Below are 70,355 nucleotides of genomic sequence, written 5' to 3'. Positions count from 1 at the left end.
CCATGTCGTGCATGGTTAATAACCAATGAAACAGTAATGTAGTGGTTGCAGAGGCTTAGATCAGTTTTCATGAGAATCCTATATCATCAACGTCGTGTCTTCACCGATCGAATTTACTCCTACCTATCGGAAGATCGGGTCATCCCTCGTCAAAAATACTGCCTTGAATTTGTAAAAAAGCAAAACACCAATCATTAGGCGTATGAAAAAGTAGCCGTAATTGAAAATGCCACTTAAATAATGTCGGTGTATCAGGAACCGGGGGTCCCTGAGTCCCGAGGCCAGGCCAGCCGTCCGTCATGTGTCACCATCCCGCGAGGTCCCTCCTGCGGGATGAGGAAAATCTAAGTTCCGGGAGAAGGTACTCGGGGCCACAGCCTCTGGTCCCCGAGCACTCCAGTTCCCCGATGACCCGCAGAGTCCAAGTACCGGGAAGAAAGTGCTCGGGGAGGTGCCCGGTCGCCCCCGAGCACCCTAGTCCCCCGACGATCAGAAGAGCTAAGTTCCGGGAGAGAGCGCTCGGGGGACTGCGTGCGGCAGCCCCCGAGAACCCGGTTCCCCGAGGGTCAGTGCAAAAGTGCTCGAGAGATAGTGCTCGGGGTTGCACGTGGCAGCCCCCGAGCACTCGGTTCCCCGAAGGTTCGTGCGAGAGTGCTCGGGAGAGAGTGCTCGGGGAGGTAAACAGTGCCCCCGAGCGCCCGGTACCCCGAGGGCAAGGGTAGGCATTCTCGGGAGAGGGTGCTCGGGGAGGTAAACAGTACCCCCGAGCACTCGGTGCCCCGACGACCCAGAAGGGCCCCCGAGGAGCCCGCCGATGAGGTGTCAGCCAGTCAGAGGTCCGAGGCCGCATTTAATGGGCGTGCGCGGCCTGAGATCCCCAATTGCTCCCGCTGTAGTGTCAGTCCCTGCCATGCTTTGGCAGAGAGGCGTGGGGCCATTTGCACGGGTCCCGTCCCATATTATCCGGTGTATCTCGGGATAACGTTGCCAGGATCAAGGCGTTCCGCCTGCCGCCCTGCCGTGACAGAGGAACAAGACAAGGCGGGCACGTCGGGTGCCTCTGTGGCTGCCCGGTGGGCCCTCTCAACGGCGCCCGTCGCCAGGGCGTCCACAGTGACGAGTGACCGGACGTGCGCCGCGTTTTTCCACCGCCCCTGTCACCTCGCCCAGAGGAAATGATGACGCCTTTCTCAGTCGTGGCGTTTTGGAACTTGTGCCCCTTCCTTTCCGTTCGGGATATGTCGCGGCCGGCGAGTGCATAAAAGGATCGGCATATAGAGAGAAGAAGACATTGAAACATTGAAGGATAGAACAATTGAAAAAAAGACAAGCCCAAGCAGTCGACCGTGCTACACTCAGACAAAAATATTGCAAGCAAGCTTGAGCAGAGCTCCTGCCGAAGAACAAGGAGCCTCAAACTCTTAGTTAGACACGATATTCTTGTAACCAGATATATCCCTAAGGGATCCCCTCAGGGTAAGTTATTGCATCCATACAGGAGTAGGGTATTACATCCCCGTGCGGTCCGAACCTGTCTAAACTCCGGTGCACTTACTTCCCTTTGTGCTAGGTCGATCATCCCCCACCACCGGCCGTTGCATTTACTTCCACTTCCATTTATTTCTCCGACGAACTTATTCAGGATCATCCCCCGGCCGAATCTTTAAAAAGAGATCTCTCGGGATCCCTGCGACAGGAGTTAATCCTCCGACAAATAACTTCCTGATGCGTTCGTATTTTATTTGAGCAAGCGTCATGCTAATTCTGTAGCCATGGAGTGATAGCCTGGACCTGCTGTAGCCAACAGATAAGCGATTCTAGTCTAGGTGACCTCATCTGTTAGTTGTGGTATAGAAGTAAAGTATACATTATGAAACTAAAAATGCATTAATAATGTGTTTAGATGTGGCGATGATTCTTTGAACACTCTAATTCCTCCCTTTTCTCCTTTTGTTTTTTCGCTTTAATTGTTTAGCCCTGATAATTGATAATTTTTATTTAAAAGAAAGTTGTTTCCAACTCTGTCTATGCCGAAAATTCTAATATGACTAATGTGTGAGCTCCTGATCTAGGTCACAATTATAAGTCATTTTAGACAATATGAGGTCAAAATTTTGAAAATTTGAGGAAACATCATTTTAAATATTTGGATTAGAATAAGAAAAATCAATTGTATGGATTTATCTTAAAAGTGCATTCATAATACTATGTTTTATAAATATATTATAAATAAAAATAACCATTAAATTCACGTTTTGGAGACCACATATATATTGATAACTGAATGGATGTTAATACTTTGGAGATCGTTGTCTACTTGGCATCGTACTAGTACTAATACAACTTTAAATGGTATTTGAATGCAGGCTGCAGGCAAAAATTATTGAGTCACAGGACTATTTGCACAAGCAAGTGATGGCAGACCAAACCGCAAACTAAACGGCGCGCCGCAGCCCCTAGTATTGACAAAAGGTTGCCGTATACCTAATTTGTCTGGACGCTTTTCCTAAACCAAAAGATTATCCTTTTCTATATTTTTTAGGCCGGAACTAGCCACCTGGCCCTGTTTATAAATTTAAGCATGACAGTAGCAAAAGAAGGCTACAGCCTAGGTTTAATCTATAAGTCAATGATGGCTTGTTTGCACTATTTCTAGATGAACTTTTCAACTGCCGAATAAGTAAAATTTAATCTGGAAGTTTGAATAGACTTACAATCAATTATTTGTTGCCAATGGCTTCATTAAAGTAGCGTAATAGTTCATGGTTTTTGACAAATTTAAGATTTAGCATCCATATATGATTAATTTGACGTTTTGCCTTCTCGCAGAAAAGAATAATTGACTTTGTGCTCAAGTGGCCAAGTCGCATGATAATATAGGATTTGCACATTGGTGACAATGACTACAATATGTATAAATGTTGCAAGTAAAGATTTTGATTACTATCTTTGTCGTAAAGTTTTAGACTTTGAATGTATTTAGATCACCGTGTTTTTGTATACCAGTATTGAAGATGTAGATAGAAGAAGTATACTACCTTAATTATCATTTTTCTCTATACTTCCATCTATTTCTTAAAAAACCAAATTATATTATAGAAGCAGAATAGTTTGAACGAATGAAGACATATTTATGCCAGAAATTTCGTAAATCAAATTTCTGCACTCTAAGCTGCTAAGGAAAGATGACATTGCTGTCCTATCCTCCATTCCGAGGATGTCCCAATCATAATACAATAAATTCAAACGGGAAACGTCCATTTACAACCCTCAATCATGAGCTTAATCTGGTTTTCAGCCTCAATTGTAAAACTGTTCACTTTTCAATCCTCAACTATTAAAACTTAAAATCTTTCATTTATTCAACCTAGGCACGATTTGAGAGTGGTTTTAGTGATGTGGCACTGACATGGCGACATGGCCCAAGGCTGAAATGTTTTTTTTTTAATTTAAACAATTAGTAAGTGTCATAAAAAAATTCAGGAAAAGTTCTTACTCACACTATGATAACTGAAATTAATTTTGTGTAAGTGAAATAAAGTATAAGCGACCAATAAAAGGCTAGTGTATAAAGCTAAACCAATCCACCTTTTGCATGCTGATTAAACTTTAATTCACACCATGCCAAATTGATACAGATTCTAAATACTCGTATGGGCAACCAATTTTTTTCTAGAATTGTTTGAAGTCATCTACAACTTTTCAACATTTGAAAAGCATGCCCGGATTTTGAAAATTAGTAAAGGACTTCATACAATTCTAGAAAAAATCCATAGTTTTGCATCGGAGTATCTAGAGTCTAAATCAATTTGGCACTAAGGAAAGCACATGAAAAATGGTTCTGTTCAGTTTTGGACACTATTTTTTAGGCCGATAATACCTTTTTATTTAAATAGTACATAATATATTTAGGTTATATACACTCCATAGTGTGAGTGGGGTTTTCTCTTAAATTTTTTGTAGTTATTTACAAATTTTCTAAATTTCAAAACTATTTCAGGCTTAGGCCATGTCACCATGCAATGCCACCCAAAACCAATCTAAATATATTCGAGTAAAGGTTGTAAAGTGAACGGTTTTAGAGCTGAGGGTTGAAAACTATTTTTGGCTCATAGTTGAGGTTGTGAAATGGAATTTTTCCAATTCAAAATTAGCCCTTTCAATTTGTCCGCTGATCAAGCGGCAACATTCGTTAGGAGAAGACCGTACGCCTTGTTTCCGCACACCAGATATACCTAGTCTACCACGAATCCGTCGTCAGCTGTTCAGCAGCCCGGTTGCGTACGTGCCGACCGTACCATTGCGTGCAATTGGCTGTACTCTAGTGCTCTATATATATAAGCAAAGGCACTACCAATGGAAGGGTGCAACCAACAACATCTGGATCAGCTTCTGCAACATTACCTTGGAAGCAAGGAACAGCCATGGCCTCTGTGTCGAAGCTTCTGCTTCTGCTCTTGTGCAGCTACTGCCATTCTCTCGTTACTCACGCAGAAGACGATCCCAATTACAAGGTTTTTTCCATTGGCTCTGTCGTGCCTGAAGCCAACTGCTCCGAGACAAAAGGTGCGGAGTGTCCATGCATGCATACACACGAATGAATTGATATATATTCCGCTTGGTTGTTCTGTGCACCTGTAATTGTTTCCCCTGCTTTAATGGTTTCAGCAATTCCGTCCCCTGGTGGCGCCACCGTACCATTGCACCACCGGTACGGCCCATGCTCGCCGATGCCCTCCAAGGAGATTCCAACCTTGGAGGAGGTGCTCCGCAGCGACCAGCTCCGAGCTAGCTACATCCAACGGAAGTTCACCGCCAGCCAGCAAACGGACGCCACCGTGCCGACCACCCTGGGCACCTCACTGGACACGTTGGAGTACGTCATCACCGTTGGCATCGGCTCGCCGGCCGTGACCCAGAACGTGTTCATCGACACCGGCAGCGATGTGTCATGGGTGCAGTGCAAACCGTGCTCGCAGTGCCACTCCCAGGTGGACCCGCTCTTCGATCCCAGCAAGTCGAGCACGTACTCCCCGTTCTCCTGTGGTTCCGCCGCATGCGTGCAGCTCGGCAGGGAGGGGAACGGCAACGGCTGCTTGAGCTCCCGGTGCCAGTACATTGTCAAGTACCTCGACGGCACGAGTACGACCGGAACGTATAGCTCCGACACGCTCACGCTGGGCTCCATCGTCGTCAAGAGCTTCCAATTCGGGTGTAGCCACGCCACGTCGGGCATGACTGAGAAAACCGCCGGGATGATGGGGCTCGGCGGCGGCGCACAGTCGCTCGTGTCGCAGACGGCGGGGGCCTTGGGCAAGGCCTTCTCTTACTGCCTCCCGCCGACTTCGGCCTCCTCAGGGTTCCTCACGCTCGGTGCGTCAAGCGGCCGCTCGGGCTTCGTGACGACGCGGATTTTCAGGAACAGCAAGGTCCCGACGTTCTACCTCGTGCTCCTTGAGGCAATCAGGGTGGGCGGGAAGCAGCTCAACGTGCCCCCTTCCTTCTTCTCGGCCGGATCGGTGATGGACTCCGGCACGATCCTCACGTATCTGCCACCGACAGCGTACTCGGCGCTGTCATCGGCGTTCAAGGCTGGGATGAAGCAGTACCCGAAGGCGCAGCCCCAAGGCATCCTTGACACGTGCTTCGACTTCAGCGGCTTGAGCAGCGTCACCATACCGGCCGTCTCGCTGGTGTTCGGTGGGGGCGCGGTCGTCAACCTCGATGCCAATGGGATCATGTTGGGCAACTGCCTCGCGTTCGCGGCCAACGACGACGACAGCTCCCTCGGCATCATTGGCAACGTGCAGCAGCGAACCTTCGAGGTGCTGTACGACGTTGGCCGGAACGCCGTGGGGTTCCGGGCGAGGGCGTGCTGATCGGTGTTGTCACTACGGTTACGGTCAGGTAGCTAGATATATATGCTTCTCTCGCGTGGTTGCCTACTTGTTTGTGGTTGCGAGGTAAGGGCCGGGACATGTGGTTGGGCAAACCGGCCATCAACTATATAGTACTTCGATTTTAATTGTTTTCGTGATTGCAGCATGATACAAGTGTGCAGACTACCAACCAAATTGTAATGTTCTCCTGGTATTTTATGAATAAAATAAAATTTACTAGCTAATATAGCATATGCCTTTTCACGTGATGGATGATACAAAAGTTAGTGATCTATTTATAGATGACTATGGGACTATACGAACATACTTCGAAGTTGTACCGGAGGCCTACCATAAGCGTGTGACGACATGCAATAATAAACTAACCCGTATTTCTTATGAAGACATAAGAAACTGTTGATACTACTCGATAAAAGTTAATAAAAATTAGATGATGTTAAAGTATTTTTTTATAAATTTATTACTATTATTTTATGTGTCAAATCCTAATAGTTTTGTGTATATTAGTGGTCAATTTTTTTAAAATTTGACTGTACAAATGACGATATTTATTTTAGAACAGAGGTAGTAACTCGTTGATCCTTAGACGCTAATAACTGTTGCATTCGCACGGCAGCAAATTTTGATTATTAGTTATCACTTCTTGTTGCACTTCTATATCGATCCTTTCTTCGAAGAATTTCCAACACTGAGTTTGTAAGAAAGAAAGAAGAAGCTCTCGAGGAGCACGTCCACAGTGCCAAATCGTTGTTTTGAGCGGAGTCTTCCGATCCGTAAGCTGGCCTTACTTTGCCAAAATTAAGGATGACAGTTCCACGCCCCGTTGGATTAGATCCCCGCAGGTTTTACACCTGGTGGAACTAGGTTCCGTGAAAAAATGCACTACTACAGAACTAGTTATAAGTATCATCTCATTTGTGTCAATACAGCTAAAACCGGTACTGATGTGATTATCACTATCGGTTCGTAATGAAAACAATGGTTCCTTGTATTTCTAAACCTTCAAATATAATCAGCAATATGCTCATTGTATTTTTGTTTAACCGATGTTAAATATGACGATCTAAGCTTAGTGTCCCCAGTATAAAAATACTCATGGAATTTTTGCTCTAAGTTGAGACCACGTATAAATAGAGTTAGGTGCTAGAGAAATAAACCAGTTAAATGTAGGGCTAGACAATGATAAAGGAAACGATCTTAGTTTTAATACATCGCTAGCACTAGCTTCACTACACTGCAAAATAAATTGACCAACATGCTCTAAAGTGGTTCTATCATCATCTCCAGTGGACTTAATAATAAATTCAAGCACTCTAAATCTTTTGGGATGCTGAACATTGTCATAGAAATCGGGGTATGATTTTCGATAAGCACGCGCTCAACCTTGGGCTACCCTGAATTGCTCTCTCAGAACACTAAACACTTACTCTCTAACATTTTCAACCCTGTATATAGCTCGGCCGCATGCAGAGTAGGTGTCCCATCAATTAGTTGTTGTGGCCTAAAAATATTGGGTTGTGGTGATTCATATGCATGTGTAGTATGGTTTGGTTGTGCATATGTTGTATGTTGTAGAGAATTATTGAAATTACTAGCAGGTTTAGTGGATCATATGGAATGCCGGAACCTTAAGTGGCATAAGAGGTATGTTGTATGCTATAGTGTGGTACAAAGGTGTTTACAAATTTATCGAATTTTCTCCCATACCAATGTAATTGCCAATATTACTAAGCGCACTTGTATTGACCATATTAGCATTTGTATACGATGAAGGTATAAGGGTTCCATATTCGAATATAGCAATATTTGGAATAGTATGTGGTGATGTACTGTGACCAACTGAACTTAACGCGTTAGTTCGGCTATGTATATGTTACACCGGCACAACCTTTGGTGTAACTCTAGATGGTGTACCTGCTATCGATGCGTTAACAAGCAAGGAGTCATGTTGGTCGCTGCTATCATTGCTACCATTGGAAGCATTAGCATAAGGCAAAACGGGTTAATTCAAATATTTTTCATTTTGCACTCCAAGATCCATAGCCTTAAGACGACTAGATAACATTCTATCTAAGGTATTACATACAGAAACACCTACTTGCTAATTAATCATCAAAGCAACTCGTTCTTTAGTAAGAGTCATTGTTTCACGTCAACACACTTTTTGGCGTCTCCATTGGGGAAAACGTGTCTCACGCCAAAAAAACAAGCATCTTACGTGCAATACCTGGTAAGTAGCATGTAGGATAACCTGGTTGTGGCAGTGCATTATCGGGCCTTTGTCGTCGCCCATGCTCGGGAGGAGCCTGTTAGAGCGCAGGTGGTTAGCGGCTTGTCCTTAGTCATAGAGATCAAGAACATGCAGCAATAGGGGTTGAAAAAGAGAAGTAGGGCAAAACGAGGTAAAAAAGAAAGGTAATACAAATTATGTTTGATCGATTAGTTGCTAATCTCAATTGTCCATGACTCTCTTATATTTATAGGACGGCAGGTCTTAGCTGTAATAGATTAGGACTCATAATTTAAATCAAACAAAACTTACATATATGATTCGGTTATATCTAGTCTCCAAACCTCCTATAACTAACATATCTTTCCTATTAAATAATGTAAATTCTCATATATTTACCTAAGTATCCTTTATTGTGTAGTTCAACCTTCTTGAACTCGACTATCTGCTCGGCCCGAACGACGTGCTCAAAAATCAACTAGCTACTGTTGTGTCCAACCACCTGCTCGGAAACTACATGCTCGAACTCAACCAATGCTTCCACCTGCTCGGAGATGCTTACGCTCTCGGATTCAACCAGTCACTGCTCGGTCCGACCATCTGCTCGGTCAACATGCTCAAATCCTACCAATTACTGCTCCGAGATGCTCACATGCTTGGATTCAACCAATTTTTTTACCTTTTAGGAGACCAACGACATGCTCGACCAAAACTTCCACCTGCTTGAAGGCCAACTACTCGATTTCACCATGTGCTTGGAGACCAACGTGCTCAAAAATCAACCACATACTCGGAGACCAACGTGCTCGACATTCGATCACATGCTTGAATTTCGACCGGTCCTTCTACTTGCTTGGAGACCAACATGCTCGAAATTATCTAGTCGAAGACCAACGTGCTCAAAATTATCTGGTCGGAGACCAACGTGCTCGAAATTATCTAGTCGGAGACACTTGCCTAAAGATCACCTGGTCAGGAATCATCTGCTCGGAGCCTATCTGGTCGAAGATCACTTTCCCGAAGCCCTCCTAAATATAGACAATCTACTCAAAATCCCCCTGATCGGAGATCCCTACTTGGATCAACCTTCCAACTTTAGCCTACTCTTCAGACTCGACCAACTTTGGCTTTCATCTTCTCATCTCCCTAACATTGGATGCTCCAATGTGTTAAAAATTTTAGATCCAGAACTCCTCGCAAGATGTTAATTTCTATCATCAAGAACCCCCATGCTCGTGCAACCCTCCTCTTGAATCTACCGGCGGCCACGCCTGTCTCTCCCTCTAACTTCTCCTATCGAGCATGCCAGAGCTAAAGAATTCAACCAACTAGTTGGGGATGGCAGCTTCGAGCCCCACCTTTGATATCCAGTCGTGTGCCTGCCTTCCTGTTGGGATGGAATATGAGGCCTCCCTTCATCCTCTTTGACTCAACCCTCACTGCTATAAACTCCTCCCTCCCCTGCCCCCTAGAAGAGCACCCCAAAACCAAAACAGAGGATCTAGCTCTTGGCTCTAGCTCTCGAGTTTAGCACGCGAGCTAGAGTAGAGGAATTCACGTGCGGCGGTGAGCTCACTATGGCGGAGGCAGTAGGGGCACGTCAGGTGGGAAGGTGGGGAGAAATTGAGAGGGCAATTAGGTCTTTTCATAAGTCATTAGGACTCCCTGAGCACCATTAGAACATCATTTTTTTTTTCTAGAGCATAGTGGAAAGTGATTTCATATATGATGATGACGATGTTAGGGTTCGGAAAGTTGTTACAAAGCTTAGGATTTAGGAGGTCCCTAGGATTAGAGGGATGTCTATGCTGTAGCGAGACTGGCGGTGGGCCTAGCGTGAAGATGCAGAGAGGTGACTAGAGGGCAATGGGCAGAGTAAGCGGTGACGGAAACAAGATGAGTGCTTAGAGACGACACGATGCAGCTTTGGATCTGGTGGTATGAACCAACGGAGATGGAGGCGAGACAGCACGGCATGCAAATCAACGAAGTGTCTGAAAAACCAGAGAGAAACTGAGATGAACAGATGATGGCCGTTGGATGATGATCTGTGCCAGCTTAAAACGGTCGATTGTATTTATTTTAGTTTTCATTCAGCTGATGTTTAGCAAATCCCTTTTAATATTAGCTACTAGCTAAAAGCTACAACAAAAATAAAAATATTGAACACGGTAATATTAATCACAAACTTTAAATATGGAGATGTGGATGCACTATACGAGAACCGTCGAACGAATACATTAGGATCGATACTGTAGTTTGATTTTATATATAATCTGAAAAATTAGGTAGAGATTATCTGCTAATTACCTTCCTGATTTTTTAATTATTTTTATTAATAAAACATGTCTGAGATGAGAGACTAGAGAAATATAAAAGATGATAAAAATAGATAAATTATTTAAATTTTAAGATGTTTTATTAGATAAAAGGGAGTAGATGAAGAAGTGATGTGAAACTTTTTGTAATGCCCGTACATGAAAATAAAATATCCGTTTAGAGCGCGCCACGCGCTCTCTCGCGCACAACGCGTGGGCGTGGCCCACGGTAGCTCACTTGTTTCTTGTTCACACTCGGCCAGCCTTTTTCACGCGTGTGGGGGCCACGTTGGCTGCTTCCCCCATTTCCCCTTCGACGCAGAGTAAGAGCAGTTCCGCTACGTGAGAGTTAAGCAGCGTCTCAAGCTTATTTACTGTAACATATGTATTGTAGATGTAATTATTATTCAAAAAATAATTTAGCATCAGACCTGATCCGTTTATTTCAGATCCATTGGTTCACGTCTTTTTAAAGTCACTCCCATTCTATAGCAGACGAGCAACATCTCATCCAGTTGCATGGTGAAGGAGGAGCAAGCCGATCGCCACTTAGGCTCTTCACGCTCCTGTCACACCGGGTTGCTCTGTCCTCGTGTTCCCGCTTCCCACCGCCTCTGTACCTGTTGCCGTGGACATCGCATCCATCGTTGTTAGAGAACGAGGTTGCGTCGTGCGTGGGCTCAATTAGGTGTGTCGCCACCACATCGCTAGGAGGACAAAGAACTTGTGGCGGCGCCGAAGAAGGTATGGTTCTATTTCTTTTATTTGCCTTTTGTGTTGAAGTTATGGTGCTGAGCACTTTTTTCTTTTTTTAGAACTTTTTGTTGATTGTTTTGATTAAAATTGTCGTTCCAGATTTTTGTCAAAAAGTTTTGATCAAAATTCCTCCTAGATATTTCTCAAAGCTGTTTTTCAAATTTTCTTGCATATTTTTTTTGCTTTTTTTTGAAACTTGGTTTCAAAAAAAATGGATTAAAACCTATTTTGCAGATTTTCTGTCAAAACTTATTTTGAACAAGTTTTCCCATGTTAGGATCTTAATTGTAACATAGTAAATTAATATCTTATGATATACTAATTGTTTATACAATCACATTAATAGAGTTGGGATATTTATAGTCATACTCCATCAACTATAATTCACATTACAACAATGCCCAAGTTTCATGCAATGTTCTCAGAATATATGATAGGAATTATGGTCATTGCATTATTACATGTTGTATTATCTTAGGATACGACACGTGTCTACCAGTAAATGTATCAGTTAGCCCTTCGACAAAGTGATTGACTACCTTCGAGTCTTCCTTTGGCCTCATTCCCTTCGAGCCCTTTAATATAAGAAATGTAAGATTTGTTGATGGATGTACACATATAGATAATATACTGGGACTTTCAATACAAAGTGAAATCTTGTCTTGGGTATTCCTTTCCTCCTAGTCCATGCTTTGGTTGCCTTTGTCCAGCCGGCCAAACCGTTAGGACCTTCAAGACCTTTAGTCCTCGTCGAGTGGCGCTTCAGGTCTCTTAGACGTCTCTAGCGACTCTCACCCTTCGGGACTGAGACCTCGGCCTTCGGGCCTTTTGCTTGGTATCAATTGTCCCTTCAGCTCCGTCTTCATAATTGAAATGTACGTGATGTCGTCTAGAGGGGGTGAATAGGCGTTTCCTGAAATTTAAAACTTCACAGCGAATTACTGAGTCCGGATACTCTGAGTCAATCCGGAGACTCCAGGTCATACAGAACCCGGATACTCCGGGCTTATCTGGATAATCCGGATGATACAGAAAATCGAAACTTATGAACTTTTAAGCAAATCTAAATAAGTCTATAAGCTACCACAGGTTCTAAAAGATGTCTAAATACCTTATCACCAATAACCTGCAGTCACACGCATACAAGCAAGTAGATCGGGAAAAGTAGATCGGAAAAATCCCAAAAATCAACTAGAACAAGTAAATATGCAATAAAGTAAAGGAGATAAGAATTTATTCCCGAAGTTCAGCCACCTCACAAAGAAGTGCTTACATCTCCCTTGAGGAGCTCACAAAGAGTCGGGTCTCTCGCAACCCTTTCCTCACCCAAGCGACCACAAAGATCAAGCTAGGTTTCTTACTCAAATCAATGGGTAATACAAATTTCCCGGAGCACTCCATAAGCTTGGGTGCTCTCCAAGTGACGCCTTGCCATCTAGTAACTCAAAGCTCCAAGAATAAAGAATACGAATCGAAAGCTTGAGGATGACCTCAAGTGCTCAAGAATGGATTTTAGCTCTCTAGCACTTAATCTCACTTCTCAAACCCTAATCTCCAAATCTTGCAAGAATAAAAGTTCTAGAGGAGTTAGGAGGGCTATTGAATAGCTTTAAATGAGTTTGTCCATGAGTGGTTCAGCAGCAATTGAAGGAGGGGGTGAGGGATATTTATAGCCCATTTTAAAAAACGAGTGGTGCATTTTGTACTCATCCGGAGTATCCGGGTTCACCCGGAGACTCCGGATAACACATGAGCACACAGGCGGAATCACTATCCAGAGCCTCCCCGAAGAGTCCAGAAACACCAAAACCTAGAGTATTCGGACCAACCCGGAGACTCCAGATTAAGCACTTAAAACCTACCCGAGACTCTGGCACGGAGTCTCACTCGGAGACTCTGGCCATATACCAGACTCCAGAGTATCCGAGCTAACCCGAAGACTCTGGGTTGAGCTTTCAAGCTCAAATCGAGACTCTCTACCAGAGTCTCACCTAGAGACTTCGACCTACTAAATAGGATCCGGAGTATCTGAGCTAACCCGTAGACTCCAACCTACTGATCAGAGTCCGGAGTATCCGGACTAACCCGGAGACTCCGGCTCAGATAACAAAAGACTTTTTTTTTTCCGGTGACCGTGGGTGATTGCGTCTCTCAACTTTCGGTTCTAAAAAATACTTTGAGTACTGAGACACCTTCAAAACTATCAACACGTATCCTTCTCGATAGTATGGCTATCCTGAACTCAAATTCAAAATAAAATGAATTAAAGCCTATTGAGTAACTACATGCCGCTTCTCTTTTCTTTTTGAGAGACGTCAATGTCTCTTAACTTATCCAATGAAACTTAAAACTTGTTATTTCAGCAAATACATTAGTCTCTTAATCGTTTTGTCATCAATTCACCAAAACTCACATAAGGAGTCTAGATGCACTTTCAATAATACAACTTCAGATAACGTTGTTATGGGGTTATCTGAGATTGGAACCAAGATTTACAAAACTATTTGGGGCACGAAATCTGAGACCAGGAGGGAACCGAAAAATCGCGGTTATCCTCGCGATAACCGCTCGAAATTCGGTGAGAATTCGCTCAAAATTCACTCGATCAAATTTAAACTTCGGCGAGAATTCGGACCGAATTGACCGAATGGTAACCGATTGAATTTAGCGATTTATTGAGCGCATTTTCTGAATTTTTTTATTATCGATAACCGTTCGGTTTTGTCAGTAACCATTCGGTTTTAGCGATTTATCGAGTGGTTTTCTCGAATTTTAGTGAAGTTTAAAAAAACAAAAAAGGCTCAATTTTATAAAATCAATAACTAATTCATCAAAACTTCAAATCAAGTTAAACAAATTTTGTTGGTTTTCTTGCAATATGATCTACATGATAAAAGTATTTGTACTAAAAAAAAAGTTGACTATTTTCTGTGAGAAAATGTATTTGCTAAATCAAGTTAAATGCATAGTTTACTCTTTGCTAATCTAAAAATCATGAAACTAATTTTATTCTTCTTCTTACATGATCCTATATCTTTTAAAAATACATGAACTTATGAAATAATTATTGTTACGTACAGAATTGTGTAAATATGTTGCAACTAGATTAATTCATAACTAAACCATCACACTTCCAGAATTAGTGAAACTACTTTTATTAGTTTACTTATATTATACTTTATGTAGAAAAAATAAAGATAGACACGAAAAAGTTAATTACAATGTTATTTGTTAACATATTCACTTTATGCTTATGAACTTTGTAAAAATAATGGAGAAATTAATAAAACTTTAATTGAAGTAAAATCAATTTTAAAGATCCTCTTAAGATACGTCATACACAATAAAAATATGTGTTTATATGTTAAAATTTTTCTTAACATAAGTTAATAAACTGCGCGTTTCAACTTTTTTTTTCAAACTTCCTGCTTGTAGAATATGATGCAAACGATATTATTTTTGAATTATTTTTTCACAGAAGGTCTTAGAATCGTCTCTAGTTTTTTAGATTTATTTTTTGATTTTTTAATTTTTTAAATTAAATTTGATTACCGGTTTGTATTACCTGTACAATAAGATATGTAACCGTGAATTTCATTTCATAACCTTCGATAAGTTAAACTCTGGTCGGAACTAGGCATAGGGAAGCTCAAAAATGGAAACCCAGCGGAATGCACGATCTGCAACAAACCAAAAGAGTAGGTTGTCAGATCGTGCTCGAGCAGCCGTCCTGACGTGCGTGCGCTGATTAGCACGGTTTGTAGAATACTTACAATCGGCCTTTTTTTTCGGATGGCAGATGTGCGAAATCAAATTCAAAATAGTATTTATGAAATTAGCGGCATAAATTGGACTTTTTTAACTAGCGGATATTCCAAAGCTATCACATTCACTCAAGTCTCAACTCCCAATCTCACTTCTCCCCAAAAGCCCATCCAAAACCCACCTCCGCCGACTGCCGCCATGCTCCGCCACCTCCTCCTCCGCCATGTCCGCCGGCGCCGCCGCTACTCCTCCTCCTCCTCCGCCGCCGCCGTCGTTCCCCTCTCTGCCCCGACCTTCGCTGTCTTCGGCGCCAACACCGGCGTCGGCAAGACCCTCGTCTCCGCGGGACTCTCCGCCGCGCTCCTCTCCTCCCCCTCCGCCTCCGCCGTCTCCTACCTCAAGCCGCTCCAGACAGGCTACCCTGCCGACTCCGACGCGCGCTTTGTCTTCACCAGGACCCCCGCGCTGCTCCGCGCCGCCTCCCCCCGCGCCAGCCGCCTCGTCACCTCCTGCCGCACCCTCTTCCCGTCCCCCGCCGTGGGAGCGGAACCGCCCCACCACGAGCGCCAGGAGACGGCGGTGACCTACGGAGGGGAGGGGGTTGAGGAGACGAAGGTGCTTGCGTGCAGGACGGTGTACGCGTGGCGGGAGCCGGTGTCGCCGCACCTGGCGGCGGAGAGGGAGGGGATGGCGGTGGGGGACGATGAGGTCAGGGGGTTCGTGGAACAGTGGCTGGTGGATGGAGTGGTTGATGAGGGAGAGGTGTGGAAGGTGCTGGAGACGGCCGGCGGCGTTGCCAGCCCTGGCCCGTCCGGCACGCTGCAGAGCGACCTCTACCGGTGCGTGCTTTTCACTGCTTCGTGCTTGTTCTGCTCTCGATTTCTCGAAGATGCCACATTTCTTTGGTTAACGTTACTGAATTTGTGTATCACTAGTTAAATGAGCCGAAATTTTTTATGAGTAATATAGTTGACCACCTAAAACATATTCTGAGATGCTCTAGCTCTCTTTGGTACCTGCCACTCGAGCTGTTGTACCTCTCTTTCCTTACCTATAGAATCACATTACTTTATGTCAGTGTTACCTAGGCACGGACACGGGTGTCAGAATCCGACTTGGACTCGAGTGTCCAATTCAGCAAAAAAAAATTGGAACGCGAAATACAACTCGGAATCCGACACGGGTGTCGGAATCCGACTTGGATTTGTGGTGTCCGATTCGACAGATAAATTTGGACACGGGTGTCTAGGTAACACTGCTTTATGTGTACATGAAAGGCAATAATGCTACAATATAATGAATTAATATTTATTCTCAACAAAATTACGTAAATCTAGTATCACAGTTGGTATTGTACCCCATATCGAATGAATAGATGCAAACTTTAGAATGAAAAGAACAATATATTTAAAATTCTCAAAATAACATATGATATATTGTTCCTTTATCTGCACAAAAGTATAGCGAACAAATTCCCATAATGGATGTTTTCTTTTCTTTTTTTTACACTCAATAATGCATCATCATGAAGTAGCTGTTAATATTACCTACAGTTAGAGAAGAAGCAACCCAGTACAATCATCCGTGCAAAAAACAGATGGTGAGTGCATTCCTAAGCTTCAAACCAAACATACCATCCAAGACAATATCAATTCAGTCCTATGATCAAGAATGCTCTACTATAGTATGTCAACTTTTACCGAATAGACTTCTATATTATACAATATCACTGCAGTCTTTGCTCTTCAAAGAACTTTTGTTTCATTCCGAAAAATGAATACAGAAGTTCCTGACGTAAAACTCTACATTGAAGGCAGGCAGATGGACTTGTACATCCATCAAATATTTCCATATTTACTGGAATTAATAACTGGATAAACTAAAAAAGAGAAGCTATTTGCCATATTTCAGAAAAGGTCTTGAAGGCCATGTAGTTGTAGAAAGGGTCTTTCTAGTCAACTCACTGATCTAAAGCTAAGATACATGCCTGTAGTGTAGTTTGAGCGCACACACTACTCAACTCACCTGCTATATATTCATAATGGAAACAGTGGAAAGACAAATTATTATTCTGGGTTGTAAAATTACCATGTCGTCGAATATCGTACTGAGAGCAAGCCACATTACCGGTGTGTTGTTATTAGTTGACAGTAAAAGTATTTGATGGGGTCACACCAACATCAGTTCATGGGAAATGTAAAATGAACAAAGGGTTAGAGATAGTATAGCAGTTCTATTTTGTATTATATTATTTCACCATTGTTTGTATTGCTCATTTTTGTCCTGAGTAACCTTGCCTTCTTGTCATGAGGACAACAAACTTCTGGGCATCAGCTATAGAAAATGGTATAGATGTTAAGCCATAGCCACAAAATCTGAATCATGTTATTTTCTGGAATTCAAAAAAATTCTGAAACAGAGGAGACATAGCCTGCAATGGTAGCAAGAGTCTACGCTTACATGATACAAAGAAGCACGAACGGTTATAATCAATGCATTTGTCCAAATAGCTGTCCTAAAGAATCAGAAAGCGAAGAAAATCGATCATCCTATCAGTAAAAAAAAAACAATTTTAGCATGAAAACAGGAAGAAGCAATTCATCCGACACGTTTCATACGCGTACTGAGCATGGTCTAGGGAGGTATTAGGGTATAGCGCATAACCAGGTGGGTGATGATCAAGATGAGTTGTGTCACACACATGCGTTGCCACATCTGCCGTCTCTAGCAAGCTGCACCACATCGCAATCAAAGTGCAATGCATGACACATGATTCCAAAGTGTGTCCATTATTCCAAATCAATAGATGCTACAGTGAAGATCCAATTGTTAGGGGAGAGATCTATGATGTCAATGCATAACTTGACTTTCCTGTGTTTATATATAATTTCTAAGAAAACAGATCAATCATAGAGAACAAACGGTTAAGGAGGGAAAGGTACTATAAAGAGAGTAACCATGCATCAGACAACACTTCAAGCACATACTTGAGAGAAGATGCAGAAATAAGCACTCACTTGCATTCATATCCTCCTTGCAATCAAAAAGGAAAAATAGCTCATATCCTCCACGAACGGAGGCACCAAAGCCCCCTGCTGATGCCTCACTTGCGTGCTTTTGTTGCTGCATGGCTAGTCGGCGGCCTCTCCAGGGCCCATGGCGCAGCTCGTGTCTGGGTGTGGAGCCGATGTGGTGGCCTTTAAGGTGGATCGGGTTAGGCATGAGATCTCGCCATGCGTGGGCGCTGCCCTCAGGGACAGTTCTAGAGTGGGGGATCAAAGCTATCTAGCCTTGCCCTTGGAGGACCACCGGTTGTCGGCAGCCTAAGATCCGGGATGATGGCACCGAGCACGGGGGCGACGGCTGACGGGGGGCCGATGTGTTGTATTGGGGATTTGGAGGTGAGATCGAGGAAGCGCGGGGAGGGGTGCGTGTGGTAATGCATGCACAAAAGCGGAAGCGTGGTTGGGCGGGCATGGGCGCCGGTTCTGTATCGAGATGGTGATAGGAACGAACGGTGCGGCGGGATGAGCTTGATTGTGTGTTGATCTCTGTGCCCCCAACTGCTCGGGCCGACATTCGTGCGTGGCGGAATGTAACTGCAGGAGGGGCAGAACATAGGAGGAAAGGGGCAGAACATGGGGTGGTGAGGGCAGGACGTGGAGACAGGACACTAGAGGGTGTGGGAATCACTATGTATTTTTTAAATAGTAGAGATATATCTCATTTCGGTTTAGCATGCTGGCCTTGGTGGTTGTGCATTCGACGTTCAGTGTCATTCTATAGACTATTAGTTGAGCTAATTGATGTGATGTGCGCTGTGTATGTTCTCTATCCGAAAATTATTTCAATGGGAAGCAATATTTAGTAGACTTTTCCTTGGAAACCATGTCCTTAATGATATTTATGGAGGGCAGCATGCAATTTGGAGATAATAGTGAAGGTTTATGAGCATGGTTAGATTGAATTGTGGCGTACTCCTGAATGGTCTGCTGTTCTGAACTTTACAAGGTTGTATGTTGATAATTGTCTGGTAGTAACCCAAAATTCTACAAACTGACAAATAAACAGAAAAATTAAACAGTAATGTTTAATGGTAAAGTTATATTGGTGCTGCTAAGGCCAAATCCAAAATAGGCAGCGGCACAAGAAAAAGGTCCAATTGATCCTTATGAAAGCACTTGAGTATTTGACTCCCTAGAAATACACTGTACTCCATTCTCACCATAGCAATTAGGAGAGGATCTATCAGGAATCCCTCTCTCTCGTTTTTCTCTTGGTTTGACCCCCCACCCCCTGTTGTCTCTTACAGAGAAGACCTCCTGAAGGACCCATTAAATAATTATGTCTTGCCTTTTTGTACTGTGGTAAATATTGTGCTGAACTTTTTCCCATTTGGTTCAGCATAAACTCAGCGATTGTTCAGAAGCAATTTCTATCTTTTATTATAACAGTGCTCATAACACCCAAACAGTTACATACTCAAATTTCCAGTTATTATGTGAGACCAACGGTTTAGCCTACTGTTGGCAATTCTTTTACCTGTGATGATCTCCATACTTACCTCAATTTGTTTCTTGACATGTTTTTGTTTCTTCATAACTTGGCATGTTCTTTTTTTCCCAAGGTCATAACTTAGGAGTTCTACTTAGGAATATCAATATGTATTCAATGGTAGCCCCATAGGGACAATATATAGAGTACATGAGAGAAAGTCTAGGACTAGGAGATTACCACAATACCCTTGACTATTATACCCTTAACATCCCCTCAAATGGTGCAATAGTGTTGCAGTTGAAAGAGGTGCCACTAAGTAATAAACTTAGACAAAATAAAACTAATACATCCAAAAATACTACGAAATTGCCACATGAGTAGAGTCGTGATGATGATAGCAAAAGAAAGCCTTTGGTCAAGAATCGCAACAAAGCGACGACGAGTAGCAAGACGACAAACGAAATTGCCACTAAAGCTACGGACAGAGCCACTTAAGCTAGTGGAAGGGCCCGTCGAGAAGGATCCATTGTTGTACGTGATGTTGTCTGCAAAGAAAGAGTTGTTCGTGGATGTGACGCCATCGTCGGAGGCAGCGACGCTGTCCTCGAAGAAGCTGTTGCTCCACTGCCCCATGTCTAGCAACACCGCGAAGCATGCCGGGTTGCAGTCGATGAAGTGCTCGGCCACGCCGCTGCTAGAGGAGGAGGACGACAAAACGTTCCAGGAGGAGTCGAGCAGCGCGCCGAGCATGGAGTCACAGCCGTCGTTGGCGATCGTGGTGGTGGATCCACCGGTGGCGTTGAACAAGGCCTCGATGGGGAGAGGTTCTGGCGGCTGGTGCTAGACAAGCAACAATAGGCAAAGAGAGACCTGGTGGAGGGATTCAATCAGATCCCAACGATGGCAGATCATATCACGGCGGCGGTAGTCGCGTAACTAAGAAGTGTGGCTGGGTGCACGACGGCTACGTGTGATGGCGACAGATGAGCCACCCGCGACGAAGATCTGGCGGCGGTGATTAATCTTGGGGCACATCTGGCCGGGTCGGCTCAGGGAGGCGCAGGCGGCCCGATAGAGGAGCCCAGTGGGGAGAGTAGCAACGGGATCAGGTGGAGCTAGCGACTGCGGGTGAGACGTCTGGTCCACATACGGGAGCACCTCCCCGTCCCCAAGCCGCCGCTTGAGGACTACGAATCCATGGGAGGGTGATGGATGAAGCGGGTGCAAACGAGAGAGAGAGAGTTGACGGAGGAAGAAAAAATCGGCGATTTTGGCTAGATCGGAACGAGTTGTGGTGTCCCAAAAGAAAATCTAGTTCTAATACCATGTTTGGAATAGTAACTTGTATTCAATGGTAGCTCCATGGGGGCAATATATAGAGTACATGAGAGAAAGCTAAGACTAGGAGATTACCATAATACCCTTGATTATTATACCCTTAACACTAGTGATGTTACAAAAATTCAGATAGAAATTACTACTTGTGTATTGGTTTGTTCAGTTCCTAAAGCACCTTCTATTCTGTTAAGTGTTAACCTGAACTGCATAAACTGTCTTCGTGTTGGGTTGAATTTTGTGCCTCTATTGCTGATTACATGCAACTCTTGACAGGCCTTTTAGGTTACCTGCCATTCTTGTTGGAGATGGCCGTCTTGGTGGTATTTCATCCACTTTATCTGCATATGAAACATTGTTGCTAAGAGGGTATGATGTGGGTGCAGTTATTTTGGAAGATCGTGCCTTGTCAAACGACAAATTCTTGCTTTCATACTTACGAAACAGGTTTCTATTTTGTATCATTCCTTTGATTCTATTATTTTGTTAGAAGAATTGTTCGGCCGCTCTAATATTCTTTAGATATGACAGTTTTCAGTTTTGTACTATTTTCTTTGTTTAGGGTGTGTGTGCTTGTTTTGCCACAAGTTCCAGAAGATCCTTCAGATGACTTAACTGATTGGTTTTCTGAGTCATCCTCAGTTTTTAGTTTACTTAAAGATACCCTGCAGTCGTTTCATTCAAGAAGAATTAAGAGGTTAAGCAGTATGCAGAGGAAATCAAAGGACATACTGTGGTGGCCCTTCACTCAGCATAATCTTGTTCCTGTAGATTCTGTCACAGTAATCGATTCACGTTGTGGTGAGAATTTTTCAGCATACAAGGTTTGTCAAGTTTCTAGTTTTATTTTCCAAAAGAAAATTGTAATGAAGCTTTGGTTGTGCAAAAAAGTTTGGCTGAAAGCCTGAAACATTAAATGCATTGTTTATAAATCTTTTGATGTAGATTAAAGACAACACAATGATGCTTGTACCTCAATTTGATGCATGTGCAAGTTGGTGGACTCAAGGGCCTGATTCTAACTTACAGGTTATTGTCCTCACATCTCCCTGCATCTATGAAATCTTATTTTCCATCTTATTTTGCTAAGGGAACTCTCTCTTACAGGGTTTTATTGCTAAATTTGTGTATGTTGAACTTTTGACAGGCAATTTTTGTAGCCTAAACTTCTCTTTGCTCATTAGATTGAACTTGCAAAAGATATGGGTTATGCTGCTGCAAGGTATGGCCATGTGATGTTTCCGGAGAATGTTCATGAGCCTGCTCTTCGTTGTGCTGAACTTTTGCTTGGAGGAGTTGGTAAAGGTTAGTCCTTTATGTGTTTTCTATGATTATAGACTAGATGCTGTATTACTATGAAATTGACATATAACTCTAAATATGTTTTAGCTGAATTCACTGCCATATCTTGAATATATCTAGAGCCTATGTGCTTGACGATAATTATATTTAGTGGACAAAAGGACACGATAAGAAGGATAAGTGCACAAATGAGACATGCTTATGTGTGTCTTATTGATTTTTGAATTTTTCACATTAAAGCATTATTTCTTGTTGCATACCTTCAATTGTATTTTGTTGTGTTATTTGTGTCCTGCCATTCAATCCACATTGCTGATAAGATCTCATTCATTCCTTACAGTTTCCTGCTTTCTTTTTTGTCAGGTTGGGCTTCTCGAGTTTATTATTCAGACAATGGATCCACTGCAATTGAAATTGCTCTAAAGATGGCATTTCGTAAATTTTCCCATGATCATGGAATTCTAATGGACAGTGAAAAGAATATCAGAAATGATAGAAATATTCAGTTTAAGGTCTATTATTCTTACACTGAACATCTTTGTCTTCATTGCTTAATTTTGTCAGCTGACTATGTAACAATTCACTGCAAGAGAGACTTCTCATATTTCTCCAGGAATAACAATTTAAAATTAATCTTATCTATATTAGTTAAGTCTTCTTTTTTTGGTTCACTAAAAATGCTTGACTATGTTATTCCAAATGTTTTCTATGCAATAGTTTATATTGCATAACTCGATATTTTCCTCACAGAAATTGCATTACCAATATATTCATTACTTCATTTGAATGTTTGGTTAGATGAAACTAAGAAGTAAGAACGGCAGAACACCAAGAATCATCCAGCTACTCCAATATGTAAACATGTCTAGATCAACATTATGAACTATATCGACATTTGTAAGTAAGATAAGGCATGCAAATGAATAATTTAAGTACAATCTATTTTGTTTTCTGTTAAAGAAAAAAAAGGCGCACTTGTAATTTTCCTTTAATGTTGCATTCATGTTTCTGCTTTGCTGTGAACCATTATGACTGATGGTATTTTCCTTGTTTTCGCCGTACCTGTTGGTCTGTCCCCCTGCAACCCTTCACCTCCCCCCTAAACTCCACGTCCCTTGCTGCTGTCCTGGTGTCCCTTTCCAGCGCTGATTCTATTATACCATCATCGTGGATCTCTGAACCTTTGTACATACTGGTATTGACACTGATGATGTCCTTGTCAACCTCAACATCCTCCAATGCTTCTGTTGTCCTTACCTTCGCCCATGCATGCCATGACAATCTGGGTGGTAAAGGATATTTGGGGTGATGGAATATATGGAGAGGCATGGTGGATGTTGTGGTCAGCAGTTTCTTTCACTGCAGCCATTCAGGACACAAGTATGGTCCCATCGACACTGTTGGGACTTTCTCTGAGCATATCGAGTATAGTCCCATCAACACCTTCCTGGAGCCAAGGACCCCACATAGACAATCGACACCAGCTAGCAGTACTCACCCATTGAAAACTCCCATTTCCCCGCCCCAGTTACATCAGTTCCATGCTTGACCCCTTGCAGCAACAGGTTGGCCCTCTGAACTTGTCATTCCTCAAATCTTTGCTGTTGTCCCTGCCCCTCTACCTCTGCGGTTTTGCCACAGCTAGGAGACCTCCCATCGTTTTTCTGAGGTCGCACAGTTCATGGTGGATAAGGTCATCTCCAACAGTGCTACAGTACCCCCGAAAAATATTGTAGCACTTGAATTTTCTCTCCAGCAGAGTTTGTATCCAGCGCTACAGTGCTGTATCAAGTGCTACAGCGATGCTACAGTGCTGGATTCGCTGAAACACTGTACCACCGCAGCACTGTTCATATAGGCCGACTGTGGGTCCGGAGAGAGGAGAAGAGTAATAGAAGGTAGGAAATAGAATAGCTGTTGGAGATAGAAAAAATAAAGAGTACTGTAATAGTGTTAGAGAATGCTGTAATAGTATTATAGGGGATGAATTTTTAGAGTATCTGTTGGAGATGGCCTAACATGATTGACACTGTTGGATAATTTATTAGGAATTTTAGGTCAGCATATAACACTCTAAAAGGACTCCAGTGTTGTGCCACAAATCTCATCAGTATAAAACTAACATTTTAAAGGGTGTTAAATCACCGTTAGATGAGATGAAGGATGTTTCTGCGCTGTTTTTTTTTTTCTTCACCACTTTTTAACTCAGTTAATCATGATGGCCCGTGTTTTCCTCATTCCTTCATATTTCATATTTATTCCTAAGGAACGAATTGTTGAGTAAATATTTTTTAACCTCCATTTTGTTCCTCCTGATACACCTACTTAATAATTACATTATCTCTAGGTCCTTGCTCTAAATGGTTCCTATCATGGTGATACTCTGGGCGCTATGGAAGCTCAAGCTCCATCAGCTTACACATCTTTTCTTCAGCAGCCATGGTATGCATGAATTTAAGCTTCATAGTTACCATGCCAGAAAAGAGAAAGTGCTCTGGGGCGCATCTGCACCCCATATCTGGTCCGCATAATCTGAGCAAAGCTGAGATCAGTTACTTGAGTGCTCTTCTGTAGGTACTCAGGTCGGGGGCTTTTTCTAGATCCTCCAACAGTGTATGTTAAAAACGTAACCTGCAATCTTTCTTTGCCCCAGTCGATGAAGCATGATCAACTGTCTTCTGGTGATACATGTCAGTAATTCGTGTTTGACCTGTCAGTTTACTCAGTAATTCGTGTTTGACCTGTCAATTTACTCATGGGTTTTTTTTTTCTTTGATTGACAATGCAGGTTTTCCTTCATTAGCTGAAGTTTTTTGCAAGACCAGGGACACATCATCTGTCAGTGATCTATATTTTTCCTACATATCACAGCAGTTATCGGAGTTTTCTCTGTCAAATAGTTCAGAGCATATTGCAGCCCTAATTATAGAACCAGGTAAGGAAAATATTAACCCTGTGAGTTTATTGGCTATTCATTTTTTGTTTCACTAATTCTTTCATAGTATTGAGTACATTTACAATCTCTTCATGCTAATTACTAACAAACTATTGGTACTATCCATTTTCTGTAACTATATAAAATATAATAGTAACTTGTGTGTCAAATAAATAAGTGCTTTTGGCATTGTATCCACATTTTCTTTTATAAAATTGGATTAAAAATTGTGCTTGTTGGGATGGACATATGAAATTGTATAATTGTCTGTTTATTTTTGTTCATTCCTTTTACTGTTTTAGTGCACTAGATGAACCTCACAAACTCTTATTCATCTAGTAATACAAGGTGCTGGGGGAATGCACATGATAGATCCGCTTTTCCAGCGAGTACTTGTCAACGAGTGTAAAAATCGAAAAATACCTGTCATATTTGATGAGGTATTTACTGGGTTCTGGCGTCTTGGCGTGGAGGTAATATTTGTCAAGATTATTTTAGAGGATAACATAAGATCTTTAATTTATGTCTTTCAAAATTTGATAATTTCTCTTTCAGTCCGCTTCAGAGTTGCTTGGGTGTTTACCAGATATCGCCTGCTATGCTAAATTGATGACTGGGGGTATTGTACCATTAGCTGCAACATTAGCAACAGAGGAAATTTTTGAATCCTTCAAAAGTGACTCTAAGGTACTCATCTTGATTGTATTTGCAGGCCTGGGCCTCAATAATCTAGAAATTAGAATATGATGGTATGTCAAAAGTATCACAATGGATGTGGTGTACTGGTTAGCACTGATTTATGTTTTTATCTGATCCAGCTCACGGCGCTCTTACATGGTCATTCCTATACTGCTCATGCCATGGGCTGTAGTGCAGCAGTAAAAGCTATCCAGTGGTACCGAGATCCATCCACCAATTCAAACCTTGACTTTGATCATATGAGGCTGAAGGAGGTAAGAAAGTTTTTGATTGAATAGGTAGAACTGGCTGATTTGAATAATCCATATTAATATAGACTAGAAACATGGTCGGCACATTTTTGTCTCTTTTAGTGTTCTTATATCTTGGAGTAAGCAGTGTTCCCCTAAATAACATGTTGAGTGCACAAATATTTGGCCTAAGGTCTGTGATTTTTTTCTGCTACATATTTTATATTGTTTCAAAAGCAATGGTGTACAAAGTTCTTAATAGACACTTGTTTCTGAACTGTCTTTAATGTAGAAGTATACTGTATTTTGAAGGAACTTGTCTATTATGCGAATTCATACTTGTCATTTGGCATTTAAAAAGACAGTAATAAGTTTCCTCTTGATTTGCAGTTATGGGATTGTGCACTTGTGCAGCAGTTATCATCACTACCAAATGTGAAAAGAGCAGTGTCCTTAGGAACTTTGTGTGCAATTGAGCTCAAGGCTGAGGGATCTGATGCCGGGTATGACACTTATGAGTCCTTTGTAGTTATTCTTCGCTAATGTCGGGTATTTTAGTATTTTTCTTTTCATTAACAACATTTTTAAGAGCACACAATAAGGGCCAGTTTGGCACTTCCGTACTGTACTGAGCTTTGTTATGGAGTTCAGTTATGGTTCCAAGTTACAACAAGCCACTGCAACGACCAATGTGCAAAATAGATATATGAATACTCTGTTCTGTGTTGGTGAAATTCTGCATACATGTAAAATGTGAGAACTCTGCGGCCTATCTGTTCTCAGAAGTCAGAAATGTCTTCATATCTTTATTGCTTACCTCTATATAGCGATTCTTATGCATAGTTGTACCAGGATCTGAGGCAATAATCGTGGATCATAAGATATGATCATCCCTTTGTTAACATAGCAATGTAGACTCGTCACTTTCTACTGTATTTTAACTCTGTTGCTTGCTTTGCCCATGGTGTATTCCTTGGCTTTAATTCTGGTGCATAGAAGTTCTTACAAGTTCAGTTTGCTAGATTCCTTGCTTAATCATGATAAGTTACTTGCACTATTGCTGGGTTTACTCATACCATTAAGCAAACTGAGTTTGATTATGTTTTTCATGCAGGTATGCATCACTGTACGCAAGTTCCTTGATCCAACAACTTCGCAAAGAGGATGATATGTATGTTAGGCCCCTGGGTAACGTGATATACCTTATGTGTGGTCCGTGCACATCTCGAGATAGTTGCACTCGGCAACTCCACAAAGTACACCGTAGACTTTGCGATCTCAACTGAGCTTGCTGAGAATGATTGCACAGAAAGCAAGGCAGGCAGGCCTGAGTCGGGCAGACAGCTCCTATGTTAGCTTCAGTTTCCGAGCTCTAGGCTTCCTGCTGAGACTTGTTCAGATTGTATGCGGAGCGAATGAAGCCTGCGATCTGCGATTTGGTGAGATTATGTGATTTTTTTTTTTTTGTTGCAAGTGATACTATGTGATGTTTATGACTGAATTCAAACTTGTACCAATGCAGCGAGTACTGGCCCTAGACGTGGTATTATGCTGTGTTTTTTTTTTTTGACTTAAGTATCCTGAATTGTTTTTTCGAAAGGATGTTACAAGATTTGCTGATTTTATTATAGAAGAAGAGAGTTAATTCAGTTTATGAGGAAAAATAGGCTTAAAAACTATATAACTGTATGGTTAATTAAAGAAAAAATCGGTTAAAATTTCCAAGATCACACCGGAAGACTAGAAGGGCACTCGCGACGGGAGGGAGTAGAGGATAGACCGGCAAAGGGAGGAACTCAATCAATAAGGAGGTTGAGATAGGGTGTACACCGGAAGACCAGAAGGGCACCTGTGACGAGTATCACGACACAACAGGATGCACGACATATCATACAGATCTCGTAGCCGTCGAGAGAACCTAGCCACCGTCGAGCAGGATACCACGTGCAACCTGACGACTGCGTGGATCCCGATGGGCTACATCTCGCCACTCAATGGCCGGGACTACATCTCGCCACTCAATGGTTGGTGGTAATAACTGTTAGGCCAGCACGTCGCCTCGCAGCTGGACCGTCAGGCTGTCTGGCCACCCAATCGTCGCATCTCCAGGTTGTTGCGTGCGCCTATCGGACCGTCATGCCGCAACGCCGCCTCGCGGGTCGGGCCAGCGTGCCGTCGCGTAGCTGAGCCACCATGCAGCCATACCACCATGCAACTGGGCCGCTGCATAGATCAGGCCATCGTGTAGACAAGTCATCGTGCCATGCTACACCGATCGAGTAGATCTAGCCACCACATTGAAGGAAACCAGCTTCTCGAGTAGATTTGGTTGCCTTCCACACATGCCACACGCGAGGGCGCAACAGAGATGAGCGGATCTAGGCATCCACCTCGAAATCATGTCGAACCGGAGAGGAACCTGCCACATGGCTGCTGCCACAGAGAGAAGGAAGGGGAAAGGAAAGGGAGGGAGGAAGGCCGCGACAGAGTCCGCTTGGCTCCGCCGCTGGCTGCCGTCACCACTGCCAGACGGCAATGGCAGCGGCGGTCACACCAAGCTTCATCATCGGGGCTAGGGTGGTGAGGTGGAGTCACCCTGACTCGCCCTAGTGAGAGCAACACGACAGGAAGGAGTAGTCGAACTTTTCCCAGGTATCCTGAATGTCTCTCTTTAAAAGCTTGCATGGTGTCTGCCCTTGTGCCTGAATGAAGCTCAGTCCTTGAAAACCATCAGGTGTTCTGGATTGATCTACCTGCTTTACGGATTGACTACGTCTTGGGATCATCGAAAAAAAATGGAGCTTTGGTAACCCTACTGCATTTTGATCGGAATGCTACTCTGTTTGATACTCCATGCAAGGGCTTTCATCCAGTTCTTTATTGTTATTATTATTAAGGCTTTGGCTAGCTGAAACAAACCAAGGTGCAAAACGGCAAAAGAAATATGGAAAAGAGAAAGTCACGCCCAGTGGGACTCGAACCCACAATCGCCTGATTAGAAGTCAGACGCCTTATCCATTAGGCCATGGGCGCTTCTTGTATCAAAAATTGAGATTTAAGTGATATAACATAAGTAAAGCAATTGCATCCACATGAATGTTAAGGTTGATCTACAACAACGAACATTACAACATCCCAAAATAAAAGGAACATTACAGGGGTACAAGAACAACACCAAGTAACAAAGGGCAACAAACTGACCATGGAAATCCCAAACAAGTCTGCCTAACGAGTGAACCAACTGCCATCAACACGGCCAAGATCATCGATTAATCCAGCCTTCCTCTCTCACTATCTAGATACATTGCGCAACAACGAACATGACCCTTGAGCGGTCGAATCGATTTCTTCCTCCACATATCAACATCTGAACATATCATAAATGGCAAGCACAAGCTGTTCTGTTTGATTAAACAGTATGCACCGGGGAAATTAGGCCTCCTGCTGCTGAAGCTGCTTCCTTAGCTCCTTTCGCAGGATCTTGCCCGACGGCGCCTTGGGGATCTTGTCGACGAAGATCACCTCCCGGATCTTCTTGTAGTAGATCACCTGGAGCAGGAGGAGGAACCCTCTTTCAATCAGAAGAAAGGACAGCGAAGCACAAAGGATGCATATCTAGCTGCTTCACCAATGTATCTATCTACTCTGCTATATATACGTTGTGGAGAAAGCTGAAAAGGCTACGCATGGTTTGTCAACTCGAAAAGAGATGCAATGTTTTCCCCTTTTATTTATTTTCAGATGTTTCTAGCACAAGAAATGCTACCTCCTTCGCCACGAATTGCTTCACGTCATCTTCGCTGAGCTCACTCCCTTCGGCTTTCGCCACGAAGGCGACCGGGATTTCACCGATTTCGGGCTGGATTTGCTTCCTGCGGTTATTGATCATGCATATATCAAATGCCATTTTAAGCTCTGGATCATACAGATTAGGGAGGCAGTTTTTTCTGCTTTGCCAACTCGATACCATGTTGATCCTTCAGAACAAGGGCTCAGGCAAGTATTTACCCGACAACGGCGGCGTCGGCGATGCTTGGGTGGGTGATGAGCAGGGCCTCCAGCTCGGCGGGGGCCACCTGGAAGCCCCTGTACTTGATGATCTCCTTGAGCCTGTCCACGATGAAGATCTCGTCGTTGTCGTCCACGTACCCGACGTCGCCGGTGTGCAGCCACCCGTTGGCGTCGATCGTGTTCTTCGTGGCCTCCGGGTTGTTCAGGTAACCTGACCAGAAGCAAAGAGTAGCGGGATTATTCTCATCTGCACAATTTTCTTGGACAAATTGCATGCTACGAGTAACATGTGTCTCGAGAGTGCATTCAAAAGTTCGTTCTAAATTGAATTCCTAAATTTAAAAGGTTGAGTTAGGTAGTATCAACAAAATTTTAAGAAGATCTCCTACATATTACCTTTCTAATATTAACTACGCGAACAATGTAAGGATGAAGGAGGAAGAAGATATAGAAACCAAAATAACTGTGCCCAAATGATTAAAAACTCGTCGAATTCAATTGTAGAGTATGTCACTTCAACAAGCAAATTGTTGAACATCTATGAGCAAATTCATAAAATCTGATAAGCAAAAATGTAGCAAATTTGCAAGCAAATCCAGAGAGGTAGGGAGGGATCTGCCGGACAACCCACCGCATTGTCCTCCTAGGTGACGTCCGCGCCACACACATTGGGGGTTAGGCCAGCCATCCAGCCCTGTCTCTTCGACGCCGTAGTTGCTGACAGATTCCCAGACAGGCCGAACCCCATCCAGTAGCCATTGCTCCGGGACGTCGCTAGAGAGGAACTCAAGCACCGGGTTGCCTGACAGCATAGAACAATCTGGGAGGCTGGGCCGCTTGGGGGGGAGGGCTCTAGGAGGAGGTGGGACGGTCAAACTCATCTGTGTGAGAGAGAGAGAGAGAGAGAGATTTTGGGGAGGAGCAGCTCGGGCGAGGGAGACAAAGCGGATAAGGGAGCGACGAGGGTGTCGAGCCTTCCAAAGGAAGATATTTTTCTAGAATGAATCTAGGGCTAACGCTCCCATCGAACGGTCCACCAAGCGTATGGCCAAGAGAGTGAATGCCCGCACGTTCAGAATTTAATCTTTACCATTCTTAATATAATGCCACCTACTTCCTCCTATATTAGTCTAGTTTTCTTTTTTTACGATAGCAGTCATGGCTGCCTACGGTGTATCTTTGGGGAATCTTGTACTCCCTTTGTTTCTTTTTATAATCAAGATTTAAAAAAGTCAAATTTCCTAACTTGTATCAATAGATTCATATTTCACATATCTTTTAAATAATATTAATTTTGTAGCACTAGATAACATATTGTAAGAGAAATTAAAGGTCAAAGCATACTTGTAAAGGTTTTTCAATCCTAATACAGAAACTGAGGGAGTAACGATTAGGGAATATTGCCACACAAATAGATGTAACTACAATCTTATTTCTTCTAAGTTTTCCTTTCGGTCTCTTTTCTGTTCAAGGAGAACAGTAATTTGTAAGAGGATGTATAATAATTCACAATCGGCTATTGTAGAACGGCTCACAAAAATATCGTTCTATCTAATCTTATCCATCAATCTAAGAGGATCCCAATTCGAAAACAAACAATATTGCAGACCCCACGCTAACCAGATCAGAACACTTCATTCATTCACATAGCCCCACACAAACCAAGGGAGACTTCCATTCCAAAGCTAGACTGAAGCTGGCAGGTGATCAGCTCTGCTCAGATGATTTATTTCTGTTGCCAAAGTTATGCTTGCTTCCCATTCCGATCATGACATGAAAGCTACAATTCGGAATGGAATGGTTCGTGTCAACTTTGCAGATGGAATGGTTCGTGTCAACTTCCATTCCAAACGCGCAACGTTGTCTGTTCCAAATCGTTTTTGCAAATGAGGTTTATCTGTGCAGAGACTAGGAGTTGTACGTCTATTATTTATTTATTTTGCAAAGCAGTTGCACTGCACATCTTGTTGACCTTGATTAGTTGCACCTTACCTTGATGTGGTAGTTTAATTATCAAAGTCCACAAGTACTTAAGGAAATGCAACCACTAATGTCCAGTTGGTTACCCACTTGTGCATATCATATATACTCCTAGATGATCCCAAGTCAGATTTGTTCTGGGGATCTGGGACCGTGCATTCTCTACTGTGGCTGACGTCATCATTTGGAAGTTGGAGCCCGGGATGTTCTGTACCTTTCATGATCTGTTGCCCCCGGATGCAGATCTCCCCGGGCTGGTTCCGGCCGAGCGACTTGCCGGTGTCGGGGTCGAGCACCTTCAGCTCCGCGTTGCGCACCACCGTCCCGCACGCGCCGGACTTCACCTCGAAGGGCTCCTTGGCGAACGCCAGGCACATCGACAGCACCGGCCCGGCCTCGGTCATGCCGTAGCCCTGCAGACGCCACACGGGAGGCAACAGATACGTGAGGCTACAACTTGTAGAGTGCTTCTGGAAGAATTTTCGGAGGACAATATAAAGAACGGGTTATTCTTAGTTCTAATCTCCATGGAGTGGCTTGTGTGTGGAGGAATAAAAAAAAAAGCAGTGGCATAGAAATCAACCGACAAATAAACGAACAACCTTTCAATCTCCTCGAACATCACCACCGTACCAACGTGCCAGCTAATTTACGTGTCTAGGATCACTCCCAAGTCCTAATCACACATGGTTAAGGTTAACCTACTCAAAAGTCAAACTTCTCAACAACTTTATACTAAAAGTTTTCAAAAGAGGAGGAACCGGTCGAGTAAAACAAGGTAGGGACTAAACAAAAAATAAGGGACATCTTACGCTCAGAGGGCTGCACATTCGTGTATGGCCCTGTCGATTTGTTTTGTTTGTGGTGTTCTTTCCCTTTGAAGTTTATGTGCATCACAAAAGTACCCAAGCAAACGGAAAAGAAGTATTTTTGCCCCTTTTATTATGTTTGTCAAAGTTGGAATATATAGCCAATGTAAGAACTTCGAGAATGAACCTAAAATCACTATGGCCCCGGAAGTAAACTAATTATTATTTCATAACTAACTTTGCGCTTAGTTATACTGCAAGATAATGTCATGTTTGTAATACAGAAATTGGTAGAAAAGAAAACAGTTTAATGTCTACAGGAACTCGAAAAAAAATCTTTGGGTCCCATAAAAGCAAAACTAGTGTTATTTAGCATCACGTACCTGTCCGAGCACAGCGCCCGGGAGCTTGGCCATGAACGCGTCCTCGATGTCCTTCCCCATGGGCGCGGCGCCTGAGAGTACCATCCTGACCGACGACAGGTCGTGCGCCGCGGCCTCGTCGCTCTTCGCCACGGCGACCACGATCGGCGGCACGAGCGGCGCGATGGTGATCCGGTGCCTCTCGACGAGCTCCATCATCCTGGAGAGGTCGAAGCGGCGCATGACGATGATGGCGGCGCCGACGCGCAGACCGCACATCATGATGGTATTGAGCGAGTAGATGTGGAACATGGGGAGCGAGCAGAGGATGACGTCGTCGGCGGTGAAGCCGATGTTGGGGTTCTCGCCGTCGACCTGCTGCGCCACGCTGGTGCTCAGGCTCCGGTGCGTCAGCATCACGCCCTTGGGAAGCCCCGTCGTACCGGACGAGTACGGCAGCGCCACCACGTCGTCGGGATCGAACTCAGGGTCCGTTTCTTGGTCGTCCCCGGCGATCACGTCGTCGTCGTCGGGGACGCTGGCCATGACATCGTCCCAGAAGTGGAGGCAGCCGTCGCGGCGAGCATCGATGAGGACGACCGTGAGGCTGCCATCGTTTGCGGGGAGCTTGTCGGCGGCCATGGACTCGGTGAAGACGACCTTCACGCCGGAGGCCGCGATCTGTTTGGCGATCTCGTGCGGCGTGGACATCGGGTTGGCGGTGGTGACCGCGGCGCCGACGCGCGACGCGGCGAAGAAGGAGAGCACGAACTCGGCCGAGTTGCGCAGCAGGTTCATGACGACGGCGCCGCGGTCGAGCCCCAGCGGCGCGCGCCGGAGAGCGGCGGCGAGGCGGCGCGACAGGCGGTCCACCTCAGCGTAGGTGAGGACCGCGCCGGTGGCGCCATCGATGAGGCAGGGGCGCGCGGCCACCTCGGGAAGACGCTCGAAGCAGTAGCGGTGCAGCGGGAGGGTGTTGGTGATGGCGATGTCCGGGAGCTTGGACCGGAAGATGATCTCCGGCGACGCCTCCGTGGCAGCCACCGACTCCGGCTGCTGCTTCTCGGTGGACCCCATCGGTCAGTGTCACGCAGGGAACGGAGCTTGGCTTGTGGGATGTGTGTGTAGGATTTCGAGCGCCATGGGTGTACTTATTGTCGTTACAAGGAAAAGGTGATGACGTCGCAGTTGGTGGGAAATGCCAAAATTGCCACAAAAGCACCAAATGGGATGGATGGGAGGAGGACTGGTTTGTAAAATACATATTTCTCGAGGGGTGCCCACCATCATTTTGCAGCCATGGTCTTGGTGAACCCTGGCCCTGCAATTGGCCACCATTGTTGCCATCATTGGCGAAAGCTAGCTACAAAGAAATAAACTTAGTTCAGACTAGAAATGCCGACATACTTTTGCAAAGAGCGGCGATTGAAGTTGAGCTGTCAGGATGTCTTCCCATAAATTGATCCAGAGAGCTAAGAGGGGTAAGGATGGGCTTTCCGGATTGCGCAAATTAGACATTCCACTTTGCGGCGTGGCCGCAACGAATTGCATGGATGAATCACTGGCTCACATGTGAGCAATATTACATTTCTATTTGTACAATTGAACAGATGAAGGCGTTCATGTTGTCTTGCATGTACATTGACAAAATATGAATCATAATGGTCGCCAATGACGTCGCGCTTACTTCTCGAGAAAGATTTTAATAGAGTATTTTTATTTGGTAGACAACGGGAGAGTTTCATGACACTATGTCTGTGTGAAAACAAAAAATCCCAATTGTTGAGAACCCCTTGTGGTTTGCTATATTCAATTATAGTGACTTCATGCCAATTTTAATGGCATAGTATATTCTTCTTAGTGAGGGACTGGCCTTAAAGATTCAGGGATGATGTTTGTAGGGTTGGAAATAAAACTTCAGGCTCGCAAGCCAGCTTTGGCTTGGCTCGAAGGCCAAATGAGCCGAGCCTAAGCCGCCTCCCTAGCTTGATAGCAAATCGAACTGAGCTTGAGCTGGCTCATGAGCGTCTCGTTAGCTCGCTCGCTGGCCTAGCCTAGTGAGAAAATCCCAGCACATCTCAGCAAATGCCAGCTATTGACCCAACCCGACACCTCTCTACCCATGGCCGCTGTCTCGACGCCTCTCCGCCTGTGGTCACTGCTCGCTCACCGCGTCTCCGCCTGGCGCCGTAACCCGCCCTTGGCCTCTCCACCCGTGGCCACCACCTGCTCACCACCTATCTGCCCGGTGCCACCATAGCCCGCCAACCGCCTCTCCGCCCGTGGCCTCGCGTTCCCGCTCGTCGGATTGCTATGTTGTTTTGACCTTGGCTCGCGAGCCAACCGAGCCAGCTCGAGCCAGCAACGAGCCCGAGTTGAGCCCATTTTTCAGGTCGGTCATCTAACCGAGCCGAGCCTAGCTTGGCTCACACACTGGTGCGCTCGTTCGAATCGAGCCTATCTCGGCTTGGCTCATTTTCACCCCTACATGTTTGCAAATGTAAAACATATAACCTATACAATTAGTGATGATAAAATTTGGTAATGTTACTTGTTTACAAAGACAAGAATGGTACTACCGTGCACTGAGAGCGTCAGTTTAGGGTTTGTTTGGTTCCGCGAATGAGGTTTTGTAGAGCTACATCATATAAGAAGGCTGAGCGGGGTCATATTGTTGAAAAATAGTGTTTGATTAGTTGTGTCTGTCTAGACAGGCTGAGCTAAGTTTCTATCTGGTTGACTATTTGAGGCCGCATGAGCAGATGCAAGAGTTGAGATTGTGATTAGTTACTCGCATGAAGATAATTTTGTGACACTAACAGGTGGGCCCGCCTGCATGAGCAGATGCAGAGTCTGCACCCGTTGGGCTAGGCTGCGGTGAGGTAGTATATTTACATCTGTCAAGCCAGGTTGGAACAGTAGATACGAATAACCAAACATGCTTCTCTATAAGATTATATGCATCCACCAGTCCAAGTTGGAGGAGATTCAGGCAACCAAACACACCCTTAAATCTTTACATGCTCAAATTATGGTTTCCAATGACATGTATGAGCGATTGTATGCACCCCATGTCTATTACTGATGATGAGTAGTATAGAACTACCATATTCGTATACCCAGGTTTTTTCATCATTCTCGGGGCATATCTTTATCTCCAGAAAAGGAATCTCTAGGCGCATGAAAACTACCTGTAGGTACCCAGGGTATTTTGTAAATAGGGAAGTTTATCTCTAAGACTGAGAAAGAAGGACTTAAGATGCCATACGATGACCCCCATATATATACAAAGCTAGAGGACCATGCGGATGGCAGATATATTCAAGCCATTAGAATCCAACACAACTTTATCAACGCCATTTAAGCTTGCGGAAGCTCTGCATCCTCGAACCCTTATGCACTTTAGATCTATATTAGCAACTCACCTTAACTACATACAAGAGAGCCCTCTGACTAGGTTTAGATATATCTAGGCTAGCCACATAGCCCCTTATAACAGTTTCAAAGCATAATACAAGATCAACATGATGTAGGACTATTATCCTAAGAGAGGCCTAAACTTGTATAAAAATCCTCTATGTGTTTTGTGATCTGTCTTCTCGAAGCATCATCCTCCTTCATACAAATTCGTAAGATCGGGGGTTCATCAATCGTCGACAAGGTTTCTATTGGTCTACGGCTCTCCATGATGTCGGCAAGTTGGTAAAAACATGTACCAGCCGTCAATACCACATCAGGCGCATACATCAGCCCGCTCAACCCTTATAGATGATCCCCTTATCGTGGCCATTCATGACTTGGGTCTGAATGTTCGGGGGCCCTTCCCAGTAGCACTGGAGGCTTCAAGTTCCTATTCATCGCAATCGACACCTTCAACAAGTGGATTAAAGCTAAGCTAGTCGGCAAGATCACCTCAACTGCAGCCAAGAAGTTTATCATGAAAAGTATCATGACAAGGTTTGGCGTCCCAAGTAGGGTCATCACTATGAGGGACTAGGCACTACGGTCTACTTTGCCTCTGTGGCCCATCCATAAAGCAATGGACATGTTGAGCGAGCTAATGGTCTAGTGCTCTAAAGAATCATGATCCGTGTCTTTAGCCGCTTATCCGGCTATGCTAAAGCCCAGGCTTCGAATTGCCTAACGTACTTTGGTCACTCTAGATGACATCTAGCTGAGCGACAGGTGAAACGTCTTTCTTCCTATTCTAAACGGCTGAAGCCATGCTGCCCCGTGAACTAAAGATAAAATCCACCCAAGTCGAACTATACGCCAACAAGGATAAAATCCCGAGAAGGTAGGATGATCTCAATGTTCTCGAGGAAAAAAGGACATGAGTGCTAATGAGATCAGCACAATACCAACAAGATCTTTGTCGCTACCACAACCAAAATATTCAAAAGAGATACTTCAAACCTGGAGAACTGGTTCTATGACTCGTACAGAGCTAAAAAAATAGCAACAAGCTATCTCCGAAGTGGGAGGGTCCTTATAGAGTGGTTGGATCTAATTGCACTAGATTCATAAGTTCTATGTGTAAGTACTTAGAATATATTCTGTAATATTAGCTGTCATATAACTAAATAGATCAATATATCTCACTTTTTCCTATTTCTACTACAATATCTTAACATTGAGGTAAGCCGCTATTTAGGTATTTACGCCCACATGCACACTCGATGTTCTAGACTGCCTATTTGGGAACTTATCCCCGATAACCAGCTGAGGGCTTCACATGTACTTGGACTACAAAATCTTGTCATGCGCGTCACTAGAACAGTTTCTAATGAAAATCAATGACCATCTAAAAACCACTTCTTTAGGGATCGGGAAGAACCTTATCGAGTTCGCGAGTGCCTAAAAGCTATGTCGCTTTTCGCTCAAAGTCTGACCTAAGGCAATCCATGATAAATATCCGACAAGTTGTTCCAAAGTTCCCCAAATTAATCGAAAGGCACATTTCAAAGTTAGAATACTTGTTTAATGTTCCTTGTACCATGAAGACCAACAGTTATGCATAGACATTGCAGTAGACATAGGATCTTTTTATTTAACAAGATTTCAAGCTCTTTTTACAGATATGCTTACGAGAATGAGGAAGGTCTAAAAGAAGCCCTATAATCTAGCTTGAAGCCAAGTAGGAGGAGGAAGAAACAAAACAATCAGGGAAGTCTCTCCTTCCTCTTTCCCCTCCTCGACCGTTGCCATCATCGATCGCGTCATGGAGGTTGAGGGCGAAGTGGAAGCTTCGCCCCCCCTCCCCTCTTCATCTGTCATCATCGAAGTCAATTAGAGACAAAGGTGAAGAAGAAGCCGAGTCCTTGCTGTATTTAACAGAGGCACTGCTAGTCACCGCCTCTTCTTTCTTGTCCACGACCACCTCTTCTTCCCATATCTCTTCTTCCAAGAGATCCCAATCCACTTCTTCTTGATCTAGGGACGATTCCTTGGGAGTAGGGGCTTGATGTCTTTAATGAGGATTCTACCGATCACCGCTTCCTCTTCTACCTCCTCATTGGAAGAAATGTTGAAAATCTCCACCACAGAGTTGGACTTAGTTAGGGATGGCGGCAGTAAGTGTGGAGGACTTGGTGAGAATGGAGACTGCATGGTTGCGTTTGGAGCTGGTGCAGCAAGGGTCTGCGGTTCAGGGGCTTATAAAGGCCTCTAGGTTAGGGGGAGACCGTGTCAGTTTGTCTCCAAGCACTGAATAGTGGGAGTGGTCATATAAAGGTTCGTGGTAATCCAAGCGCCAATTAGTCATCAGCATCACAGATTTTTGGTTGGCTTGCACGGACAAAGAGGCGGTCACTCGTTGCATTCGAATACCCAATATGTTTTTGAGGCATGTGGGACTGTTGGTAATACGAAACATTAATCCACTGTACTCGTGCAGTTCCTAGGCTCTATCAAGATGCTTTTGACAGAGAGAATCTCTTCACCACCACACCAAACTTCTGTTGCAACGATTCAAATTTTAAACCCGGTCAGCGACTAGTATTTTCTACCCCACCTTTTTGGAAGATTGGGATGATATTTTTTTGAGCAAATCAGAAATCCTACTTGGAGGAAATACCTTCTCGAGAGCTCGCTCGAGCACCCTAAGGCGTTCGAAATCCCAAATAGATGAGTCGAAGATCCCAAGAACCTAGTTGGATGTGCCACCCTAATCGGGAACCCGAGTTCTACTCGATGATACGGTTAGTTAAAATACTTATCTTTTCTGACCAAGCCTTTACTCGTCGAAGCCTCCTTTCACGTACTAGTGGGGAGCTTGATGATAAGTAGTATAGAACTACTATATCTGGATACCTTAGGGTTCTCCGTCATACTCGGGGCATATCTCTATCTCTAGGAATGGAATCTCTGGATACATGTAAATTGCCCATATATACCTAGAGTATCTCGTAAGTAGAGAAGTTTATATCCAAGACTAGGAATGAAGGACTCTAGAGGCCGTACGATGACCCTCATATATATACGGAGCCAGAGGATCCTGCGGAGGATAGATCCATTCAAGCCATTAGAAGCCAACACAACTCTATCGATGCCATTCAACCCTGCGAAAGCTTTGCATCCTCAAGCCCTTCTGAGTTTAGATATGTATTGGCAACTCACCTCGACCATATACAAGGGAGTCATCCGACTAGATTTAGATCTATTTAGACTAGTCACATACCCCCTTGTAACAGTCTCAGCGCATAATACAAGATCAACATGATGTATGCTATTATCCTAAGGGAGGTCTGAACATATATAAAAATCATCTGTGTGTTCTGCGATTCGTCTTCTTGAAGCATCCCCTCCTTCATACAAATTCGTAAGATCGGTGGTTCATCAATTGTTGACAATTACCTATCTGATCTCTTGGAAAATAAAGTAACTTTTGCGCAAAAGATGAGATGTTGTAATTAGTTGTTTGATTTCCCGCAAAAGAAAAATGACCGTTGAGCAATTCAATGTAGCAGCAGGTGGGAAATGACAAATTGCCAAGAGTGCCAAATGGGATGGGAGACGAAGTGGTTTGTAAAATGTATATTTCTCGGGGGGAGGGGGGGGGGGGTGAAGTGGAATTGCACATTAGATTAGAAGAAGATGGTCACCTCACCTAGCTGTCTGATGGCAAGGTCAAACATTGACAATTACGTGGAAACAAAGATTTTCCATTATTACACATCAATCACTCTAGCTCAGAAGTATAATTTTGAGATTTAGTTTAGGCTAACACCTCTACTACGCAACATAACCTCCTCTCTCCTAGCCATGGTTGTCTAATAACCATAAACCAATGGTCTCGCTCGCCGCTGTAGCATCAACTGCACCTCCAATCCAGAGATCAGTGATGCCACCACACACCATGATTATGTGGGCTATGATCATTGTGAACCTTAACCTTATTGTTCACCGCTTAATTTAGACTAAAATGCATGTAAATTTCTACAATGAGTTGGAGTAGAGTTGAGCCTCAATGACAATTTCCAATACGCCGACCACAAAGAACCGATGGAGAGAAGGTGGAGCTTACCAGATTGTGCAACTTAGCCGTCCCGTGCACATCACCCTTTTTTTTCACATCACCCTTTTTTTCCCTAATCTTTTTAGATAGGTTCTACATCACAAGTGATTTCACAACGAGCATGGCTGAATCGATCACTGGCTCACATGTGAACAATCCTATACATATCTGTCATATAGAAAAATTGAACAGATGGAAGAAGGCATTCATGTTCACTTGCATATGGATGTTTTTAGGAAACAGCAGGGAAGATTCCTACTTGCATATACATTGACTCGGTTTTAATTATAATGGTCACCAATGGCGTTTACTGACGGAGAAATTTTTTTATAGCAAGAATCTCTTCTATACACGGTAGACAACTGGAGATCGAAAATCATAATAACACCATGTCTATCATAAAATAATCGACAACTTGCGTGGAACCCCTTGTGTTTGCTATTTTCAGATATCATCAGTTCCTACCAACCGGTGTGACACAGTATACTTTTCTCAGTAGAAACTGAACTGCCTTGATCACGATTTTGTTTATTACGTTATGATTTTACAAAAGATAACCATGGTACCGGCATGAAGAGTGTCAGTTTGATTCAAATTCAGTTCGGTTTCCATGTCTAAAGTAGAGATTTTCTGTTTATGAGTGACCTGATTTCTGGCAAAAGAAAAGTAATTTTTGAGCAATCAGGTGAGACGTTATCCATGCCCCATGTCTACAAATATATCTATTGCTCATTAGCTTCATATCTATACAGAGGTCACCTGTGGTTGAGGTGATTCATGGAAGACGATCCTCGAGGGGAACTGAAGCCACAATGGCTATAGGATTAGGACCCGGCTTACATGGGACATCATCAGTAACCAGGAAAAGAAAATTAAGTTGGAGGCTTCAAAAGAAGAGATGTTCCCACCAAAAACATATGCTTCCTAACGGGCTGTCGAACATCTAACATATGTTTTAGTACCAGCTAGCCTCTCTAGCCTTTTCTGCCCTCTCATCATATCCCTCAAGCCCAAAAGCACATACAGTTGCTCTTCACTAGCAACTTCTAACCTTCCTTCCTCGTCATGTGTTTCTTCAATCTATAGTGCATCCCAATCAACCAATTGAACAGGTGCTTGCACACAATATGTAACAGCCCCCGCAGTCGTTGGTTCTATCACTGCTTAACAAAGCCTAATAAAAAATAGAAGAATAAAAAAATGAGCTCTTCTTCTGTCCAGTTTTAGCAACAAATGAAAATAACAGATGAAAACAACATTATAAAATACATACTCCACAGCGGCATCAGTCGGGTCGTTCTCCATGCCACCGGCCTCCTCTTCACAGTCCATGCCGTCGGCCTCCTCCTAGGTTCAAAAGCAAAATAAAAATTTGAAGCCAAATCGAAAACACAAGTTGAAATTAGAAACAGAAGTAAAAAATTGAAGCCAAAATCTCACCTTCGCAAGCTTGGACCTGCGGAACCGAGCCAAGCGCCGGCCGCTGCGCCGCCTGCGTCGTTGTCTTCTCGAAATCGTACACACTACGGTTGGTCCCCAGATCGAAGGCTACCACCTAAACGGCTGAACAAGCTGCCGATTTCGCAGCTAGGGTCTAGGGGAGGGGAGGGGGCGACTTGCACACCAGGGGACGTGGTCTTGGGGCGGACAAGGGAGAGGGGAGGGGGCACGATCTTGTCAACCTATTCTTGCCGTGGCTAGGAGGGCGCGCTGCCTTGGAGCTCGCCGTCCGGTAACCAGGCTAGGGAACGGTGGGTCTAGGGAGAGACAAACGGGAGAAAGAACAGCGATGAACTGAGGGCTGGCTCGGTTCAATGGAAAACGAATTGAGGGGTAGTTTGGTCTTTGCACGTGGCTAGAAAGGGGAAAAGAAATTAAAATAAAAGAAAAATTGCGGTTATTGCAAAATAGAGAGGAGACAACCTTCGTAATTGCAATCTGGCGTGTTCGCTATTGGCAACGGCATTCTGGCGAAGCCCGATCTTAGCGATGGCGAAATTGCAAATTTCTTGAGGGCTACAATGCAAAGGTTCGCCACATTCACCCATCACACAAGGCATTCAATTAGTCAAATATTAATCTAAGGTAATTTACACTCTTGGCCTACATTTATCTGCAGCTGCCTCAAACATTGTAAACCAAATTAGTATCTAAATTCTTCAAGTTATATAAATTCTCCATAATTGGGTTTTAGCTCGATAAATTGAAAAAAAAGCACTCAATAAGTTCCATCTAAGCAACAGTTAGCACTGTGTTCTTAACTAAAACTAAAATATCCAAATCTTCTACCAAATTGACAAAATATACTATTTTTCGAAAGTTGAAAATTTTCTGTCTTTGAAACTCGCCTAACAAAGTTACAAGGCCTGCAGGTTAATATCATCATTTTAGCAGGGGCAGGTTGAAAGTTAAGAACGCACATCTCAAGTCTAGTTCAAACTGTGGAATAAGTCAATGATAGTGGACATATGCGCGAAATTATAATTTTCAAGGTGGTTTATGAGTGCCTGTCCATGTTAATTTATAAAGCCTGTCCATGTTACACGCACGTTAGCATGAAATGGTCGTTGGCGTAAAAGAAGAAGCATCTGACGTATAATACCAGTTACAAGTCATGGCGATCATTAAGCAGTACTAGTTCAATCTGACGGCCCTAATTTTGTCCATTTGTTTTACTTATCTTTCAAACACGTTTTACTGGGAGACTTATTGGATTTGAATCATGGAATTTAGTTAGAATTTGATAAAAGTTCCTGAATCTCCATATCTCCAAACTCAACCTGCGTCAGGCATTGCGAGCAAATAAAACAAAAATATCAAAGACCAAAATGTCACACCCAACCCTACGTTTGGGAGAAAAAAAAAAGATATCGAAAACCAAACTGTGATTTGAAAAGAAGGCATTCATAGCAAAAACCAATCAGATCCAATTAAGAATAATCATGGAGATAACGATATCTGGGACTTTGGGAGGACGGGCTGACAAATTATAATTGTAGTGACAACTGGAGGAATATAGCCTGTTAGGTTAAAGTCAACTCTTGCAGTCTTCTACTAAATGGTGTTCTACCTTTTCTTTCCTTTAGGCATTCTTTGGAGCTGCTTATAATTAACAAGATAATCAAAAGAATGACCGATAGTAACACAATATTTTGAACCTAATAGTAACACAATATTGGCATGGATTGGCTGTTTTAGTACTTACATTGATATTTGAAAATCTTGGTTTTGGAATCTCTAAAGGAATATAGCAAGATTACATATATGAGATGAAATAGCAAAGAAGCTATTTTTATCTATATCTATACTTCTATATATATATATATATATATATTCTTATATAATTTATCAGTTGTGGCAGATCTGAACGATCTCCACCGTCCACCCGAATTGATAAAATAGTTCATCATCATACAAGTTGAATCCCGTTTTCCTTCCAAACATACTATCAATCACCTATTAAACGTCTCCTTCCATATGGTAATTTATCTCCCTTCACATCAATCAACACACTGTTGAATGCATCTATTGGTCATTGATCGCTTAGCAGCTCTTTACTTATGTTGCAAAATTATTTGAAACCGTCATGAACAATGTGTACATCTATATTAGCTTCTTATCCCCTTTATTATATGCATACTCTGGGACTAACGCTTTCAACTATACAGGGTTAACATATCCCTTCTTCAATTGCAAACCGTATGACACAGTAAAGCCCCTGCTGTAGGTCAACTGTACTTTTTTTTTCCTGCTGAACAACTATAGTTGTGGTACTTGGCCAGTGCGTCGGCTTTGGGAGCATTGTTGCCATGACGTGTTTTAGAGGTCCTTGAAGGTCATTTAAACAGGAAAGAGAAGAAATCAAACAGAAGATCAACAGTTATTACTTTAGAAAATGACAAAATATGATTTCAAGTAGGATTTTTCTTTTCATATAGCTATCAGGAGCCTGATTTTATTTTTCCAAGTGGTTTTGAGTTGATTCTTATTATGATTTGCTCGTCATAAAAAACTGCAAATATGCGTCGTTGTGCGTGTCCAAGAAAAAACATGGGTGTGTCCAACAAAAAACAGTGAGAACAATAGAATGTGAATTTTTTTTTACATAACATGGATCCATGTATCTCCCTACAACATGAATTTGTATGCTTGGTGCATGGTGTGTCCGAGACATAAGTGTTTTGTGTAGAACATATAACCGTTTCGTATAAATTATGAGTTTTGTTGTAACGCACGTGCATTATACTAATTTAAGTAGATCAAAATAGGGTATCAAAGGATAATACCAAATTAGTAGCACAATATTTTTGAACCGAGTAGTAATGCAATGTTTTATGCAAAACCAAATTAGGGTACCGAAGGATAATACATATTTGCTCATCATTTACTCATAGCCATACAAAATAATTAGAAAAATTAATATTTGTTACTATACCAAAACTAAGTAAAGGTTTGGTATTTAAATATCATTTCACGTTCACACCATGAAAAATCTACCAAATCGACTAAAATATTTTAGAGATGATCTACTTATGAAGGAGGTACTTTGTAAATGTTTAGTCGTTGGAGTTTCGATCTTACATTCACACGAAACCATAAAATTTTCACGAAATGAACTGAAATTGTATCAAGAAAATTGCAGGTAATGTTTTGTAAATGTTTAGTCGTTGGAGTTTTGTAAATGTTTACTCATAAATTTTTCACGAAATGGATTGGCCTCCAGAGGGCTGCTGTGGGCTGCCATTCGTACGAAAGGCCCATGGATTCTCCATCCGGCTTGGGCCTTATTAACGAGCACAAATTCCGCCCAAAACCCAAAACCTTCGCTGTCCCGGAGAGAAGCGGCGGCGCCGGCGACCATGGCGGCTGAGGCGGAGGCCGTGGAGCTGGGAGCGGGAGGTGAGACGGTGGTGGTTCACCTGCCGCCTCCCTCGGAGGAGGATCCCCTTTACCAAGACAAGAAGGTATAAGTCAAGTCGAGAGCTGTTTCTTTTCTTGTTTATGTAGGGTTTGGTTAGCTCAGTATTGGGTTCAGGACGAGAAAAAAAGAGCTTTCGTTCGTGGGATTTGGGCTTGAATTTTTTATGATATTTAGTTAATTTTTGGTTAGTGAAGAAAGGAAGTTTCACAGAGGAAAAAAAAAATAGTGGGTAATTGTATAAAGTCCTTTGGCAGGGGTAGATAAGTGTCAAGCGCTGGATTTTGTTAACTTAACCAGCCCAAGAGATTTGGTAGATACCAAAGCTAATGTAAATCGTTGCTGTTTTAAGAAACTATGTTTGAGCATATTTGAGACATATTTTTATCAACTTTTTAGGAATGGGAGCTTCCCTCTTGCTTCTTACGTTGCAAAATTCACATTTCTGGTACGGTTAGGCATTAGGATTAGACTGCTTTTGTTGGTCCTGAACAGCACATGAGGCATGAAAAAGCAGTTTTTATCTGTTTGTTTATGATCATATTGCTGAAATGTTGATTGAATATGGTGCTAGGATGTCTATGAGTGACCTAGTGAAAGAATGTAGCAATATTAGTTTCCTAACAACGTCTTCGCGTGATGTTGGGGTAATAAAAGGATTCGATTAGTATAGTTTATCATACAATTTTCTTTTAGCTTATATTACAGTTCAAAAGTTTCATTCCAAATGTCAAGGATAAACCATAAGATCTGTTTGTTTTCTTTATAGACATTAATTTTTGAGAGTCTCATGTGTTTGAGAATCTTCTACGGACAACGGGAAAGTTTTCAGTAAGTTTGTTGCATTTCTTCTTAAATGCAGAGAATATTGAAAACCAGGAACCTATCCTGCGTATTTCAAGTTCCGGTATCATGTTCTGCCGCTGATGCCCTCAAATTACTGGATCGGATGAATCAAGCTGCTAGGGTAGTCCATATGGATGAGGTATTCCATGTTGTGTCACTCATTATTGATTTGCTGATATAACGGAAAAAGCTCTGGAGTTTATGCAGATCTGGAGTCCATATGAAGTTATATACAGAAGATGATTTGTGTAAATTTCTGCAGCTAGAGCTTTATTTTGCTGGAGATGATGATATCGGTCCATTCTCTGCAAGGAATGAGCTTGAATCTCAAAATCTTCTGTTCAAAATCATGAACAAATTGCTTCTAACTTCCAATGCTGTAGCCAAGGAAGTATTGCAGATACTACAGGATGAGATAGTTGTTACGCTCAGATCTGTTGGAAAGACAGATGATGCGCAGATGGTTGTTCAAACACAGAACCATGACGCCGAAGATTTTCTTCTGAAATGGGGGAAGCATCATGGTGTTAAATCTAAATTGCAGATAGCTTGTAAGTCGCCCTACAACTTGCAGATAATGTGTCACTCTCCATACAAGTTGCAGATAGATCATGAGTGCTTTGTGCAGTGTTACCCCCTGAAATTTGAGAACCTTACTATTTTCTTTGTTAGAGGCTTAGAGCATGGAGAGTTGTAAAGAGAATCTTGACGGTACAACCTTTGGTGTTTAGTAATGTTTATCTTTCTGTTCTTGATGTGTTTGCAAATCAACAATGTCAATTCTATCTTTTATGTTCATCTTATTTTAGTAGAATGTGTTTACAACGTTTACGTTAATGTGTGAACCACCAGATAGTTGAGGTAGTGGAATTGATGGCAGATCAATAGATGTCACTGAAGCTAGAGAGAAGTTTGTTTGCTGTATACTAGGACTCTCAGTTATTCTTGTAATTTGTTTGTCCATCCTATTTCCACTTGAATTAACCATCGAATGCTATGTTCATGGATATTTTGTGCCATCATCATACATATTCTTTATCTGATTCCAAATGTTTTAGTTTTTCAAGGAGCTGGAAGAGGAATGCTAGCTTCTGAAAGTATAGGTGTGGGGGATGTTGCTCTTGAAATTCCAGAGTCCCTTATCATATCTGAGGAACTTCTTTGTCAGTCTGAAGTGGTATGTTCTCCCTTGGTAATCCAATTCCCATGTTTCATAAACACCCACAATTCCTTTTCGGTGACACAAAATAGTTCTAGCTAGCTTGAACTCTTGAAGAGCTTCAAAATTGTATATTTGTTCAGTACTCCCAAAACTTCACATTTTTTGACAGACTGTTCTAACATTTGGGTTCCTGGTTCTACTTTTATTAATTATCTTTTTATGTTGTTGCAGTTTCTGGCATTAAAAGATTTCAATAATATCACATCTGAGACTATGTTATTATTGTGGAGCATGAGAGAGCGGCATAATCTATCTTCGAAGTTTAAGGCGTACTTTGAGACACTCCCAGCAAATTTTAATACAGGTACACGTAGTTCATTGTCTTCTGTAAAGCAAAGTAGTCTACTTCAGACTCATTTCACCGAATGCATTTCCAGGCTTGAGTTTTGGAATTGATGCACTTGCCACATTAGAAGGAACCCTTCTTTTTGATGAGATAATGCAAGCTAAGCAGGTAATACCATTGGGATATTTTTCTTTAAAATCTTTAAATCACTACACAACTGGTACAAAGCAATAATTGGTTCTTTATTTCAGCACTTGCGCCAGCAGTATGATGAGTTATTTCCCTTGCTGTGCACCAATTTTCCTGAGATATTAAAAAACGACGTATGCACATGGGACAATTTTCTGTGGGCATGTGAGCTATGGTATTCTAACAGTATGATGGTTGTTCTAAGTAGCGGGAAATTATCAACTTGCTTGGTTCCTGTTGCTGGACTTCTGAATCACTCGGTTTGTAATTCTGTACATCAATCAGTTTTGAAGTTTTCTTTCATTGGTCTACAGATTTGTTTCTCATTGGTCTCTTTTTCATGTTTTCTCAAGGTGTCCCCTCATATTCTTAACTATGGTCGAGTAGATGAAGCTACAAAATCTTTGAAGTTTCCTTTATCAAGGCCATGTGATGCAGGGGAGCAATGTTTTCTCAGTTATGGGAAACATCCAGGATCACATCTTATTACCTTCTATGGGTTTCTACCAAGAGGAGACAACCCTTATGATGTTATACCTTTAGGTAATTTTTAATGGAAGCATTGTTCTGAGCGGTATGTGTCTCTGTAAGTAGAGGTTACTGTTGTCTTATCTTTCCAGTGAAATGGTAGTTGGCCTAGATCTCGAGACCAATTTATCGGCTACAATGGTTTAGTCTGGTGATCTTGTTTTCTATCTAACCACCAAGTGCTGAGGGACTAAGCACAGTTTCCATGAGAGGCAACCTCAGGCATTTGGCCTCCAATACATTTTTCACAGCTTTTCCTTCTTTATGAATATAGTTATATGTACCCAAGATCATAGTAGCGATGTTTGATTGTCTGCAGATCTTGATATATCTGCTGCTGATGAGGATGGCACAGCCCAGTCTGTGAGTACAAGCCAATTAACTCATATGGTTCGTGGGACATGGCTGTCCAGATCTGGAGGATTTCCCACGTATGGCCTGCCTCAGCGCTTGCTATCCCATCTCCGTGCTGTTCTAGGTTGTGATTTTGATGAATCAACTCCAGAGGCTGATGTAAGGATTCTGTTATTATGTTTTCATGAATGAAATGTGAAGCATGTCATCCGGTGATCTACGTCTAACCCCCATCTTTTTTTTGTACTTTCAGATCAAGGAAAATGACAGGGTGGTGCTGGGAACACTCCTGTCCATATTTGACCCCATGCTTGAAGAATTACGGGAGCCAGATGATCTCGACAGGTGCTACGTCATGCTTGAGCGCGTCTTGTGTTAGTGCCATTCACCATCATCACTTACTCGCTATAGTTCATCTGATTTCCTGCAGGGAGAACACCAGTTGGGATGTGAAGCTAGTATTGGACTACAAAGATCTGCAGAGAAGGATAATACAGTCCATTGTCACTTCCTGTACCTCAGCATTGGAAAATTTTAACTCCTAGTTGGAAGTGCTTCATTAATTGGATGTGCAAGAACACACTGGGGGAGTATGTTGGAATGCCTCAGCTGACATGTGGATGGGGAAACTGTTGCACATGGGTTAGCTGCAACAACTGTTATTTGCTGTACCCAGGACAGGGATCCAAAGGCTGGCATGACATCTGAACCCCCCTCCTAACTGAAGATGCTCAGTCACCAGATGTTTGATCCGACAATTACGCGAAATCCAGTCGTCAGCTTGTGCGTGCCTCTGTGGCTTGAGATTTAAGTAAGTTGCTCCTGATTGTTAATGCGAACTTGCTTTTGGTGAACTTTATCTGATTTATTGGGATGGAGTGATGGCGCCGAACAATACGGTTGACTTTGCAACTTAATTATCAGAGCGGCATATTATTGGCCAGGGACCTGAATATAGATTTTCTGGTATATTAGTTTCTTCCATGTGGTCCATATGCTGAAATCTCTAAGCAGAGAGAACCACATGTACTGATACTCATCTGATGTTCCTGGGAGAAAAATAAACAAGTTACATATTGCACTTGCTGTTCTTTTTTAGAAAATACAAGGACTAGGCATTTCTTCCGAACATTTGTCAGGATGCGAAGTTATTGTTCTTGGTGATGATATGTATGGCAAATTATTATTTTTTGCTTTTGTACAAATCTATTGAGACATGATTCGGATGGGCACTATCGGTGATCCTGGTTGTGTTTTGCTTATCATACCCCATTTGGATGTATAGAAACTTTGGGTGAACAAAGTACATTGCATTGTGCCCACAATTGGTAGTCTAAGCGGAGGTGAGATATTGTCCTCCGATAGTGGTGGTTGCTGTCTGTCATTCAGCACTACCAAAAAAAGAAAAAAAAAGAATTCACTAGCTAGATGTTATTTTGGCAGCCAAAACACCAAAATTTCTTACTGAACTACAAGTAATTCAAATCAATAAAACATTAAATATCTGTTGCAGAAAATACTGATCCTGCAGGTGTATTTGGAGAAACAAAAGGATATTTTTTTTTAAAAAAATGGCCACGTGATTTTGGTGGCTTCTGGCAAGTAGGGCTCGCAGGATCTGTCGCTGCATTTGATTTTGATGTAAAATAAACTGGCACACCTAACCAGGACCGGTCACCGTGTGTGTAGTTTTGCTGGTGCCTCCAAAGCATAACCTAATTTAAAAATGATTGGCCCTCACAATTAATCATATATATGTGACAATGGTTCAAGATTATCTCTTGGCTTTTTCTAATGATGATCAAACGGTGCCGGATCACCATCTTTAAACGGTACATGATTATATTGATGAAAACAGATCCATGCAGTATTATCTTATACATAGCTATGAACCCTGTGCCAATAATCAGGTTTTATTCTACCAATGAAGCACTAGTACACAAAAGCAGCAGCATGTTACAGTATTTTACTGTGTGTTGGGTGGCTGGTGCGTCAGCGTCCAACGAGCCAACTGGCTGGCCGCACGGGTTAGTGTCCCCACAGTCGCCATCAAAGCGAGCCTCTCTTTTGTTGGGTACCGTTTTTGCCCCTCTAGCGCTGGCGCCGCTACCTGCCGCCAACAGCCGACACTTTATTTTTTTTAACTAGTTAAGGATGCGTCAGGTTATAAAAAATATAAATATTAGATATGATAATATTAAATATAAATTTAATATATGAATATATAGATATATTATGGAAATACTGTCGAATAAATACACTGTCGATAAATATACCAGGTACGGTGCTGTAGCTTTGATTTCAGATGTGATATGAAAAAGTAGGAAATTATTTGCTAATTTCTTTCTTAACTTTGGCAAGCGCCTTTAACTTTGGTTTGGTGACTAACCAAATACTAGTTTTTAGATCAAATTTTGGTCATAGCTAATATTCAGTCAAATACTTGAGGTACACAACCACACAACCCCTAAGTCCATAAATTATGCACAAATACGTTTTGTCTTATTCTGGCCGAGCAAATAAGCAAACTACATTAAATAATTTGCTTGGAGTGAATAAAAATGGGAGGCATCTTATATGGACTGTATTGCGAGCATGTACTGACAAGTATTTATGCACAGATAAAATATTCATAAAATAAGGAAGTAGAAAGCTTTCAGATAAAAATAAAAAGTATTAAATTTTGCTCCAAAGATGGTTCAGGCTGGTTGGGAAGAAAGGAAAAAAAAGGCCGAGATCTTGAAGGCTGAAGTCACCAGGAGGAAGAACCCAAACCAAAGAGCACCAACAGCGAGGGGGAAGCCAACCAGAACCAGAAGAGTTCACCTCTCCGTCCCCTCTTCGTCTCCTCCCCTCCTACTCCTACGTCTCCCCCTTCCTCCCGCTTCCGCTCCGCCACGCAACGAGCGCGGGAGCAATCGCCGCCTTTTCTTGGCGTGCACAGTTCTTTGTCGTCCTGCGGTATCTCGCTGGTTGGGCGTGCCAGATTCAGGCGGCCGTAGCTGTCGCCGTGGCTGTTCCTGGCGTGTGGAGCCGTCCGGTACGGTACCTGATTTGATCTGCGTCGGCGGGGGCGAGCGCGACCGGCATGGCGGCGCCGGGAGGGCTCGAGCAGTGGCAGAAGGACGGGTTCTTCCAGGCCGCCGAGGAGGTCCAGGAGTCGGCAGACCTGTGAGTTCCTTCTTAATTTTGGGTTCGATTCGATGCGTTATGGGCTGTAAAGATTCGACTTTTGTGCAATTATACCGTAAGGCAATTTCTTTTGCCAAGATTTGGGATTATTCTCTACTTTGTGAAAATTGGATTGCGTGTTGTGCTTATTTGGTTGATTATGGATGTTTACTAAGATGGGCAATTTTGATGCGATTGTTGGTGATTTTTTCTGTGTTTATTGGGCGTTAGGGGTTGTTGGTTGGGGTTAAGATGAAATTATTTTGCTTGTTCATTCATAAATTTTGTTGGATGGTTCTCTGTTCTGATATTATGTATGTTAAGATGATATTATTTTGCTTTCTCATGCCTTCTTAGGTTAGTTTATGTGGCTCTTTTGTACTGTATGGTTCGCGCAAGTTTGCCCCTTGCTAATAAATAAAGTTATAAATTTGATTGAGTTCACTATTCCTATTTGTTAATTTTGCCATGTAGCTCTACTCGGATTTTGACAGTAATTACTAATTATGAACTCTTACTGATATATCTGCACTCGCAAATATATTTGTCTTGGAACCTATATTTCAAATTTTCAATGCAGAGTTCTTGATTTTGGTGAACTATTTTTTCAGGATGGAATCTGTGTATAGAACTTGGATGCATGAGCGTAATAGTGGTACTAGTACAGAGGAGGTAAACGATTTGCAAAGAGAGCTTCAGACAGCTTTAGGGACAGCAAAATGGCAGGCATGTTTTTACCTGCATTTTTGTAGTGGACTTCTACATTTGTGCGGTAGAATAGTTTATGTTGTGTTGCTAACATTGCCGGTGGTTGTCTTGCAGTTGGAGCAGTTTGAGAGAGCTGTAAGTTCGAGCAATGATAAGTATTCACTGGAAGAGGGTACAGTTGCCAGGCGTCGTCAGTTTGTTGTCGCAATAGAGGATAAGATTTCTTGTGTAGAGAAAGCAATAAAAGGTTCTTTAATTGATAGTGGCAGGCAAGGGCTCAACTGGGTAAGGTTAGATGAGGAGGAGCGAGATGATCTAGTTGCTTTCCTTTCAGCACCAGCACAGTTTTATTCAGAAATGAACACAGACAGTAGTTACCATATTCCATCTAGACAAAAGAACGTGCCAAGGGATGTAGCTTCGATCATTAAGGGCATGCACGAAGTATCACCCAGAGAAATTTCTAGTGTTAAGAGTGACGTTTGTGGTCTAGCTGACCAGTTACATGGCCAGAGAACAAATTTGAGTTCTCGTGATGATCATTGGAAGATTGAAATTGGTAATGAAATGAATGATGGTAGAAAATTGTCCCCAAATGGGGTTGAGGCCTCAAGTCAGACAGCTAGTTTATCGGGCATCCAGAGAAGCACAGAACCTTTAACAAGAGTGAGATGGTTCTGGAATAGCTTGTGGAAACCCAAGAGTGATGAACATCGTCCATTAAGATATGATATGTCAAATCACCTCGACTTCAGGGTTCTATCTTTATTAGCACAGGTATAGCTACTTCCTCTGCTGCACTGTACTATTGTAGACTGAAGAGTGAAGATGTTAGATCTTAATACTCTCTGCTTTGACTTATCAGATAAATGCTTCTCCAAATGATGGCTCAATTGTATACCTATTCTCTCTTGAATTGTATCCCTGATGTTTGTATGCCTCCTTTAAATGAGTAATAGAATAAAACTGTCTGTTCTGAAAAAGGTAATGGATTCAAACCTAGTAATTCATGTTATGAACAAGATATTGACATTATGATAGTTCTCAAGATACTAATGGGGGGGGGGGGGATTATGTCCTTACTATTTGATTTATTTTGAACCATTAGACACGGATATATAACCCTATCGTGTTTTGGGAAATGCTGTATCTCTGTAGTGGTATGATGTATTAGTGCTTCCTAGATCTTCATTGTTATTGGTTTTCATTTTTACAAGGCCACTCATGGACATTTACTTATGCTCATGCAGAGTAAACATGTTTGCTTTCTTTTACTGCATGATCCACCTTACAAAATGTTCCGCTTTTGACAGTTCCAATGCAAATTTAATCACTTTTATGCTTATTTTTCTTTGTATGAACTTGTTCAAGAAACTGATGTCATCATTGTAGTTAGTTTCTAACAATCTGTTGTTCATTATGTTCTTACAGCGATTTAATGTGCTAACCGAAAGAAGCAGGAGTTATTTTAGCAGTTGGAAGGAAAATTCTAGAATTTCTGGAAGGAGTGGTGGGCTTCATATACAATGCCAACAACACAGCATTCAGTTCGGTCGTTCCATTCGGATCACCCTCTTACTGGTGTTAAGTATCTTTCTGATCGGTTAGTTTCAAACTGTCTTCTTTTCTATTCTGAGAAAGTGAGAATATTGTTCCATACAGGATAGGAAGGAAAACAGATATCTGTCATTTTTTTAGAGTGTCTAATTTGTCCAATCATGTATAGAAGTATCCATATCAGGCAATTTTCACCTATGTCTTGTATTTGTTTATGACCATAAATAGCTTTGATCATTACTGCTTATGCATCCATATTTTTCAGGTGGCTTCATTTTGTTACTTTCCCCTTATAAGGCATCAACAGCTAACTTGGGCACAAAAAGTGTTGTTCATGGGCTCATGGCATGCTGTTGCATATAGATTATGGCTTCATTTTGTTACTTTCCCCTTATAAAGCATCAACAGCTAACTTGGGCACAAAAAGTGTTGTTCATGGGCTCATGGCATGCTGTTGCATATAGATTATGGCTTTAAATTGTCATGTACAAATACCCCTGGCAGGGACATTGATATTTAAAGTACAAAGTATAAAAAATTGCATGAGTTATTACTGGTTCTAATGGATGTTATGCATCCTTCTATAATATTATATTGATGTACATTTAAATTTTACATCGAAATCTTGGCAAGAGCAACAGACATGGATGCAAACCAGTGTTCAGTTCTGTCAGTGCTAACTATCAAATTATGTGTTTTGCAGTACCATTTCTCGTCTCTGCATGACAAGGCATACATTGTTTTTTCGGTGAAGTAACATTGGGACGATTAATCTGCTGTTCAGAGAAGTGTTCATTATTGTACTACAAATCATTATTGGTGCTCTTCTCACGCTCAGGCAATCTGAACATGTACACTCGTGGCTGGTTGCACGTATTAGAGGAAAAAGAGGCACAATGGCATGGATTTTATAGGTGCGATTCATAAATTTAAATATCACAAATGCCTTGTCGCTGACACAGTGACATCCTGAGATGAATCAAGGTTACGGTTAATTTATGATCTGCTGTGATGGGTGATTTCTGCCAATTGGAGGCAGCTGTTCTCCTTTCTCACCTACCTCACGAAGGCAATTGTAAAAAGATGTAGAGCTGATGGATAAAAAAGATTAAAAAGATGTGTCAAATGATTTGTATGATTTGTGGAAGTACTGAGAGTTCCAATGAAACAAACTGTTTGAAGGATTTGATGATAATTCATACTGCTGCATTTGTCAAACCTTAGAGGAACGTATGATTATTTGTTTCCAGGTGCTTGTGAATCACAAATCATATCGGACGACTGTCTCCACCGTCGACTGTACAATAGCAAAAGTGGAAAAAATGCTAATACACGGCATTATTGGTTATTGGGTTTCTTTTGCTTCCACATTTTTCTTTATGTATTCGAGTTTCCTTCCTTTTTTTTTTGTTTTTTGGCATTATTTTTTTTTCCACGTAGCGCTGTCAAGGAGTGGCATCAATGTAATTAGGGCGTGACATTAGCACAACTGTGCGCAAACCAAGTGACTGACATTCATGTCCCACCACACATTGGACAAAGCTTACCCGGTAATTTCTCTGGTCACTCTACAAGAGGATTTGCCGATTTCTGTATATAAACGAAATCTGGCTATGGTACTCAATAGGAAAATTTCTTCAGATGCCATTGCAAAATTATTCAATCCCTTATTTGCCATCGCTTGTGTCTATGACATGTGGCGCGTCATAGACAGCGATTCTACTCAATAACTCAGCCTTTTTCTCTAGCATTGAAACTATCATATTGGTAGGCCCAAAAAAAGAAACTATCATATTGGTAAGTCCAAAAAGGGCGAGATACTAATCTATAAACCTTCCAGTATTAACAAAATGATATATATATATATATATATATATATATATATATATATATATATATATATATATATATATATATATATATATATATATATCCATGCACGCAGATGATAACCATTTTTCCGCGTAGCAAAAAGAATAAAACTAAAAAACAATGCGTACCTATGCAAGCAACTGGATCTAATTTCAGTGGATCATTCATGCAGATGTCGTGCGCTCGCGCCCTTCGCCTCGGCTCCGGCCACGACCTGCCCCAGTAAGGCGAGGGAGCTGTGAGGAACAATCTAAATAGTATTACAATTAATTACTAGAAGAATCATTAAATATAATCACAACCTTAACGATTAACTAGAATACCATTTTGGTAGTCCCGACACGTGTTTTGTGCCCAAGATCGGAACACATGTCTTTCCAACATATACATCACAACAAAGCTTAAGAGAGAGCTGGTGGCGCCTTGAACCTGATTGGTGGCGTACCGGACCTTGTCATGGTCGCCACACCACACCAGAGCAAGCTTGTTCTCAATGGTGCGAAGCCAATCATCGACGTCACTGGGATCTTCAACGCAGGTGAAAATAGGAGGTTGAGTGTGGAGAAACTCAAAGAAGCCTCCATGCGGGTCGGCTCCACCTCCAACAGGATGGGATGTGTTCTGAGCAATAACCTTAAGAAGGTCCAACATCTCCGCCATAGGTGATGGCAGGGGTGGCTCTCCATCACGGGTATTTGAACCCTCTGGATTGTGTTTACGGGCACTATGGCGAGTTCTCATCCTGTTTCCACGATAAGATGAAAATGGGAAAGGTCAACCTCTCACATAAAATAGTAGCATTAGCCGGATATCAATCGCTTGGACCCCTAATACAGCATTTTCAGATTATGTCAAGTGCGGAGAGTCTGCAAAAATCTCCAGAGTGTTCGCAAAAATGCGGAGTATCCAGATACTTTTGCAGAGAATCCACAGTTTGGGCAAAAATTCAGATTAGATTTCGATAAGGAAAAAGCATGTCCTATGTTTTGGTGCAAAATGAGCAATAAAACATGAAAGTGTACTCGATTCTGAACTACACGTATCTTTCTCGAGTGCATCTCTCTCCAAACCAGCATCACAATCACATACATCACCCTTCACGAAAATAAAATCATTCGCGCGAACGTGCTCGCGCATCTCACCGCACAAGCGACATAAGTGTCACTCATACAACGTGTTACACTTACGGGCATAATATATCAAATTCATACATATTAACATGAGGAGGTAGGAAAATAAACTTTAGTGGTTGCTTAGTGGGTTTGACACACTTACTAAATAACGCTTAGGACGTTATTTAGGCTACTTCCTTAAACCAAGCTCTGATGCCACGCTATGACGAACCGTCCAAATAGTATTCTAATTAATCATCAGGAGGATTGTTAAACATAATCACAACCTCAATGATTAACCAAAATACCATCCCGGTAGTCCCGACACGTGTTTTGTGCCCAAGATCGAAACACATGCCTTTCCAACATACATATCACAACAAAGCTTAAGATAGAGCAGGTAATTAACATTATATTACAAGTTCTTAAGCATTCAACTATTTCAACAATTTACAACAAAAGAGACAACTACGCAGCGGAAGATTAAACCTATACAACAAAAGAGGAAATGGAGTTTATGCCCTTGGATCCCATTCCCAAAAGCTCGACCTCCAAGAGTACGATGCACTACTCTTACCCACCACCGGCATCGGCAGGCATGAAGCAGCCAAACACCGCCTCTACCTCACCAGCAGAACCTGAAAGTGCAGGCATGAGTATGAAGGTACTCACAAGACTTAATCCATAAAGGTCACATATACATAGACCAACTCCAAGGATTATGCTTTTGATTGATAGCAAGAAAACGGCCACATGGTTAAGTAACTTCATAAGCGAAAGCGAACTTTTGACATAAACATGTGAGTATCTACTCTAGAGTGCCTAAACCAAAACTATCCTGCAGACAACATCTAGAACTTAAATGTAACTGGAACCAATATAAACATAAGTGTATGACAGAACCATAACCGCCATGTCCCAACACACCAAACCACCACATATCATCCCATATTCGTGACTCTACAACCGATGCAAATGAACAGAAGCTTGCTCAATAACCGAGAGCGCGGCAATTTGAATTGATTTTACACTCTGCAGGGGAGTACTCCTGGACCCACACGACACGAGACCACCGCCCACACAACCTATTGGTTGAGAGTGATGATTCATGTATCAGCCTTTCACGTATCCACCCTGAACCTTTGTGCCCATGCCCGATGTATGTGGAGGCCACATAAGACCCCAAGCATCTGACATCTTACTAGTGGATCTCAGGTGCCTCTACAAGCCCTTGCTCACATCCCAAGCGCATGAGTCAAATGAACATGGTGACTTACGGTACTTGACTTATCGTTCCCATATGCAACATGTGGTATGTACAGAAAAGTGCTAAAGCCAACTGCACCAACGGACGGCCTTAAACGCTGCAAGTAGTCTACGGCATCCGGGCTCCTCTCCCGAACTACCCGAGGAACTCCTCCGGAGCAGAAGATACCCCTAACACCGCTCACATCTCACCTCATACTCACAACTCATCCAATCAACGTCATCAACCCAACAATATTATAATTTACGACAGTAATTAAAGCCTATGCTCACGAACGATGAAACATTTTACTACTCGACTTCTACCGATGACCTAATGCATTGCTAAGCATCTCGTATCACTTTTAAGTTAGACAACATAGTATTAAACCCAGGGTACAAGGACATGGATCAACAATAATTCAAGGCAGAGGCAATGCAAATCAACATAGATTCTACCCATATCACTTGACTCTGGAACTCTAATTATGCAAACATACATATGGTATAATTTATTAAATTATATCATATGAGATCCAAATAGTAGGTAGAGTATGCTTAGATGCTTGCCTTACTGCTCTTCTTCAACCACAAAACCTTCCCGCAGAAACCCGTCACTCTCCGGTACGATGATCACTAAACAAAAGAATACACCGCAATAAGCATATGATGAAATGAGATGAAATTATGCGTTATAATTCATGAAAACCTTTCTCCTAGCTAGAACAATTCATAACAAGACTAGCAAAATTGGATTCACCAATTTTAGACTTGCAAAGAATTAACGGTGAATTAATGAAGCCTTAATCTAATTAATTCATCTAAAAAATTTAATTAATCATTTAATGGCTGGAAATATTTTTAATTGGTAGAGGTGGTTATTATGAAACCAACAAAATTGGTTTCATGTTGGAGCTACCGAGAATTTACTATAAATTTTACAAGCCTCAACTCACTTGATGAACAGTAACTGCGGAGACTCCGCATTTTTACGAAGTCTCCGTACTACAGAGTCTCCGAAAAATTTTCCGGAGTCTCTAGACTTTCTAGAACAGCTGTTCTTCGTGTGGAAAAATGACCAATTTAATTTGCGAGCTTCTCCAATCCAAAGAGAGACATGTTTGAGATAGTTTAGAGAGTCTAGAGTTCACTCATCAACCTAGCAACACGATTCCTAACTCAAATCTCCCCAAATCCTTTAATTTGGTCCAAAATCTCAAGAACTCATGAACTTCACTCCATCACAAAATCGACCAACCAAATCACGAATTCATGCCGAGGGAAGCCTAAGGGACTTACCCACGGTGCTTGTGAAGGTTGAGGACCGTTGGGTGATGAAGAAAACAGAGTGAAACGCTTGGGAGGGGAAGAAATCCGGTGTTCCTCTTGTTTCAACCCTAAAAACACCAAAACGAGTCAAAACCGGCCTGAATCTTTTGGGAAAACAAAAATGAATTGGATGGATGAGAAGCTTAGGAGCTAAGGAACGCGTGAGTACCACATGCATACCTCGATTCCAAGTCTTGAGGTCAGATTTTGGGGGAGAAAGAGAGAGGGAGCTTTAGAGAGAGTGAGAGGGAGAGCTTCGTGCTGTTGTGGCCAGCGGGGAGCACGGTGAGGGAGAGAGTGAGCTGAGGGAGGGGCAGGTGGTGCTACCCAAGGGGTGGTTGGCCCACATGTGGGGCCCACATGCTAGATAAAGAGTCTATTTTAACTGCGATTTCTATTCTTTTCTCTCCTGAATTTCTTTCTCTCATCCAAATGACTCTGAACGAAGTGCTTTAGTGTGCCAAAATAATTTATCACAAATTTAATTATGACACTAATGATGCATGATTAATCTTAATCACGCGATTGAATTTAGGACGTGACAACCCCCCCCCCCCCCCTAAAAGAATCTCAACCTGGGATTCAGTATGAGTCAGGGAGAGTACGATGACTCTAGGAGCCATGTGGCGGGAAGATACTATGCTGTGAGAAATGATATTTAATGCATTACTCATAGGTTGGAGAAAAACTCAGGATAATCGGCACGAAGCCGATCCTCTCGCTCCCACGTTGCCTCATCTTCAGAGTGATTACTCCATTGAACTTGAGAAACTTAGTTGAGCGACATTGAGTCTTGCGTTCCGCTTCATCAAGAATACGATTTGGATGCTTGCAATAAGAGAGATCCGGTTGCAACTCCTCATATGCAATTTCAATGACTTCGGTTGGGACTCGAAGGCACTTCTTCAGTTGTGTCACATGTGGAACACGTTATGAATGACGGAGAGGGACGGAGGTAGGTCCAATTTATAGGCCACCTCTCCACGCCGAGCAATGATCCGAAACAGTCCCACATATCAAGGTGCTAGCTTCCCTCTAACTTGAAAGCGTCGAACCTCCTTGAGAGGCGACACTTTGAGATAGACATAATCCCCAACGACAAACTTAAGTTCTCGTCGGTGGCAATCCGCATAGCTCTTCTGTCAGGACTGAGCCGTGAGAAGACACTGGTGAATAATCTTGACATGATCTTCTGCCTCCTTGACCAAGTCCGGGCCTAAGAAAACCCTCCCGCCGGACTCGGATCAATTCAACGGGGGTTCTACACCTCCTTCCATAGAGAGCTTCAAATGGAGCCATTTGGATGCTGTCTTGGTAACTGTTATTGTAGGAGAACTCCACAAACGGCAAGAAAATCTCCCACTTCTTCCCATAGGTGAGAACACATGCCCGCAACATATCTTCCAAAATCTAATTCACCCTCTCAGTTTGTTCGTCAGTTTGTGGATGGAACGTTGTGCTATGGAACAACTAGGTTCCCATAGCCTTGTGCAGAATTCTCCAGAAGTGAGAGGTGAATTGAGTGCCTTGATTGGAAACGATCTTCTTTGGAATCCCATAAAAGCAAACTATTCGCGTGAGGTATAGCTCCGCATATTGCTTGACTGAATATGTGGTCTTTACAGGAAGAAAACGAGCCGACTTGGTCAATCGATCTACAATGACCCAAATCGAGTCATAACCATGTGAGGTCTTCGGCAAACTGGTAATGAAATCCATTCCGACCTCGTCCAACTTCCAGGAAGGAATGGGTAAAGGCTGAAGCATACTGGCCAGCTTGAGATGTTCGGCTTTCACCCTTTGGCAGATGTCACACTCGGATACATAATGGGCAATTTTCCGCTTCATGCGAGTCCACCAAAATCTTTGCTTCAAATCCTGTTACATCTTGGTACTTCCTGGGTGAATAGATAGCAATGAGTCATGAGCTTCATCCAGTATCTTCTTTCTCAGTTATGAGTTTTTAGGAACCACTAGTGAATTAACGGTGAATTAATGAAGCCTTTACCTAATTAATTCATCTCAAAAAGTTTATAAATCATTTAATGGCTAGGGATATTTTTAATAGGTAGAGGAGGATATTTTTAATTGCTAGAGTTGCTGACCGATGCCGGCAATGCAAAATGACCCTCCATGGGACGTGGAAATGATCTGGCAGTTGTCGATGGAGAAGACGACCACACTTTCTTCACTACCGGAGGATCGGGGGGCTCCATCCTCGAAGACCTCATCGGTGACCTGGTTGATAATCTCGTCAAGGTCACCACCATCAACATCTTCTTACGCATCACGCATTGCTGACTCCTGTGCCACTTGCTCCATGACGTCGGCGTCGAGGAAGCGTCTGAGGTGTTGGGTGAAGGGTCGACAACCTCCAACAGATGTTCTATTTCCTCTCCTCTTCGACCTCTCACTCGATTCCTCCTCATTGGAGGAAATGATGATGACTCCAGGAAGAACTATGGTGAGAGGCCAAGGTATGACAGATTCTACTTCTTCGGTGTGTGAACATTGCTCGGGAGATGACAATGGAGTGGAGGCCATGGGTTTAAGTTCTATGAGCGCTACTAGGCAATGTGCAGGGAGAATGGAATGAGGTTGGGGGTGAAAACGAACAACTTTGGGTCCCCCTATTTATAGCCATGGGAGCGGGTCAAACGGAGAGGTTTAGAGCCATCAAGATCTAGTAACGACGGTTGAAATTCTGAGGTCGCCTCTAGTGCACAGTGATTCAAATCTGACGCATCGAGCGAAAGCCAAGATGTTACCTAGGCATTATGGCACGTCCAATCTCCATGCAGAGGGATGCCATGTTGTTTTGACATGTCATGTCAAAGGTTGCGTGAAAACGAGCACGAGCGGGAGTGGGTTTTTAATGTTCATCTCCTCGGCTGTTCGAATCCACTCAATGACCATAACATAATTATAGCCATATGCTCATAGGTTTACGCTTTTGAGCATGTGGTCAAGAATAGTAAGTTGATGCTTACGCTTTACTCTCAGCTCGATCTAGTCGTCAAGCAAAGAGTCAGTAGCTACATCATATATTTTCAACGCTTAACCCTTATGCTTCACTCTTTTTTTTAATTATCATTTTAACTATAGAGTCGGGGGTTATATCATACATTTTCGATGGTACATGTATGTTCTTTCTTACTCTCTGAGTAGGAAATATTCTCCTCTACTAGAGAGTCGGGGCCACATAGTAATACCATATCCTATAAATATATATTTTTTTGCAAAAAGTTTATCTGGCTTCGCATTGACTGCATTGAATAGAACCAATGGAGGCATGTGTTGGGTTGATGACGAATAACTACACCTCATAAGACATAATAACACAAGAGATTGTCAGACATCTCATGCTTAACAGTCAACAAGGTTCTGAAGTTCTAATCGGTCTCATATGTGTTCTTTATCAAGTTCATATTCGCAAGCTGGTCAAATATGCAAGTCGGTGAAAGTTTGCAAAAAATCATCATATTATTTTCTCTTTCTAGTTTTGTACTAGTCTTTTCCTTATTCTTGTGGTTACTTCGAGTGTTTGGGTGGAGAAAGGCGAAAGCTTCAAGTAGGAGTCTTGCGGCGAGAGAATGAAGAATGGCTATAGTCCAGGTTCGTATAGATAAAAAGCCTGGTAATTAATGTCTATTTTGGTAACCATTCTTATTACTGTAGCACCTCGTTCGGCGTGAAAGATAGGATGATGACATTGTGCGAATCTTTGCACGTTCCTTTGAATGCATTAAATACGCTTATACCCAATGATTCAAATTTTGAAGATATCTTTTTAACTCTAACAGAGTCGGGTGTCGATAAGTCAAATTTTTAAGCCTTTCTTGAGACTCGAGGTGTGGACAATGGCAAGGCGCTCGACCTAATCGCATTTCACTTGATACTCGGAACATGACTTTCCTTGCTCAATTCTTTTGACTACAGGTTTGATCCACCTTACTCGACCAATCCTATACTTGGTAGTACTCGAGTGGGTGCTTGTAGAAATCCTCCCTGCTGAGCAAAGTTATAGGAGCTATTGTCGAATATCTAACTATGGGTATATACGCATAAGGAGTTCACCATGCATGGATATGGTACATCGTATACAAGATGGACAACTCCGGATATTGCGGACTCGAATCTACAAAACCTGGTATACTCAGAGATCATGAAAACCTACACTAGGAAGGTCTCAATCGAGTTAACTGACTCAAGTATGACTACTATCCAAGCTGGATTTGGCTGCCATGTCTTGGCTGACAAGACGGAAGACCCCCTGTTGACTACGGTAGATGTAGGGCGACGCCAGGGCACCTATATAAGGCAGGGACCTAGACTCCCAATAGGACAACTCAACTCACAACCCACAACAAAGCAACGTATACGTAAACTCGACACAAGCACTAAGGCACTATCAGTGGAGATACTCAACAACTTTAACCTTAGATTAGTTTAGATCTGATCTACTCTATTGTAATAGGTCTAACCACCTTGCTTGTACTCGAGACCATCCATATGCCGAATCATCCACACAGGACATAGGGTATTACTCCACATTAGGGGCCCGAACCTGTATACATCATGTGTCTTATTTCCTGCTTGTTCCCTAATCTCAAAGGTACCCCGTTTGATTACAGACATATTGTCAGAAACTAATCTTCGATAGATCTAAGAGATGTTCGCCTCTCAGTTACGGTCAAGGATCATCCATCTACACTCCAAGCTGGCAAGCACATGTAAAGGAGACATGACTACTGCAACATATTTCTCCAAGATGAAGGGCTTTGCCGATGAGATGGCTGCTGCATGTAAGTGGCTTGATGAAGATGATCTCGTGTCTTATATTCTTACCAGACTAGATGCTGAATATAATCCGCTTATTGAGGTAGTGAGTGCAAGAACTGACCCTATCATTTTGGGTGACCTTTATGCTCAACGCTTATCTATTGAGGCATGTCCGGAGGCACAAAACTCTTAGTTTCAGATGACAACCAATAGTACATCTCGAGGAGGACATACTCGCAACCATGGAGGACGTGGCTGCGGTGATGGAAACCAAGGTGGTGGCCGTGGCTATAACAATAGCAATGGCTCATCAAACTCAAAGCTGGTATGTCAACTATGCTCCAAAGTTGGACATACTGTTCATCATTGTTGGAAAAGGTTTGACACAACCTTCACGGGTGAAGAGAAGACTGCAAATACAGCTGTTAATTCATATGGTATTGATGCAAATTGGTATACGAACATTGCTGCTACTGATCACATCATTGGAGAACTAGACAAGTTGACCACATGTGAGAAGTACAATGGGGAGGAGCAGATCCATACAACTAATGGTGTAGGTATGGTTATTAATCATGTTGGCTACTCTACTGTTTATACCCCAGTTCGTGATCTTCATCGTAATAATATTCTTCATGTTCCCAATACCAAAAAGAATCTTCTCTTTGTTTATCGTCTCACCTCGGACAATAACACTTACCTTGAATTTCATCATGATTTCTTTTTATTAAGGATCAAGCAACAAATAAAACTCTTCTACAAGGTAGGTGTAGAGGCGGTCTTTATCCTCTTCCAACCTTGAAGTAGTCATCCTCCTCAAGACAAGCTCTTAGTGTTGTCAAACCCTCATCTGAGGTCATCCTTCATCTGTTATAGTTAGAAAGGTCATTAGTAGCAGTAATTTGCCATGTTCTCAATAGTCTAGTTTAGAATCTGTGTGTGATGCTTGTCAACAAGCCAAGAGTCACCAACTCCCTTATCCAAAGTCATCAAGTGTGTCTAAAGTTCCCTTAGAGCTTGTGTTCTCTAATGTGTGGGGACCTACACCTAGTTCATTTGGAAGAAATAAGTACTATGTAAGCTTTATTGATGATTATAGCAAGTTCACTTGGATTTTTCTGTTGAAAAATAAGTCCGATGTGTTCAGTAAATTTCATGAGTTTCAACAACATGTTGAGAGGCTTTTTAATAGAAAGATCATAGCTATGCAAACTGATTGGGGAGGTGAATATCAGAAATTACACTCTTTCTTTAGAAGAGTAGGAATCTCCCATTTGGTTTCCTGTCCCCATGCTCATCAACATAATGGGTCAGCCGAACGCAAGCATCGTCATATCGTAGAAATTGGTCTAGCCTTGCTTGCTCATGCCTCCATGCCATTAAAATTTCGGTCTGTGCTGCCTCAGGCTTCGGGAGCTGATGGTGCTAACCCTGACTCGGGAATAGCACCACCAGAAATAGGTATGTTGGGTACTCAAGGAAAAGAATATATGTTACCTAATCGAGAACGATGACTAAAGCAGTGTGAATAGATATCTCACTAAATTTTTGGATGACTTTTTTCTATTTTCTTACTTAACGCACTTCAAAACAAAGAGCGGAAGTAAGACACCTAGACAAATAGAGAAGATTACAATGATCATGAAAAGACCATGGCTCCACTGGATGGATTTGAATACTAGGTTCTATGAGAAACTAATCCAAGTATCATCGCTCACAAACTTTTACAACTTGAATAAAAAACACTTACATCAAAAAAATAAGAATAGGATGAAGAAATTCTACAAGTTTATAGATCTAGAGGATGAGAATGGTTCAAGACTAACTCATATGTGATTCTTATCCCTCTAGCAATAAGAAGAACAACTTCAACAAGTTGAAAATTTTTAGCTTTCAAATAAAAACGAAAATTGCAACGAAAATCGAGAAACTTGCAACCAAGCAAGGGAGCCAATAGAGGGAAAGTAGAAGGAGATGAACACAAGCACAAGAGAAAACATAAACTTTATTTTTTACAGAGGAACGCCCTATTTTCAATGGATTACAAATTATTTTTGCATATAAAAGTTCTCACCTAATATATAGGCTAAGTAGTCATCTCTCCCTCTTCTAAAACCCTAACACACAACTCTCAAATGGATGGCTCAAAAGGCTCAACCAGCCCTTTCCTTCTATTTATAGTTGTTCCTTGACCCCTAAGTTTCCTATATTGTTCCTAAAATATCTCTCTCTCTTCCAATACACTCCTACCTACCATCGAGAATATTTTCGTTCATCTTTGTCCGCATCCATCGAATGGCCATAGCGCCTCATGACTTAGCTTCGTCTCGACACAAGCTTCCTAATGATCCCACATGCACTTCACACTTTCCCTCGGTTTTGAGGCCAAACCGCTAAACCGCCTCGCACGCTTCTTAAATTCGTGACTCACTGCCACTTGCTTACACCTTAAGCAAGCCACCCGATGTCAACGCATATACTCCGTCTTGCAATCTTGACCACTGGCAAGTCTCTCCCGCTCTTGATCCCTCGGGCTACCTTGTCACGTGCACTGGCATCTTTTTCGCTTGACTTTGTTAACACGCAGTCTTCATCCACCTTCTCACGCTTTGCTTGCACACCACGTGTACAGCTAGGATCACCCATAACTCCACCCGGCCACTTTGATCGTCTGGTACCAAGGACCTCGCTTAGTCCCCATAATCCCACTGTTGATAGCCAAGTGTGCATCCATCACCTGTACATCATAAGACAAGCACAAACATATCTCCAATTCCATCTCCAATTAGAAAAAAAATAAACTTCTCTATTGAAGAACTTATCGTAGAAAAATCGTGAACATCGGATGATCCGGCGTGTATTGCCCTTTGATCATCGGACCATCCGACGCTTGTAATTCTGAGTCCACTTAAAGCTTCCTGGAAAATCCTCTAGCGAAACATCCGATGTACACTCCTCCTTCGTTGGACCATCCGCTGAGTGCAACTCGCCAGACAAGTCATTTTGTAGCTTCTCTATAACAAATGCTCCGATGAGGAAACCGGTGTTCACACCCTCCATCGTCAGACCATCCTGTGTATAGAACTTCTGAACTCTGCCTCCTGGAATGCTCTGGCGTGTACTGTGCCTCATCATCGGATCATCCGACGTGTACAAATTCTCCAGCGCCGGATCATCCGGTGAGTGCAATTTTCCTAGCTCAGAGACAAAAACTCTCATTCCGATATCTTTGGTTAGTCTCAAACATAGACAAACACAACCATGCTTATGCAATACCAAAGATCATCAAACCAACTCAATAAACTTGTCAACCACTGAACCCAAATAAACCAAGACACATGTCAACTTGGTTTCTCAATCGCCCCCTTGATGAGTGCATTGATAATTCTCAAAGCACAAAGTTTTGGGTTTGAAGAAATTACAACAAGAGAAGCTCATCCAAGTGACCAAAAGGCTAAAGAGAAATCAAATAAAGGTCACTTGGTATAAGAAAGATTGCATAATCCCAAAGAGAAGTAAAGACAAGCAAAAAATAACAAACTTCCCCTTGATGAATGCACGATTTTCATTATGCAAGATTTTTCTTTGTGGTTTAGTGTATATTTTCTTCCCCTATGGCAATGCAAACATCAAGGATAAAAAATCTTGCAATGCATGAATATGCAATCATAATGAGATTTCACAAGTATACCATAAATCATTTGCAAATGCTAGAAACGTCAAAGGGCTATAGAGAGTAGAATGAGGAACTCACAATCACACAAAGGCTCAAAAAGATACAGTGTCACAATAGCATGAAGCTTTACAAGCTAAACTTGAAGAATTGTTGGCGTATTTAAGTTCACATAGCCAAATCATGGTAAAATCGATCACCACATAAGCATCCACTAATCCTGAGGCAAGACAAGCATTAAGAACCAGCAAACTTCAATCTCAAACTAGGAAAACAAGCATTCATGATAGTAGACTATGCAAATGCTCACATATAAAACTAAGACTTAGTTAGATCAAGTGATTAAAAAGATTGAACATTTAGGCATAGTTCTTTGTAATTCATTTTATCCTCAAGTTGCCTCTTATCCAAGCGAAGTATTGCATGACTGGGTACGGCAAACACCTCAAGACTTCAAGACAACTATATTGGATCACATCTTAACACAAGAAACTTGATTGTTCAAAATTATTCAAATGGCATGAATTCCTAAGTTTTTCGTAAGATCAAGTCAACTAGTGTCTTTACGACACAAGAAACACATGTTCCCCCAAGGTTCTATCATGAGATAAACATTTGACAAAGACAAAAAAATATAGTGCAATGTTCTCCAATCCACTATCTTGAACAAGAAGCTTAGAGCAAGATATTCATCGACCTAGTCTTAACACAAGTATTGACTAAGTTAAAGTAATTACGAATATGGTGATCAAGAATGTAGCATTTCATAGTCTATATGATTCATAAAATTACCAAATATCATCTTTTGGTAAGCTAGCTTGCTTGAAATGTTTCGTGTCAAAGCATCAAGAGGAGACTAAGATTAAAAGATTAGCCCGCACAACTACTCAACGTAGTCCAAATTCAAGACCAGCAACTAAAAATGCAAAAGACATACAAGTCAAAGCTCAATTACTATGATTATCTTACACAATGCGATGCAATTCTAAGGCAACAAAAGTAAGATAGATTATGTACAACTGCAACTACCCCTCACACAATGCTATAGGGATGATACACTCCAAGCTCTCCCTTCAGAAAAGCAAACCTTATTGCATCTAGAGGTTTGGTAAAGATATCGGTAAGCTGGTGTTGGGTATCTATGTATCTCAAGTCAGTGTCTCTCTTCTCATTGTGGTCTCGCAAGAAGTGGAATCTCACATCTATGTGTTTGGTTCTAGAGTGTTAGACTGAGTTATTGGCTAAGCTTATGGCACTAGTGTTGTCACATAAAAGTGGCACACTCTTGAAGTCTAACCCAAAATCTCTCAAGGTGGCAACCATCCACAAGATCTAAGAACAACAGCTAGCGGTAGCAACATAATCAGCTTCGGTAGTTGACTGGGCAACACTAGACTATTTGTGAGAAGACCAACAACCAAGAGAGCTACCCAAGAAATGATAAGTACATGAGGTACTCTTCCTATCAATCCTACAGCCAGCAAAATCCGCACCCAAAAAAACCTTGAAGGAAAAGCAAAGAAGATGCAGAAAATCAAAGACCATACTCAAGGGTGTGTTTGAGATACCTCAAGGTGCGCTTCACCACTTGGTGATGAGATGTCCTTGGTGATGCTTGTAAACGAGCACACAAGCAGACGATGAAGTGAATGTCGGGTCTTCTTGTCGTCAAATACAAGAGGGAGACAATCATACTCCTATATTCCCGCTGGTCTACTACCTTGCCATCTTCATCTAGATCAAGCGCGGTCGAGGTAACCATAGGTGTCACTAAGGGCTTCACATCGTTCATGTCAAACTTATTCAGCAGATCCTTGGTGTACTTTATTTGGTGGATGAATGTACCTTACTTGCATTGCTTGATTTGAAGCCCAAGGAAGAAGTTGAGCTCGTCCATCATCAACATCTCGAATTCCCT

General features: G+C 42.4%; 5 protein-coding genes, 1 long non-coding RNA gene and 2 other non-coding genes across 9 annotated transcripts; 5 read left to right on the top strand and 3 right to left on the bottom strand.

Annotated features, from left to right (window-relative positions):
- The first annotated feature begins 4,424 nt into the window (after positions 1–4,424).
- Positions 4,425–6,131, top strand: LOC133899577 (aspartyl protease family protein At5g10770-like). The gene is made up of 2 exons (XM_062340572.1): positions 4,425–4,566; positions 4,669–6,131. The coding sequence occupies exons 1-2, from the start codon at positions 4,425–4,427 to the stop codon at positions 5,877–5,879; spliced, it is 1,353 nt and encodes a 450-aa protein (XP_062196556.1). The 3' UTR covers positions 5,880–6,131.
- An 8,949-nt stretch (positions 6,132–15,080) lies between these two features.
- Positions 15,081–27,516, top strand: LOC133899473 (bifunctional dethiobiotin synthetase/7,8-diamino-pelargonic acid aminotransferase, mitochondrial). 2 transcript variants are annotated; one of them, XM_062340456.1, is made up of 14 exons: positions 15,081–15,808; positions 21,078–21,248; positions 21,364–21,625; positions 21,747–21,830; positions 21,986–22,106; positions 22,467–22,615; positions 24,451–24,545; positions 24,678–24,793; positions 24,892–25,038; positions 25,378–25,511; positions 25,594–25,725; positions 25,857–25,991; positions 26,358–26,470; positions 27,082–27,516. In XM_062340456.1, exons 1-14 carry the CDS (start codon positions 15,168–15,170, stop codon positions 27,251–27,253), a joined length of 2,472 nt encoding a protein of 823 aa, XP_062196440.1. In that variant the 5' UTR covers positions 15,081–15,167; the 3' UTR covers positions 27,254–27,516. The 2 variants fall into 2 exon arrangements, 1 of the variants encoding a protein (XP_062196440.1); XR_009906361.1 differs by lacking the exons at positions 26,358–26,470; positions 27,082–27,516 and having other exon boundaries at positions 15,086–15,808; positions 25,604–25,725.
- Positions 27,517–28,927: 1,411 nt separating this feature from the next.
- On the bottom strand, positions 28,928–29,000 carry TRNAR-UCU (transfer RNA arginine (anticodon UCU)). The gene has a single exon. It is a non-coding gene; the product is annotated as a tRNA-Arg (tRNA).
- An 11-nt stretch (positions 29,001–29,011) lies between these two features.
- LOC133899341 (4-coumarate--CoA ligase 1) lies at positions 29,012–34,275 on the bottom strand. Its single transcript, XM_062340327.1, has 5 exons — positions 33,151–34,275; positions 32,173–32,371; positions 29,976–30,189; positions 29,734–29,839; positions 29,012–29,516 (listed from the first exon to the last, which is right to left on the bottom strand). The coding sequence occupies exons 1-5, from the start codon at positions 34,204–34,206 to the stop codon at positions 29,400–29,402; spliced, it is 1,692 nt and encodes a 563-aa protein (XP_062196311.1). The 5' UTR covers positions 34,207–34,275; the 3' UTR covers positions 29,012–29,399.
- A 7,079-nt stretch (positions 34,276–41,354) lies between these two features.
- LOC133899157 (uncharacterized) lies at positions 41,355–42,455 on the bottom strand. Its single transcript, XR_009906323.1, has 3 exons — positions 42,086–42,455; positions 41,919–41,992; positions 41,355–41,819 (listed from the first exon to the last, which is right to left on the bottom strand). It is a non-coding gene; the product is annotated as an uncharacterized LOC133899157 (long non-coding RNA).
- Positions 42,456–45,448: 2,993 nt separating this feature from the next.
- LOC133899515 (uncharacterized) lies at positions 45,449–50,230 on the top strand. Its single transcript, XM_062340502.1, has 11 exons — positions 45,449–45,609; positions 46,426–46,548; positions 46,672–46,960; positions 47,468–47,586; positions 47,803–47,935; positions 48,009–48,085; positions 48,169–48,366; positions 48,460–48,649; positions 48,954–49,147; positions 49,242–49,333; positions 49,419–50,230. Exons 1-11 carry the CDS (start codon positions 45,505–45,507, stop codon positions 49,531–49,533), a joined length of 1,635 nt encoding a protein of 544 aa, XP_062196486.1. The 5' UTR covers positions 45,449–45,504; the 3' UTR covers positions 49,534–50,230.
- A 1,468-nt stretch (positions 50,231–51,698) lies between these two features.
- LOC133898928 (uncharacterized) lies at positions 51,699–55,642 on the top strand. Its single transcript, XM_062339753.1, has 5 exons — positions 51,699–52,159; positions 52,771–52,885; positions 52,982–53,644; positions 54,299–54,470; positions 55,128–55,642. Exons 1-5 carry the CDS (start codon positions 52,077–52,079, stop codon positions 55,148–55,150), a joined length of 1,056 nt encoding a protein of 351 aa, XP_062195737.1. The 5' UTR covers positions 51,699–52,076; the 3' UTR covers positions 55,151–55,642.
- Positions 55,643–64,792: 9,150 nt separating this feature from the next.
- On the top strand, positions 64,793–64,931 carry LOC133899841 (small nucleolar RNA Z247). The gene has a single exon (XR_009906449.1). It is a non-coding gene; the product is annotated as a small nucleolar RNA Z247 (small nucleolar RNA).
- Positions 64,932–70,355: the final 5,424 nt, after the last annotated feature.

Source organism: Phragmites australis, chromosome 18 (assembly GCF_958298935.1).
Source record: "Phragmites australis chromosome 18, lpPhrAust1.1, whole genome shotgun sequence".
NCBI lineage: Eukaryota > Viridiplantae > Streptophyta > Magnoliopsida > Poales > Poaceae > Phragmites > Phragmites australis.
The sequence above is the reverse complement of the archived record's forward strand: the minus strand, read 5'-3'. Positions and strand labels throughout refer to the sequence as shown.

Bases quoted from the DNA above. Each gene is read 5' to 3' on its own strand.
- LOC133899515 (XM_062340502.1), top strand. From the start codon at position 45,505: ATGGCGGCTGAGGCGGAGGCCGTGGAGCTGGGAGCGGGAGGTGAGACG. The intron at 46,549-46,671 runs GTATTCCATGTT...AAATTTCTGCAG, and splicing joins GGGTAGTCCATATGGATGAG to CTAGAGCTTTATTTTGCTGG. The intron at 48,367-48,459 runs GTTTGTAATTCT...TGTTTTCTCAAG, and splicing joins CTGGACTTCTGAATCACTCG to GTGTCCCCTCATATTCTTAA.
- LOC133898928 (XM_062339753.1), top strand. From the start codon at position 52,077: ATGGCGGCGCCGGGAGGGCTCGAGCAGTGGCAGAAGGACGGGTTCTTC. The intron at 53,645-54,298 runs GTATAGCTACTT...ATGTTCTTACAG, and splicing joins TTCTATCTTTATTAGCACAG to CGATTTAATGTGCTAACCGA. The intron at 54,471-55,127 runs GTTAGTTTCAAA...TGTGTTTTGCAG, and splicing joins GTTAAGTATCTTTCTGATCG to TACCATTTCTCGTCTCTGCA.
- LOC133899473 (XM_062340456.1), top strand. From the start codon at position 15,168: ATGCTCCGCCACCTCCTCCTCCGCCATGTCCGCCGGCGCCGCCGCTAC. The intron at 21,249-21,363 runs GTTTCTATTTTG...TTCTTTGTTTAG, and splicing joins CTTTCATACTTACGAAACAG to GGTGTGTGTGCTTGTTTTGC. The intron at 24,546-24,677 runs GTATGCATGAAT...GCTCTTCTGTAG, and splicing joins TCTTTTCTTCAGCAGCCATG to GTACTCAGGTCGGGGGCTTT.
- LOC133899577 (XM_062340572.1), top strand. From the start codon at position 4,425: ATGGCCTCTGTGTCGAAGCTTCTGCTTCTGCTCTTGTGCAGCTACTGC. The intron at 4,567-4,668 runs GTGCGGAGTGTC...TAATGGTTTCAG, and splicing joins CAACTGCTCCGAGACAAAAG to CAATTCCGTCCCCTGGTGGC.
- LOC133899341 (XM_062340327.1), bottom strand. From the start codon at position 34,206: ATGGGGTCCACCGAGAAGCAGCAGCCGGAGTCGGTGGCTGCCACGGAG. The intron at 30,190-32,172 runs GTACAGAACATC...GCTTCTGGTCAG, and splicing joins GGGGCAACAGATCATGAAAG to GTTACCTGAACAACCCGGAG. The intron at 29,840-29,975 runs GTAAATACTTGC...CAATAACCGCAG, and splicing joins GCCGACGCCGCCGTTGTCGG to GAAGCAAATCCAGCCCGAAA.